The following is a 72,089-nucleotide window of genomic DNA, read 5'->3' as shown; positions in this document are numbered from 1 at the left end:
AGAGATTGTCGAGTTTGTACACGAAGTGCATCCATTTTATGTTGTAACCCTCTCTACTTTTCAGCACATGCTATGTGGGTGAAATGATGATACCATGCTAAGTTTCAACCTTTTCAGAGTTCATTTGTAGTGCTTTTCAATTTCAGGGTCATTTAGCTCAAAACAAATCTATAAATGCATGAAAAATAGCAAATGATGTCAGAAAGGGTTGAAAGTTGATGACGTGGCTTTGAATGGTGCATACTGAATGCAACAAAAGTCTGGAGTTGTAATAAGTTTAAAAAAATGAAGTGCCGGTGTAACAGATGAGTTTTCGTCCGAAACCCTGATACTTCGAAAGAGATTGTCTAGTTTGTACACGAAGTGCATCCAGTTTTTGCCATAACCCTCTCTACTTTTTCACACATGCTATGTGGGTGAAATGATGATACCATGCCTAGTTTCAACCTTTTCAGAATTCATGTGTAGTGCTTTTCAATTTCAGGGTCATTTAGCTCAAAACAAATCTGTAAATGCATGAAAAATAGCAAATGATGTCAGAAAGGGTTGAAACTTGATGATGTGGCTTTGAATGGTGCATACTGAATGCAACAAAAGTCTGGAGTTGAAATAAGTTTAAAAAAATGAAGTGCCGGTGTAACAGATGAGTTTTCGTCTGAAACCCTGATACTTCGAAAGAGATTGTCCAGTTTGTACACGAAGTGCATCCAGTTTTTGCCGTTACCCTCTCTACTTTTTCGCACATGCTATGTGGTTGAAATGATGATAACATGCCAAGTTTCAACCATTTCAGAGTTCATTTGTAGTGCTTTTCAATTTCAGGGTCATTTAGCTCAAAACAAATCTGTAAATGCATGAAAAATAGCAAATGATGTCAGAAAGGGTTGAAAGTTGATGACGTGGCTTTGAATGGTGCATACTGAACACAACAAAAGTCTGGAGTTGTAATAATTAAAAAAATAAAGTGCTGGTGTAACAGATGAGTTTTCATCCGTGTAAACATGTAAAAATATACATTAAAAAATACATTGATCATCAATGATCTTTTTGTGTAGAATCTTAATTGTCAATAGGAATCTTCCCCGGTTTAAGAACCGGCAAAGATTCCTATTGCAGCCACAGATCCTACACATAGAGTTCAGTGAAGACCAAGTGGTTGTGATAGTTTGAGAAGTAACATATTTAAGGTGGTAAAAACCCTATTAGCGTAGCGAGGTGGGACTAAAAAAACCCTGCAACTAAAAAAGTTTAGTACCGGTTTATGGCATGAACCGGTACTAAAGGTGCTAGTGGGGCCCCCGCCTGCCAACAGCCTGCCACAGCCTCTTTAGTACCGGTTCGTGGCATGAACCGGTAATAAAGGTTTTCCACGAACCGGTACTAATGAGCGACGCCCGCCTAGCCGTTTGAACCGGCACTAATGTGACCATTAGTACCGGTCCAGCTACAAACCGGGACTAATGTGCTTCACATAGGCCCTTTTTCTACTAGTGTGATGTGTTTGGTTCTCTTGTGAAATCTGGATTCCTTCGCCAATGCAATTGCTCCAATGTTGTCACAAAAGATTTTCATTGGACCCGGTGCACTAGCTATTACACCTAGATCGGATATGAACTCCTTCATCCAGACTCCTTCATTTGCTGCTTTTGAAGCAGCTATGTACTCCGCTTCACACGTAGATCCCGCCATGGCGCTCTGCTTGGAACTGCACCAACTGACAGCTCCACCATTCATTATAAATACGTATCCGGTTTGCGACTTAGAGTCATCCGGATCAATGTCAAAGCTTGCATCGATGTAACCATTTATGACAAGCTCTTCGTCACCTCCATAAGCGAGAAACATATCCTTAGTCCTTTTCAGGTATTTCAGGATGTTCTTAACCGCTGTCCAGTGATCCACTCCTGGATTACTTTGGTACCTCCCTGCTAAACTTATAGCAAGGCACACATCAGGTCTGGTACACAACATTGCATACATGATAGAACCTATTGCTGAGGCATAGGGAATGACTTTCATTTTCTCTCTATCTTCTGCAGTGGTCGGGCATTGAGTCTGACTCGACTTCACACCTTGTAACACAGGCAAGAACCCTTTCTTTGACTGGTCCATTTTGAACTTCTTCAAAACTTTATCAAGGTATGTGCTTCGTGAAAGTCCAGTTAAGCGTCTTGATCTATCTCTATAGATCTTGATGCCCAATATATAAGCAGCTTCACCGAGATCTTTCATTGAAAAATTCTTATTCAAGTATCCTTTTATGCTATCCAGAAATTATGTATCATTTCCAATCAACAATATGTCATCCACATATAATATTAGAAATGCTACAGAGCTCCCACTCACTTTCTTGTAAATACAGGCTTCTCCAAAAGTCTGTATAAAACCATATTCTTTGATCACACTATCAAAGCATATATTCCAACTCCGAGAGGCTTGCACCAGTCCATAAATGGATCGCTGGAGCTTGCACACTTTGTTAGCACCTTTTGGATCGACAAAACCTTCTGGTTGCATCATATACAACTCTTCTTTAAGAAATCCATTAAGGAATGCAGTTTTGACATCCATTTGCCAAATTTTATAATCATAAAACATGGCAACTGCTAACATGATTCGGACAGACTTAAGCATCGCTACGGGTGAGAAGGTCTCATTGTAGTCAACTCCTTGAACTTGTCGAAAACGTTTCGCAACAAGTCGAGCTTTGTAGACAATACCATTACCGTCAGCGTCAGTCTTCTTCTTGAAGATTCATTTATTTTCTATGGCTTGCCGATCATCGAGCAAGTCCACCAAAGTCCACACTTTGTTCTCATACATGGATCCCATCTCAGATTTCATGGCCTCAAACCATTTCGCGGAATCTGGGCTCATCATCGCTTCCTCATAGTTCGTAGGTTCATCATGGTCTAGTAACATGACTTCCAAAATAAGATTACCGTACCACTTTGGTGCGGACCGTACTCTGGTTGATCTACGAGGTTTGGTAGTAACTTGATCTGAAGTTTCATGATCATCATCATTAGCTTCTTCACTAATTGGTGTAGGAATCACTGGAACTGATTTCTATGATGAACTACTTTCCAATTCGGGAGAAGGTACAATTACCTTATCAAGTTCTACTTTCCTCCCACTCACTTCTTTCGAGAGAAACTCCTTCTCTAGAAATAATCCATTCTTAGCAACGAATATCTTGCCTTCAGATCTATGATAGATGGTGTACCCAACAATTTCTTTTGGGTATCCTATGAAGATGCATTTCTTCGATTAGGGTTCGAGCTTATCAGGTTGAAGCTTTTTCACATAAGCATCACAGCCCCAAACTTTAAGAAACGACAACTTAGGTTTCTTGCCAAACCACAATTCATATGGTGTCATCTCAACGGATTTAGATGGTGCCCTATTTGACGTGAATGCAGCCGTCTCTAAAGCATAACCCCAAAAGGATAGCGGTAAATCAGTAAGAGACATCATAGGTCGCACCATATCTAATAAAGTATGGTTACGATGTTCGGACACACCATTACGTTGTGGTGTTCCAGGTGGCATGAGTTGCAAAACTATTCCACATTGTTTCAAATGAAGACCAAGCTCGTAACTAAAATATTCGCCTCTGCGATCAGATCGTAGAAACTTTATTTTCTTGTTATGATGATGATTTTCCACTTCACTCTGAAATTCTTTGAACTTTTCAAATGTTTCGGACTTATGTTTCATTAAGTAGATATATCCATATCTGCTCAAATCATCTGTGAAGGTCAGAAAATAACGATACCCGCCGCGAGCCTCAACACTCATCGAATTGCATACATCGGTATGTATTATTTTCGATAAGTTAATGGCTCGCTCCATTGTTCTGGAGAACAGAGTCTTAGTCATCTTGCCCATGATGCATGGTTCACAAGCATCAAGTGATTCCAAAAGCCCATCAGCATGGAGTTCCTTCATGCGCTTTACACCAATATGACCTAAATGACAGTGCCACAAATAAGTTGCACTATCATTACTAACTTTGCATCTTTTGGCTTCAATATTATGAATATGTGTATCACTACGATCGAGATTCAACAAAAATAGACCACTCATCAAGGGTGCATGACCATAAAAGATATTACTCATATAAATAGAACAACCATTATTCTCTATCCTCCTCGCATCAAACAAGATCCAGATATAATGTTCATGCTCAACGCTGGCACAAAATAACAATTATTCAGGTCTAAAACTAATCCCTAAGGTAGATGTAGAGGTAGCGTGCCGATGTTGATCACATCGACCTTGGAACCATTTCCGACGCGCATCGTCACCTCGTCCTTAGCCAATCTTCGTTTAATCCATAGCCCCCATTTCGTGTTGCAAATATGAGCAACAGAACTAGTATCAAATACTCAGGCGCTACTACGAGCATTAGTAAGGTACACACAATAACATGTATATCAAATATACCTTTCACTTTGCCATCCTTCTTATCCGCCAAATACTTGGGGCAGTTCCGCTTCCAGTGACCAGTCCCTTTGCAGTAGAAGCACTCAGTTTTAGGCCTAGGTCCAGACTTGGGCTTCTTCCTGGGAGTAGCAACTTGCTTGCTATTCTTCTTGAAGTTCCCTTTCTTATATTTGTCCTTTTTCTTGAAACTAGTGATCTTGTTAACCATCAACACTTGATGCTCCTTCTTGATTTCTACCTCCGCAGCCTTTAGCATCGCGAAGAGCTCGGGAATTGTCTTTTCCATCCCTTGCATATTATAGTTCATCATGAAGCCTTTATAGCTTGGTGGGAGTGATTGTAGAACTCTATCAGTGACACTATCATCAGGAAGATTAACTCCTAGCTGAGTCAAGTGGTTATGGTACCTAGACATTCTGAGTATGTGTTCACTGATAGAACTATTCTCATCCATCTTGCAGCTATAGAACTTGTTGGAGACTTCATATCTCTCAATTCGGGCATTTGCTTGAAATATTAACTTCAACTCCTGGAACATCTCATATGATCCATGATGTTCAAAACGTCTTTGAAGTTCCGATTCTAAGCCGTAAAGCATGGCACATTGAACTATCGACTAGTCATCAACTTTAGTTTGCCAGATGTTCATAACGTCCGGAGTTGCTCCTGCAGTGGGCCTTGCACCTAGCGGTGCTTCCAGGGCGTAATTCTTCTGCGCAGCAATGAGGATAATCCTCAAGTTACGGACCCAGTCCGTGTAATTGCTACCATCATCTTTCAACTTAGCTTTCTCTAGGAATGCATTAAAATTCAAGGGAACGGTAGCATGGGCCATTGATCTACAACAACATAGATATGCATAAAACTATCAGGACTAAGTACCTGATAAATTAAAGTTCAATTAATCATATTACTAAAAAACTCCCACTTAGATAGACATCCCTCTAGTTATCTAAATGATCACGTGATCCATATCAACTAAACCATGTCCAATCTCACATGAGATGGAGTAGTTTTCAATGGTGAACATCTCTATGTTGATCATATCTACTATATGATTCACGTTCGACCTTTCGGTCTCAGTGTTTCGAGGCCACATCTGCATATGCTAGGCTCATCAAGTTTAACCCGAGTATTCCGCACGTGCAAAACTGGCTTGCACCCGTTGTATGTGAACGTAGAGCTTATCACACCCGATCATCACGTGGTGTCTAGGCACGACGAACTATACCAACGGTGCATACTCACCGAGAACACTTATACCTTGAAATTTAGTGAGGGATCATCTTATAATGTTGCCGCTGTACTAATCAATATAAGGTCCATAAAATATAAACATCACATGTAATCAATATATGTGACTTGATATGGCCATCATCATCTTGTGCCTTTGATCTCCATCTCCAAAGCACCGTCATGATCTCCATTGTCACTGGCTTGACACCTTGATCTCCATCGTAGCATCATTGTTGTCTCGCCAACTATTGCTTCTACAACTATCGCTACCGCTTAGTGATAAAGTAAAGCAACTACATGGAGATTGCATTTCGTATAATAAAGCGACAACCATAGGGCTCCTGCCAGTCGCTGATAACTTTTATAAAACATGATCATCTCATACAATAACTTATATCACATCATGTCTTGACCATATCACATCACAACATTCCCTGCAAAAACAAGTTAAATGTCCACTACTTTGTTGTTGCAAGTTTTACGTGGCTTCTACGGGCTTCTAGCAAGAACCATTCTTTACCTACGCATCAAAACCACAACGACTTTTCGTCAAGTGTGCTATTTTAACCTTCAACAAGGACCGGCCGTAGTCAAACTTGATTCAACTAAAGTTGGAGAAACAGACACCCGCCAGCCACCTGTGTGCAAAGCACGTCGGTAGAACCGGTCTCATCGTGGTCATGTAATGTTGGTTTGGGCCGCTTCATCCAACAATACTGCCAAATCAAAGTAAGACATTGGTGGTAAGCAGTATGACTATTATCGCCCACAACTCTTTGTGTTGTACTCATGCATATCATCTACGCATAAACCTGGCTCTGATGCCACTGTTGGGGAACATAGCATGCAATTTCAAAAAAAATCCTCCGATCACGCAAGATCTATCTAGGAGATGCATAGCAACGAGAGGGGGAAAGTGTGTCCACGTACCCTCGTAGACTGAAAGCGGAAGCGTTAGGTTAACGCGGTTGATGTAGTGTAATATCTTCATGATCCAACCGATTTAGTACCCGAGCGTACGATACCTCCGAGTTCAACACACATTCAGCTCGATGATGTACCTCGAACTCTTGATCCAGCAGAGGGTCGAGGGAGAGTTTCGTCAGCACGACGGCGTGGTGATGGTGATGGTGATGTGATCCGCGCAGGGCTTCGCCTAAGAACTACGACGCTATGTCCAGAGGAGTAAACTGTGGAGCGGGGCACCGCACACGGCTAAGAGAACAACTAATGTGCCTTTGGGGTGCCCCCAGCCCCCGTATATAAAGGAGGGGAGGAGGAGGCGGCCGACCAGGAGGGGCACGTCATGGGGGGGAGTCCTACTAGGACTCCACTCCTAGTAGGATTCGCCCTGCCCCCCTTTTCCTTTCTTACCGGAGGGGGAAAGGAAGGAGCGGGAGAGGGAAAGGGGGCGCCGCCCCCTCCCCTAGTCCAATTCGAACTGCCATGGGGGGGGTCACCCCTAGCGGCCCTCCTCTCTCTCCACTAAGGCCCATGTAGGCCCAATACTTCCCCGGGGGATTCCGGAACCCCTCAGTACTCTGGTAAAATACCCGAACCACTGGAAACTATTCCGATGTCTGAATACTACCTTACAATATATGAATCTTTACCTCTCGACCATTTCAAGACTCCTCGTCATGTACGTGATATCATCCGGGACTCCAAACAAACTTCGGTCACCAAAACACATAACTCATAATACAAATCGTCATCAAACGTTAAGCATGCGGACCCTACGGGTTCGAGAACTATGTAGACATGACTGAGACACATCTCCAGTCAATAACCAATAGCGGAACCTGGATGCTCATATTGGTTCCTACATATTCTACTAAGATCTTTATCGGTCAAACCGCATAACAACATACGTTATTCCCTTTGTCATCGGTATGTTACTTGCCCGAGATTCGATCATCGGTATCCTCATACCTAGTTCATCCTCGTTACCGGCAAGTCTCTTTACTCATTCCGTAATGCATCATCCTGTAACTAACTCATTAGTCACATTGCTTGCAAGGCTTATAGTGATGAGCATTACCGAGAGGGCCCAGTGATACCTCTCCGATACACGGAGTGACAAATCCTAATCTCGATCTATGCCAACCCAACAAACACCTTCGGAGACACCTGTAGAGCATCTTTATAATCACCCAGTTACGTTGTGACATTTGATAGCACACAAGGTGTTCCTCCGGTATTCGGGAGTTTCATAATCTCATAGTCAAGCAACATGTATAAGTCATGAAGAAAGCAATAGCAATAAAACTTAACGATCATTATGCTAAGCTAACAGATGGGTCATGTCCATCACATCATTCTCTAATGATGTGATCGCGTCCATCAAATGACAACACGTGTCTATGGTCAGGAAACATAACCATCTTTGATTAACGAGGTAGTCAAGTAGAGGCATACTAGGGACACTCTGTTTTGTCTATTTATTCACACATGTACTAAGTTTCCGGTTAATACAATTCTAGCATGAATAATAAACATTTATCATGATATAAGGAAATATAAATAATAACTTTATTATTGCCTCTAGGGCATATTTCCTTCAGGCACATATATCCAGTTGGATATGGGTAGCATGAGTTATTATTGTTGACATCACCCTTGAGGAGAATATGTTGAGAGGCGAAATTATAAGCCCCTATCTTTCTATGTGTCTGGTTGAAACGTTTTGCTCATGTGTATGCGGTGAGTGTTAGCAATCATAGAAGACTATATGATGGTTGATTATGTGGAGCTCTTACTTAAACTCTGTTGAATAAGTTGAGTTATAATTGCTTGGTGACTGAGAACATAGGTTGTTGAGTTTCAAGAGAATTCATTGTTTGAACCTTAACATGTGAATTGGTTGCTACTTTTAACATGATAAGTTTTATAGGAAAGAATTGTTGTTATGATTCTAGGAAAAGTGATTGAAATTGTCATTGATCAAACTTGTGCACTTTGCTAGCATTCACACTTCATAAATTATTTCTTTTATGATTTACCTACTCGAGGACGAGTAGGAATTAAGGTTGGGGATGTTGATACGTCTCCAACGTATCTATAATTTATGAAGTATTCATGCTAATATATTATCATTCTTGGATGTTTTACAATCATTTTATAGCAAACTTATATCATTTTTTGGGACTAACCTATTGAGCCAGTGCCCAGTGCTAGATGCTGTTTTTTTATTGTTTTTTACATTGCAGGAAATCAATATCAAGTGGAGTCCAAATGCAGTGAATCTTTTTGCAGATTTTTTGAACCATAAGACATCCAGTGGGCCAGAGAAGCACCTGGGGGGTGCCCCGAGGGGGGGCACAACCCACCAGGGCGCGCCTGGGCCCCCAAGCACGCCCAGGTGGGGTTTGCCCACCTCAGTAGCCTCCTGTACTGCCTCTTCGCCCTATAAATTGTCAAATATTCCAAAAACCCTCGGGGAGACCCTAGATCGGAAGTTCCGCCATAGCAAGCCTCGGTAGCCACGAGAAACCAATCTAGACCCCGTTCCGGCACTTCGTCGAAGGGGGGAATCATCACCGGTGGCCATCTTCATCATCCCGCGCCACCATGACGAGGAGAGGGTAGTCCACCCTCAGGGCTGAGGGTTTGTACCAGTAGCTATGTGTTTAATCTCTCTCTCGCATGTTCTTGAGATGTCACAATATTGATGTATCGCGGGCTTTGTTAATATAGTCAGATCATATGGTATTTTCCCCTCTCTATCTTGTTGTGATGAATTGAGTTTTCCTTTTTAGATTTCATTCTTATCGGATTGAATACTTTTATGGATTTGAGAACACTTTATATATGTCTTGCGCACATGAATACTCGTGGTGACAATGGGGTATCGTATTGATTCACTTGATATATGTTTTGGCACTCAACTCACGGATTCCCGAGGTGACATTGGGGTAATCTATGCATAGGGGTTGATGCACGTTCTTGTCTTTGTCTCTCCGATAGAAATCTTGGGGCACTATTTGAGGTTCTTTGTGTTGGATTGAGTATTATGAATCTGAAATTATTTGGTGTTATTTTAGTATGAACTCTTGGATAGATCGATCAGAAAGAATAGCTTCGAGGTGGTTTCATACCCTACAAACAATTTCTTCTTATGTTCTCCGCTATATAGGAACTGTGGAGTGATTCTTCATCGCACTTTGAGGGATGGTTATATATTCCAATTATATTAGCATTGTTGTGAGATTTCACTAGCGAAAGTATGGACCCTAGGCTCATTTTCAAACGTTGAAATACGGTTCATGCTCCGTTTTATCAATTGCTACCTTGCTGTTTTTTTATTGTTCTTATTACAAAAATCAATATCTACTATCCATATTACACTTGTATCACCATCTCTTCGCCGAACTAGTGCACCTATACAATTTGCCATTGTATTTGGTGTGTTGGGGACACAAGAGACTTTTTATTATTTGGTTGTAGGGTTATTTGAGAGAGACCATCTTCATCCTACGCCTCCACGGGTTGATAAACCTTAGGTCATCCACTTGAGGGAAAATTGCTACTGCCCTACAAAACTCTGCGCTTGGAGGCCCAACACGTGTCTACAAGAATAAAGTTGCATAGTAGACATCAGTCACCTTCCTTCCCCGATGCCGATCTCCTTCCTTTCTATCACCGCCCGCCGAATCTCCCGTATCGACATCGTATCATCGCCCCTACCCCACACCAACCCCTCTATAAAGCACCCCCTCCCTGCACCCGAACCCCCCTAAACCCCTCTCCTCTGCATCGCCTCATGCCCTCGCCGGAGCTCGGGACCCCCTGGAACATCGGCAGCCTTGACCACCGCCACCCTACCTTGTCGTCGACCTCACTGCCACCGCGGTGAGCACCGGAATGCCCCCTCGTCGTAGGATCTAGATCCAACAAACGAGATTAGAACTTTTTTTTCCAGGCGTGTACCGTTTTTCTGTTAGGCTTCGATCGTCCGCCCGGTAGGCTCGATCGGCCACTAGCATCGGCCAATAGGGCTCTGCCATGTAGCCTCTTATCCGTTTGATAGATTTTCTTTTTTCTAATTTCCGTTTTAATCACAGAATTAGTTTCTATTTTAAAAACTTAATATCTCCTAGTATATTTAGTATTTTAGGTGATTTGTTTTGCATTAGGTTATAAATTTTATGAAGTTTCTGTAGGTATCAAGTTTTGATTATGTTTGAAAGTTTGAATTTGAATTTGCATGAAATTTGTTCAAAACACTAGTTTGGTAATTTGAGCTAGGAGCTATATTTCTGAGTGATTCGTTTTGCCACTGGTCACTTGTGACTTGGTTTATCAGTAGGGATTATTTTAAAGCTTTTAGATTATTTTAAATTAGGGTAGTAGTGAAAACAATATTGTTTTAGTGTTTTATAGGTTTTGTGTTGTTTCTTTAATTTTAATTGCTTTAAATTGTTTTATTTTGTTATTTTTGACATATTCCTTTCTGTTTCTGTTAAATTATCAGTAACAATTTTATTGTTAGTAAAATTATATTTTTAGTAATTTATTCCTTTTTATATCTTACTAGAAAAGTTGTTTTGAGCATAATAGGAGTTTTACAAATGATTTTAATGTGAATCTTTTTGCATAAAATTTCTTTGTTATTTTTATTTCTGTTATTTAGTGAACACTTGATTTTTAAGCTATTAAAAGTTCATTAGTGGCAGAACACTCAGTGCTAGCTTGTTTTACTTATAGTAAAACTTTGCATTGAGTTTCATTCATTTTCTTTCGTTTTGTTTATGGGTTTCTTTGTGTGTTTCAATGATTTTATTATTATTAGAATTACTTGTTGTTGTAGTATTATTTGTATGGTGAATTGCTCATGAATGTCTTGTTTGTTTCGATAGATTATCCGGAGTGCGAGGCTTGTTACTATGAGTCTTTAGAGTTCAAAGATCGTCACCAAGGCAAGTCATTTGATCATGAATTTTATTACCTATGTTTTATTACATTGGTTGATATCCTCCCCACCATGCACGCAAGTAGGTGAACTTAAGTTATGTACTTGAGTAGTATCATGTGGCAGGTGTTACGTCTCCAACGTATCTATAATTTTTGATTATTCCATGCTGTTTTATTATCAATCTTGGATGTTTTATAATCATTTTATAGTCATTTTATATCATTTTTGGTACTAACCTATTGGCATAGTGCCAAGTGCCAGTTGCTGTTTTCTGCATGTTTTTTGCATCGCAAGAAATCAATATAAGATGAGGTCCAAATGCCACACCAATTTATGATGATTTTTTATGGGCCAGAAGGAACACAATGGGCCCTGGTTACACCTGGGGGAGTCCCGAGGAGGGGACAACCCACCAGGGCGCGCCAGGAGGCCCAGGCGCGCCTAGGTGGGTTGTGCCCACCTCGGGTGCCCCCTCGACCGACTCTTTGCTCTATAAATACCCCAATATTCCAGAAACCCTAGGGGAGTTGACGAAATTTTCATCCAGCCGCCGCAGAGTCCAGAACCACAAGATCAATTCTAGACACCATCACGGAGGGGTTCACCACTTCCAAGTGTGCCTCTCCGATGATGCGCGACTAGTTCTTTATAGACCTTCGGGTCCGTAGTTAGTAGCTAGATGGCTTCCTCTCTCTCTCTTGATTATAAATATAATAATCTCTTGGAGATCCATATGATGTAAGTCTTTTTGCGGTGTGTTTGTTGGGATCTGATGAACTTCGAGTTTATAATTAGTTATATCTTTTTATATCCATGAAAGTTATTTGAGTTCTCTGATCTCTTATGTGTGTGATCTCTTATAGCCTCGTATTTCTTCTCCGATATTTGGGTTTTGTTTGGCCAACTTGATCTATTTATCTTGCAATGGAAGACGTGCCCGGTAGTGGGTTCGATCTTACGGTGCTTGATCCCAGTGACAAAAGGGAACTGACACGTATGTATCGTTGCTACTAAGTATAAAAAGACGGGATCCATATCTGCCGCAATAGATAAACGGATCTTGTCTACATCATGTCATCGTTCTTATTGCATTACTCTGTTTTTCCATGAACTTAATACACTAGATGCATGTTGGATAGCAGTCGATGTGTGGAGTAATAGTAGTAGATGCATGCAGGAGTCGGTCTACTAATCTTGGACATGATGCCTATGTAATGATCATAGCCTGGATATCATCATGATTATTTGAAGTTCTATCAATTGCCCAACAGTAATGTGTTCACCCACCGTTTGCTATTTTCTCGAGAGAACCCACTAGTGAAACCTACAGCCCCCGGGTCTTCTTTCTCATATATTTGCCTTGCGATCTACTTTTTCCTTGCGTTTATTTTCAGATCTATTAAACCAAAAAAATACAAAAGACCTTGCTGCAATTTATTTGTTCCGAGATCTATTTATCCTATCTACAAATTTACCTCACGTCCTTTGCCTATCTTGAGGCGTCGTACCCCGAAAGGGATTGACAACCCCTTTAACCCGTCGGGTTGCAAGGTATTGTTCTTTGTGTGCAGGGGCTGTTTACATTGTGTTGCTTGATTCTCCTACTGGTTCGATAACCTTGCTTTCATATCTGAGGGAAATACCTACCACCGTTGTGCTGCATCATCCCTTCCTCTTTGGGGAAATACTGACGTAGCTTCAAGAAACATCAAAAGGAATTTCTGGCACCGTTGCCTGGGAGGATCTTCAACATAACCAGGTTCCTAATCAAAAATCTCATCTCCTTGCAATTTACACTATTTGCCTCTCGTTTTCCTCTCCCCCACTTCACAAAAAATTGTCGTTTTATTCGCCTCTCTTTTTTCGTTCGCCGTTTTCTTGCCAGATCTGTTTTTGCATGCACCCTTGTTTGCCGGTATGGATAGTTCTTCCTCTATTGCTTGCACTCCTGAGGACGAGGTCCTCAACTTTAAACAAAGGGGAGGAGAAAATTTAAAAGATGCTTGGTATAGAATTTGCAACGCTCATACTAGATCTATCTGTAAGCAATCTGCGTTGTGCTTCTGCGTTGTTTTTATGTTGGCATCACCACTTGGTATAGATTCGTCCTTGATACGGTTACCAGTGGAAATTTCTTAATGAGTCCTCCTTTTGATGCTCTTAATGCTATGGGAAATTTAGTAGGCTCACCACCTCTTACGGTTTATGAAACAATTTTGACTCTTGAGCATGTTATGGAAAGACTAGATGCTATTGAAAAGAAAATGCTCACCGAAGATCATATGGAAATTATATACAAAAAGATGCATGATTTTGCTGCTAATCTTGGGTCAAAATCAGGCGATATTTTTAAGCTGTTAAAAGAGAGGGGTACCTTAATCCATGAAAGAATAGAAGAAAGTCCGTCTCAGATCGATAAATTGGAAGAATCTTTAGTAATCTAAGCACGGCTTTTACTACCACTAAAATTATTGAGGAAACTCCCGTAAATAGTAAGAAAACTAGGAACAAGGGTGCATCTTCTAGTAATAATGATAAAGGAGATCTTAAGATGATTAGCGTCCATCCGGATTTTGTTGAAGTGTTAAGAGATCCTTTTTGTAATAATAAAATATTTAAATTTACTCCGAGGAGTATTGCTATTGAAGATATTTATGCTAAATCTTTGAAGGATTCTAAGTGTTTGATTGAAGCGTTGGACAAAGATGATGAAACTTCGATCCTTGCTTTATGCCTAGCTAAGGGCGTAAAACTATAGCGCTTGTTGGGAGGCAACCCAATGAATAATTTTTTTTTTTGCTTTTTGCTTTCTGTTCTTGAGTGTTAGCACAATTATGCTATGTTATGATTGTGTTTTTTGTGTTTTAATTAGTGTTTGTGCCAAATAAAGCCTTTAGGATCTTCCGGGGTGTTAGTTGTTTGATCTTGCTGAAAAAGACAGAAACTTTGTGCTCACGAAAATAATTATCATAAATCACAGAAAAGAAATTTTGCCCTCATTCTTTTTTAAGAAGATTAATATACACATTATGCTGGTCGTCCTAATTTTTTATAATTTTTGGAGTTACATAAGTATTCGAAAGTTCCATATTACTACAAACTGTTCTGTTTTGACAGATTCTGTTTTCTTTCTGTTATGTGCTTATTTTGATGGCTCTATGGTTTTGTTTGGTGAGTTTTTGACATAGAAAAGTTGGAATCTAGTAGATATAATACAAAAACAAAATAAGAATTGGTTTGAGGTAGTGGTTTGCTTTCTTTTACTAACGGATCTCACAAGGGTTTTGTTGAGTTTTGTGTGATTGAAGTTTTCAAGTTTTGGGTTATCTTACGATTGATGAAAGAAGGATAGAAGAGCCTAAGCTTGGGATGCCCCGTCATCCCAAGCTATAATCCAAGAATGAGAAACCAACTAAGTTTGGGGTTGCCCCCGAGTGGCATCCCCTCTTTCTTCTAACAACCATCAATATTTTACTCGGGACTATATTTTTACTCGTCACATGATATGTGTTTTGCTTGGAGCGTCTTGTATGATATGTGTAATTGCTTGTTTTATTTTGTGTTTTAAGTCATCAATCCTTTCTTGACAAACCTATTTGAGAGATCCAAAATTATGTCATGACTTGTTAGAATTGCTCTCTATGCTTCACTTAAATTTTTATGAGCAATGGACTTGCTCTAATGCTTCACTTATATCTTTTTTAGCACGGTGTGCTTAGTATTTTTGAAGAAATGCTCTCTTGATTCACTTAGATCTATTTGTGAGTTAGTAAAATTTTGAATAAATTATCTCTTGCTTCACTTAAATTATTTTGAGAGAAAGAAATATGTTATGCTCATTATCTTCACTTATATTTGTTTGAGCTTATGAAAAGCAACACATGAAAATTAGTCCCAAAGTGATAAAAGAATAAAAATATATGTCATGAAGATCATTGGACAAAATAAACTTGATTCTTAGTAATAGTTTTGAGATATGATGATGTGATATGTGAGTCATGTTGGTGAGTAATTGTGCTCTGGTAAGAATGTTGGTGTTAAGGTTTGTGATTCCCTATGCATGCACGGAAGTCAATAATCATGCAATGAAAATTGCATCCTACTTGTGGTGCATTATTCGGTGTTAATTATTCTTAATATTTTCTTATGAGATTATTTTTTTCTTGGTTGGACGCTTCTCAATCTTTTTGCTAGCCTTCATTTTGCACCAAGTATGACCTCTACTTGTGCATCCAAAATCCTTTAAACCAGTTTTGCCACATGAGTCCACTATATCTACCTATATGCGGTATTCTTTTGCCATTCTAAGAAAATTTGCATGTGCCATCTCTAATTTTCAAAATGAACTTCTCTTTTGTGTGTTTGTTTCGCTCGCGAAACGGTAACGAGTAGCTAATATTTTCCATGCTAGATGTGTTATTCTCACGATGAGTGTTTATTCACTTGTCATTGCACGAGAGTAAGGCAAAGGTATTAAGGATGCCCAGTCCCGGAATGCAAAAATGAATTTACTTTATGTTGTCAAATAATAAATTCCTTGAAAAGTGTTGATATGGAGGGCACCCGTGGATACGTTTAGCCATGGAAAGTGAAAGTTATGGTGGAAAAAGGAATAAACTTTATTTTCTATTTGGGACCGCCTACTATATATCTAGCATGGAAAGTGTTGGGATGCTCCAAGTCGTTTTCGTTGGTGGGATGGATACACCTCCCAAAATGTTTTTATCTCTATTTTTTTTCTTTGTGCTCTGGCACCTCTACAAATCACTACTTCCCTCCGCGAAGGGCCTTTCTTTTACTTATGCAATTTTTATTTTTGAAATTGAGTCTCCATCCTCTCTTATAAAAGCACCAACTGGGGGACAGTATGATCGTACTTAAGTATTGGGTGTAGCTAATATTCGAGTGTGTTTCATGAATGGATCAATGTTTCAGCATGATGGGCTAGGGATAACTTGTTTTAGCATTGATATTTTGAAAGACATGGTTGCTTGTTGATATGCTTGAGTATCTAAATTATTATGTCAGAACTAGACTATTGCTTTGAATCACATAAAAGTCCAAATGTCCATGCTATGAAGAAAAGAATATGATATGACATGATAAACAACACTCCACATCAAAAATTCTATTTTGTCACTTACCTACTCGAGGACGAGCAGGAGTTAAGCTTGGGATGCTGATACGTCTCCAACATATCTATAATTTTTTATTATTCCATGTTGTTTTATTATCAATCTTGGATATTTCATAATCATTTTACAGTCATTTTATATCATTTTTGGTACTAAACCATTGACATAGTGCCAAGTGCCAGTTGCTGTTTTCTACATGTTTTTTACATCGCAGGAAATCAATATCAGATGAGGTCCAAATGCCACGCCAATTTAAGATGATTTTTATGGGCCAGAAGTAACACAATGGAATCTGGTTGCACCTAGGGGGAGTCCGAGGAGGGGACAACCCACCAGGGCGCGCCAGGAGGCCCAGATGCGTCCAAGTGGGTTGTGCCCACCTCGGGTGCCCCCTGGACCGACTCTTTGTTCTATAAATACCCAAATATTCTAGAAAGCCTAGGGGAGTCAACGAAATTTTCATCCAACCGCTGTAGAGTCCAGAACCACGAGATCCAATCTAGACACCATCACGGACGGGTTCACCACTTCCATTGGTGCCTCTCCGATGAGCGTGAGTAGTTCTTTGTAGACCTTCGGGTTCGTAGTTAGTAGCTAGATGGCTTCCTCTCTCTCTCTCTCTTGGTTATCAATACAATGATCTATTGGAGATCCATATGATGTAAGTCTTTTTGCGGTGTGTTTGTTGGGATCTGATGAACTTCGAGTTTAAGGTCAGTTATATCTTTTTATATCCATGAAAGTTATTTGAGTTCTTTGATCTCTTATATGCGTAATCTCTTATAGCCTCGTATTTCTTCTCCGATATTTGGGTTTTGTTTGGCCAACTTGATCTATTTATCTTGCAATGGGAAGAGGTGCCCGGTAGTGGGTTCGATCTTACGGTGCTTGATCCCAGTGACAGAAAGGGAACCGACACGTATGTATCGTTGCTACTAAGGATAAAAAGACGGGATCCATATCTGCCGCAATAGATAAACGGATCTTGTCTACATCATGTCATCGTTCTTATTGCATTACTCTGTTTTTCCATGAACTTAATACACTAGATGCATGCTGGATAGCGGTCGATGTGTGGAGTAATAGTAGTAGATGCAGGCAGGAGTCGGTCTACTAATCTTGGACGTGATGCCTATGTAATGATCATTGCCTGGATATCGTCATGATTATTTGAAGTTCTATCAATTGCCCAACAGTAATTTGTTCACCCACCGTTTGCTATTTTTCTCGAGAGAAGCCACTAGTGAAACCTACGGCCCCCGGGTCTTCTTTCTCATATATTTGCCTTGCGATCTACTTTTTCCTTGCGTTTATTTTCAGATCTATTAAACCAAAAAATACAAAAATACCTTGCTGCAATTTATTTGTTCCGAGATCTATTTATCCTATCTACAAATTTACCTCACGTCCTTTGCCTATCTTGAGGCGCCGTACCCCGAAAGGGATTGACAGCCCCTTTAACACGTCGGGTTGCGAGGTGTTGTTCTTTGTGTGCAGGGGTTGTTTAGGTTGTGTTTCTTGGTTCTCCTACTGGTTCTATAACCTTGGTTTCATATCTGAGGGAAATACCTACCACCGCTGTGCTGTATCATCCCTTCCTCTTTGGGAAAATACCGATGTAGCTTCAAGCGACATCAGCATGATGAACCCAAAATCCCCATGTTACTAAGGCCCGGGAAACATTGTAGTTATTTTGCTATGCTTCGTAGATGGAGTTGGTTGAGTGAATTACATGAGGGTTGTGAGAGTTAAGATGATGAAAACCCCAAGACTTCAAGATGGTCAAGACAGACTTCAATTCACTACTGGGTGGAGGACGAATGGACGGGTACCCTGGAGTACCCAGTGGTTGACCCAGGGATGCATGGAAAAGCGCCATGACATCTTGTGGAAAGATTCACCCAGACATGAAGAGACAAATGGATGTACCTTGACCGGAATCTCACATGTGCAGCCGCAAGTCGCTATGGGCTCTGGCTTGGTTGACCCTAGGCATGACTCTGGACGGATGGTGCAAGCAGATGTAGAAGAACGGTAGGAAATGGATGGCATTGGCAGCAGCCTAGAGGAACTCTACGGAAGACCTTGTTTCCTTCATCCCATCTTCAAGCACCCTGCAGTGCGAGGACATAAAGGAGGGAATAATTCTTGCGGGTAAAGTGAACAAGACTTTGCAGAGTGAAATCGAATCGATTAGTCGTGTCCCTGTTTACGTACATCTGAGCCTCTGGAATTGGATTTATTCGGAACTCCCAACACCAAACATAATTTATTAATCATTGGGGTAATAATGATTTCAGGTATGAGACAATATTGGCGGCACCATCTCAATAACCACAAACATTTTGTAGTAATTGCAAGCAAGTCCTTTTGTTGTAGGAAAAAATTTGCTTTTCGCAAAAACTTAAACTTAGAATCCCACAGCCAAAATTGCATATAGAGATAGCCGTTTATTATTGTTTTTCCACTTTATGACTTGCTATCATATTAAAAAATGCTAACCTACATGGCTGCAATGTCTTATGTTGCAGAGTTTTATTCCGACCAGGACTGAGGCTACGATCTACGCTTAGTGATTGCCCTTTGGAGTCAGATGGACTCACTTATCGTCTACGCATCCGCATTAGTGTATCTCATGAGTTGGCCTTCGGCCAAATTTATTCTGATGTTAATAAAGACTCTATATGAGATTCATGTAATAAATCAGGTGTACTTGAACTTTGATATTTTCATCAATGTATTGTGTGTGCCAACATGATCTTGGTGTTGGGAATCGTTGCATGAAAACAAAAATATATTCCTATGCCCATGCAAGATCTATCAAGGAGATGCATAACAACGAGAGACGAGAGTATGTCTACGTATCCTCATAGACCGTAAGCTGAAGCGTTTCACAATGTGGTTGATGTAGTCGAGCTTTCTTCGCGATCCAACCGATCGAGTACCGAATGTACGACACCTCTGTGTTCAACACACTTTCAGCTTGATGACGTCCGCGCCTTCTTGATACAGCAAGACGGTGGGGTAGTGGATGAGTTTCGACAACACAACGGCGTGATGACGATGACGGTGAAGTCATCTCCGCAGGGCTTCGCCTAAGCACTATGAAAATATGCCCGGGGGTGTAAACGGTGGGGGGGGGGGCGCCGCACACGGCTAGGCAATTGTCTGTTGTGTGCTAGGCGCCCCCTCCCACATATATATAGGTGGGAGGAAGGGAGGAGCAGCCAGGGGGGCTCCCAAGTAGGGGCAATCCTACTTGGGGACTCTCCCGAGCCGCGCCCCCCTTTCCTTATTTGGAGCACGGGGAAAGGCAGGGGAGGGTGCGCCCCCTTCTTTCCTTTCTCCCATGAGAGGGAAAGGCGGGAGGGGCTAGCCCTCCCCCTTTTCCTTCCCTAGGGCTGGCCAACCAAGGGAAGGGGCGCACCAGCCCCCTTGTGGGCTGGTCTGATCCCTCCTTTGGCCCAAAAGGCCCATAACTTGCGCGGGGGGGGGGGGGGGGGGGGGGGGGAACCCCTTTCGGTGACCCGATTACTTCCTGGTACGTCCCGAAACACTTCCGGTGTCCAAATACCATCGTCCTATATATCAACCTTTACCTCCCGAGACTCCTCGTCATGTTCGTGATCTCATCCGGGACTCCGAACAACATTCGGTCACCAAAACATATAACTCATATAACATTATATCGTCAACGAACGTTAAGCGTGCGGATCCTATGGGTTTGAGAACTATGTAGACATGACCGAGACACCTCTCCGGTCAATAACTAATAGCGGAACCTAGATGCCCATATTGGCTCCTACATATTCTACGAAGATCTTTATCGGTCGAACCGTTATGACAACACACGTAATTCCCTTTGTCGATCGGTATGTTACTTTCCCGATATATGATAGTCGGTATCTTCATACCTAGTTCAATCTCGTTACCGGCAAGTCTCTTTACTCGTTCTGTAATACATCACCTTGCGACTAACTCCTTAGTCACTTGCTTGCAAGCTTATTATGTGTATTACTGAGAGGGCCCAGAGATACCTCTCCGATACTCGGAGTGACAAATCCTAATCTCGATCTATGCCAACTCAACAAACACCTTTAGAGATACCTGTAGAGCATCTTTGTGATCACCCAATTACGTTGTGACGTTTGATAGCACACAAGGTATTCCTCCGGTATCCGGGAGTTGCATAATCTCATAGTCGAAGGAATAAGTATTTGACATGAAGAAAGCAATAGCAATAAACTGAATGATCATTATGCTAAGCTAACGAGTGGGTCTTGTCCATTACATCATACTTCTAATGACGTGATCCCGTTATCAAATGACAACACATGTTCATGGTTAGGAAACCTTAACCATCTTTGATCAACAAGCTAGTCTAGTAGAGGCTTACTAGGGACACAATATTTGTTTATGTATTCACACATGTATTTAAGTTTCCGATCAATACAATTCTAGCATGAATAATAAACCTTTATCATGATTAAGGAAATATAAAACAACAACTTTATTGCCTCTAGGGCATATTTCCTTCACTTGGGATGATACAGATACACAGAGACTTGACCATTTTCGGGTCGGGTCGTTAGAGAGATGGTATCAGAGCACATGCTGACCGTAGGACGTAACCTCTGGGACGGAAAGCCATGGGAAGAATTTTTTTTTATGTTTTTATTTTTCCATAATTCTCCCCTGTTAGTTTCTAACTTCCCTCCAATTTCAACCTTCTAGATGTCCATCGAGTTCACCCCAGTCTTGTTGCTAGACTTTTGCCAGTCGGATGAGATGCTGCCTTTCGGCAAGCAGCTGGTTCAGATCATCAGGAAGTTGAAGATTGCTTTGCCCTCTATCACCAGGACTCCTACTAATGCACTTCCGACGGACACTCGCTATTGGATTGTGGTGCACATTCCAGGGAGGACTTTCAAAAGCTTCTCAGAGCCCATTGACTTCCAATTTACCTCCCCTACTTGGATCCTTGGGAGGGATATGGCTATTCATCGTGCACTCGGACACATCCGGGAGTATAGGGCCGAGCTCATCGGATGAGACCTCACCATGGTCTCCCGCAGAACTACAAATGGAGATATTGTGTGCACCATGAATGAAGACTCCGTCCTCTCATATGTCCAAGACTTGGAGGCTTACATCAGGACTCTAGAGGTTCAGATGCACAGAAGCTCAAACATGTTCAGGACGCTGTTATTCCGTGAACTGGAATTGGAGCACAAAGTACGTGAGGACCACGACGAGCATGAAGAGGAAGTCAAGGACCTTATGGAGAGAATACAGAACTTGAAGACTTATATTGTTGCGATGGAAGAGAAGGTGGACCTGGGAGACGACCTTTATCCGAATGGTGATGATGGACCCTTGGTGAGTAGTGATGATGACTATGAGGAGAGCACCACGGAAGGACGCACCAAGAGGAGACACACCACCGGAAGACGCACCGCTGGAGGACGTAGGGATATCTGAGGAGGACATTTAGTCATGACGCCATGTTATTTTTATTTTCTTGTTGATCGATTAGGCTAATGCTTTCAATTTATCGTAAGACTTGTATCCCAAGTTGAACTATGATTGAGTTGAATAAATGAATGATTTGTGTGTTAATGATTGTTGCATGCATACAGCTAGTGTTATTTTCTGTTTAGACCCTTGTTATATTCCAATTTCTTATCCACTTAAAAACATTAGATGCCTCTGATACGTGACATCGGATTCAACTTCCCACCGGAGCTCACTCAGTTGATCTAGTAGTAGAATGCCTTGATGCAGATGCTCATCCAGAACCAAGGCAATAACAACAACAATGAACGCCAGCACCCCTTGTCAACAACCTGACCCATTTCTTAAGGTTGAATCCGCCGGTGTTCTCTAGCAGCACCGAGCCGATTGTTGCTAATGATTGGCTCCGCAAAATCGGAAGGGAGCTAGTAACTACTGTATGCACGGATGCGGAGAGGATGTTATTTTCCGCACATCAGCTTGATGGACCCACAACCTCTTTGTGGGAGAATACACCACCACCTATCCCATTGCCACATGCACATGGAATCAATTTCAGCAGGCCTTCCACACCGCTCATGTATCAACTAGAGCAATGAGGCCGAATAAGCGTGAGTTCCACAACTTGCGCCAGGGGAATCGTACTGTGGGGCAGTACGTGGATGAGTTCAGCAGTTAGCTCGCTATGCCCTAGATGATGTGGCCAGAGATGCCGCAAATCAGAGAAGTTTCTAGAAGGGCTCAATGATGAACTAGGTATGCAGCTGATCGTGGCGACCTTCAACAACTACTAGGAGCTGGTAGATATAAAAATATTTGCGGAAGAAATACCAGGAAGGGGCACCAGGGAGCGATAAGCTTAACGGGCGCACCCTACCCCCCGAGCACGCCTACCAAGCTTGTGGGCCCCTGGCAGGCCTCCGGTGTCCATCTTCTGCTATATGAAGCCATTTGACCTAAAAAAATTAAAAGAAGACTTTTGGGGCGAAGCGTCGCCGTCTTGAGGTAGAACCTGGGCAGGAGCACTTTGGCTCTCTAACAGAGCGATTCCGCCGGGGACACTTCCTTCCGGGAGGGGGAAATCAAAGCCATTGACATCACCAACGATCCTCTCATCGTGGAAGGACCAATATTCATCAACATCTTCACCAGCACCATCTCATCTCAAATCCTTGTTCATCTCTTGTATTCAATCTTTGTGCCAATACCTCAGATTGGTACCTGTGGGTTGCTAGTAGTGTTGATTACATCTTGTAGTTGATACTAATTGGTTTATTTGGTGGAAGATCAAACATTTAGATCCTCAAGCATATTCAATACCCCTCTGATCTTGAACATGAATATGATTTGTGAGTAGTTACTTTTGTTCTTGAGGACATGAGAGAAGTCTTGTTATAAGTAATCATGTGATGTTGGTATTCGTTCGATATTTTGATGATATGTATACAGTTTCTTCCTTTAGTGGTGTCATGTGAACGTCGACTACATGACACTTCACCATACTTGGGCCTAAAGGAAGGCCTTGTGGAGTAATAAGTAGATGATGGGTTGCTAGAGTGATAGAAGATTAAACCCTAGTTTATGCGTTATTCTGCAAGGGGCTGATTTGGATCCATATGTTTCATGCTATGATTAGATTTATCTTAATTCTTCTTTCTTAGTTGCGGATGCTTGCGAGAGGGTTTAATCATAAGTGGGTTGCTTGTTCAAGTAAGAACATCACCCGAACACCGTCCCACCCACATACCAAATTATCAAAGTAGAGAACGCGGATCAACTAAACATGCTGAACGTGACTAGACGACAATTCCCATGTGTCCTCGAGAGCACTTTGCTTTATATAGGAGATTTTTCAAGCTTTTCCTTTGCTATAAAAAGGATTGGGCCACCTTGTTGCACCTTTGTTACAATTGCTACTTTTTACTTGTTACGAATTATCTTGCTACAAAACAAGCTATCACCGCTACTTTCAGTACTTGCAGAGAATACCTTGCTGAAAACCGCTTATCATCTCCTTCTACTCCTCATTGGGTTTGACACTCTGACTTATCGAAAGGGCTACGATTGATCCCCCATACTTGTGGGTCATCACTATTTTTTAGACTCCAAGTCTTTCGAATGGTTCATCAAGTTCTAAGCTTAAATTATGCGAATGGATACTATCTGAGATCATGTTGGCATATAGCCAATTTCCGGAGTCAGGGCCCATCAATGCTTCTTTGTGTATTATAGGTTTATTGTTTGTTCAACAGTATTTCATCTGTACACCACAAAGGTCTGCACGAATTTGCTCAACCTATATAGTCCAGCTACAAGTTCGACCGTAGTCTCTATATCTCATGTAGAGGCTTTCGCATCAGTCGTGGTAGGAAATTCTAGAATTACTTCTAGCGTTTCTTTTCTCTGACTTGATCACGAATATTCTGTAATCTTGTCAAGTTGCACTATCCTCCCACTCACTCTTTTGCAGAAAACATTTTCTTCAAAATTTTCATACTCTCATGCAAAACACTCTGCCTTAGCGTAGTAATAGAGGAATACGCAATCATTTGGGTTAACCTACAAAGTAACACTTATTTCAACAAATTTGATGACATTTCGGTGTAAAAGCCACAGTCTCTAAAGCATCACACTAAAAAGTATATTGGCAAAATAATTAATGTCATCATTGATCTCACCATGTCATACATAGCTTGATTATATCTACTCAAAACATTCTACTCTTAGTAATGTTTTGGGAAGTGCAAGCCCATCCCGGCAGTCCGGCGGCCCCCAACCGTGCATGTCTCGCCGGAGTAGGTGGCGACGTAGAGAGGCAAAACGTGTTTCCTAGATTGTATTTGTGGATGGATGGGATTGAACGGTTCGGCTAGGAAACAGAAACTACAGGCGAATTTTCTGGGTAACCGACCATCTGCTGAATTGCAGACGCCCTTCTTCTCTCTCCTCGTTCTCTTTGCTCCAGCTAGACAAAAATCCTATGTGGCATCTGCTGCAGACGGCTGGCTGGACACTATTGTACATGCCCTAACAGCCGACGCATTGGCTTGCGTTGATGGGTTCCCTAATTATTACTTCCTCCGTCTGAAAATACTTGTCATCAAAATAGATAGAAAGAGATGTATCTAGAACTAAAATACGTCTAGATCCATTCCTTTTTATCCATTTTGATGACAAGTATTTCCGGACGGAGGAAGTATTTTTTTTAGCGTTGATGGGGTGCACCGTTCACGACATTTGTCCCCCAAGCGCTTAACTCTTAATGAAACTCATATTGCTCTTATCCCCAAAAAGATAGTTTATAAATGACCTTCAGATTTTAGACCTATAAGCCTGTGTAATGTAGTTTATAAAATTATTGCTAAGTCCTTGGCTAATAGGTTGAAGTCTCATTTGCCAGATTAGATCCATCCTTCTCAACAGGCATTCATTAAAGGTAGACGTATTAGTAACAACATCATAGTAGCGCAAGAAATTGCTCACTCTTTCTCCTTGAAATCCTATAAAGGCAATGACTTCATGCTTAAAATCGATCTTGCAAAAGCTTTTGACAGAATCGAGTGGAATTTCATTTGCTCTGCTCTTGCATGTAAGGGGTTGCATAGCCATTTCATTAATCTTATATATGCTTGCATTTCTTCTCCCTCTTTTTCTGTGATCATAAATGGGCAGCCTTTTGGATGTTTCAAAAGTTCTAGGGGTATATGACAAGGATGTCCTTTGTCTCCGTATCTTTTTGTCCTTGCTGTTAATAAGCTCTCAATGGCCCTACAGAATGCACTACAAGCCAACCAGCTCTCAGGTATATCCTTAGGTCCAAACTGCCCGCCTATCCACTCGTTAATGTTTGCTGACGACTTGTTGATATGTGGAAAAGCTAATATGCAGCAAGTTCAGACTATTTCCCAAATTTTATAGCAATTTGGCCACCTTTCGGGGCAGCTTCCCAACTGGAATAAATCAGCCATTATGTTTAGTACAAACGTTTCTTTGCAGGAAAAACAGGATATCAGGAACTTATTTCCAGTGCCAGATATGGATAACTCCTTCACCCATTTGGGTCATCCTCTTATTCTTCCGGCTAAGGATAGAGCTAGAGCTTATAATTTTGTGTACGATAAATTTAAGTCGAAGCTCTCTACTTACAAAGCTAATAGGCTTTCACATGCAGCTAGATTGACCTTGATCAAATCTGTGTTCTCTTCAATTCCTGTCTACTACATGTCCATCATTTTGTTTTCTAAGAAATTTCTTGCTAGGCTCACATCTATCATCAGGAATTTTTGGTGGACATGTATTAAGGAAGACTCTACTAAAAGGGCTCTATGTTTGAGAGCCTGGGCGGACATATGCACAGATAAGAAGATAGGAGGCCTAGGAATTAGGAATCTACAAGCCATCAACCAAAGTTTAATTCTTTCTGCAGCTTGGAGAATAGCTAAGGAGCCTAACAGTAATTTGGCTCTTATTCTCAAGTCAAAGTACTATGCAAATACCTCATTTTGGAGAGCAGAAGCCAATATGCCTAAGTCAGCTTTCTGAACAGCCATATTGAAGGTAAGACATCTACTGAGCTCTGCATCTTTTTATCAACTTGTGGATGGAAGCTCCTCCATTTGGAGCTCTCCATGGTTCTCTAAATGGCAAGATATTTATGACAATTTGAATATTCAACAACCACCTTACTCCTATCCAGCTGTGGTAAAAGATCCGTGGTCCAATAATCAAAAGGTATGGAACACCCAACTAGTTAATACCTTGTTTACCCCTGAAACTGTGGCTGTCATCTTGCAAACCCCTATAGTTGATTCTCTACGCCATGATTTGCTTGTATGGAAGCTAACCCCTGCAGGTGAATTCTCAACCAAAACTGCCTACAAGCACTATTACAAAAATCTTGAGCTCCCTATTAATCAGAGACCTAAGCCAGTGCCACAACAGGTAATCTCTCTTCTCAATCAGGTTTGGGCAGAAAAAATGATGTTACCCAGGGTTCAAACTTTTGCTTGGAGACTACTTCGGCGAGCCCTAGCTATTGGGAAAAGAGCAGGTAAGTTTTTCAAACATATAAAATCTGAGTGCTCCAGGTGTGGCATGGAAGAAGATGAAATGCACATGTTGTTCTTATGTCACTTCTCCAAAGCGGCTTGGTTTTCACATCCTTGGTACACCAAAACTGAAATGTTAGCTGCCACACATCAAACTATACCCGATATGATACAGTATTTGCTTTCTTCCAATCACCCTCACATTTCAACTATTAAATCTCTATATTTTTCTCTGGTGTTTATGGAAAGTGAGAAATGACTATTTATTTAATCGCAAGAACATTAAGCCAGAGCAAGTTTTTGTTGTGTACAATGCTATTATGCAGGACACAGACACTTCACTGATGAAGGATTTACATGTTCATGATTCAACTTGGAAGGGAGATCGCGCTCAGCCAGAACAGCTAAAGCTTTCTACTGTTCTTACTTCTTAGTCTACAATAGATTTTCCAGGTACACAAATATACTCAGATGCAGCTTGGTCGTTGGAGCCAGGACAAGCTGTAGCAAAGGCGGGTATAGGTGTTTTTTACAAATTAACGGGCAACATACCGACCATCTATACATCTCTGCTGTGTCGCCACCAGTAGCATCAACTTTGCAGGCAGAAGCTTATGGACTGCTGTTGGCGGTGAAGATTGCAGCTCAACTACATGTGCAGGATCCGAAGTTTTTGACAGACTCTGAAGTGCTTGCCTCAGCGGTTGTACAACCTGATATTACTAAAGCAGGTCCGTGGGCTATCCGGCAAATCTTAGCTGCTATCGAGACCACGCCTTCATTTCATCCATGTAGAATACTCAAAGTGCACAGAAGTCTGAATTTCAAGGCACACCATCAGGCTAGACTTGCTGTCAAAGTGCAAGATAAACCTTTTAGCTCTACTTGCCTACATTCAGATCAAGGTTTAGGTACTAATTTGGAACGATGTCCTACCTGTAATGAACTATCAGCAATGAGTGCTCAGCCACTCGAGCTGCTATTTGTAAAGTGCGCTTAATGCCATATTAATGAAATCCTTCTGTTCAAAAAAAAAAGCGCTTAACTCGCTGCAACAATCGGGTGAGCTGAGCATGAGCCTTCCTCTTCTAGTAGTACAGTACTAGTACTCCTACTCGGGTACCCGTGAATCCGCCCTTTGTTTAGGCCGCGGCACGCGCATTAATCACCGCCGTACCAGTGGACGAGGCTATGAGCTGTAGCTGTGCGCACGTCTCAGCTGCGCCCAAGATCCGGCTCGGATGGTTGTGCCGCACTAGAGCGCTACTACATCTCCACCACCACATCGGCCGTTGGTCACCTGTACGCTGTAGCTTTGAGCAGCCCTGTCTGTTTCCATGTGACTAGCATTTGCATCCGGCAAACTGTACGCACTAGTTTTTCTCTCTTTTTTGAGTTATTAAAAGTGACAAAACATGTTCAGTATATTACTATTATTTTTTCGAACTTAATGTGTTACCAGACAGTAATTCCCGCGTCCATCCAAAATTCTTAGATCCAGGGAGTGGTGTGTGTGTCTCGTGACTTGGTAAGTTGTGGATCGTGGCCAAGAGCGTGACCAGCTCCCATGCCTCCATTAAAACAGTGGAAAAGGGATACCACAACAACCGCTGCAATCATCATTATTAGGGCATCTCCAACAGTACCATGTCATTGTTGGTTAGCCATTGCTACAGAAGCCAAATGCTAAGTGAAAGGGTAATACTCCAATGCAAAAGCCAATGCAAGCCAATGCAAAAGCCAAATCCTATGTGAAAGGGTATTTACCTGAGTAATCTATTGTCCTGATCCATTTTCAGTCTCAACTTTAGACAGCTCATTCTGATTTCCCAGGCCAGGCCTTTTGCGGGAGAAGAAAAAGCAAAAGAGATACTACTAGTATCTCGGACTGGACTGGCGTACCAAAGCAAGGAGAAAAGGCTCGTCTTTCTTAGAGAGGGAGGGGGGAGGGGCGAGAGGGAGGCGCGATGCACACGAGATTTCTTCTGTGGCCGCTGCTGCTCGCTGTCTCCGCATCGTCAGCTCTTCTTGGCGTTCTCGCGGCCGACCTTAGCAAAGGTGAGCTTTCTTGCGTCCTCTTTGCTTTCCCTCAAAATTTGTTATTTCTGCTCAATCCTGCTAAATGTAGCATACTGTGAGCTACTTATGTTTTTGCATTTACTTATGGGACCGGTATTTGCATTCTTACCCAAATCAAGAATCCAGAATCCAGATTGAGTAATTTTGTGCCTACTTTGCCATCTTGCTTTCCAAGTTTGCTGATGTAATATGAGGTGGATCTTCCCCAAATTGATAGATTATCTGCCGTCCTTTTTTACGGCGACGTCGTTTGGTTTCAGGCTAGCCAATTTCTTGGAATACCATTCCGTTTCTAGATTTGCGGAGAAAGCTTCCCCTTCCTCGCATTTGGGGTTATTAACACTGTGATGTTTGACGGAATGAAGAATTTGATGGAGACACATTTTCACAAGTTTTGGACACCCCCACCCCACCCACGAATTCTATCCATTTGCTCTTGTTATCATATTGATAGCTTCCTTATCCCTCGAAAGTAGTCCATTTACCGCCCCTTCCCGCTCATATGTGCAATTTGGTTTGCTAAATAGTATTATGTCATTTAAAGATAGATATGCTCAGGCTAGGAAGGAGGCACGGGAAATTTAAGTAGGAGGAAACGAAACAAGACGTCCAAGCTTTAATTTATTTCTCTACTATATTGTACTTTCATGATTCAATGAACCTCTTGCACCTTCGGTGCAACTCAAATGGTACATTTATTTTACAGTAATTGCTTACTTGATGATTCCTAGCATTGCTATTCATTGTAGTTCTAAACGCTTGCTTGTTTTCAGAACCTTTTACCATCCGTATAAGCTGTGGGAGTTTCGACGATGTCCACACGGCACCTACCAACACGTTGTGGTACCGAGATTTTGGTTATACTGGTGGCAGGTTTGCAAATGCCACTCGCCCGAGCTTTATTGTACCCCCACTGAAAACTCTTCGATATTTCCCTCTGTCTGATGGCCCTGAAAATTGTTACTACATCAACAATGTGCCCAATGGGCACTACCAAGTCAGACTTTTCTTTGCCCTTGTGGCTGATCCTAATCTTGATAGTGAGCCAATATTTGATGTTTCTGTTGAGGGCACTCTATTCAGTTCTTTGCTTTCGGGCTGGAGTAGCGATGATGAGAAGACATTTGCGGAAGCCCTGGTTTTTGTTCAAGACTCAAGCTTATCGGTTTGTTTCCACAGCACCGGTCATGGCGATCCATCGATTCTTTCTATTGAAGTTCTCCAAATAGATGATAATGCCTATAAGTTTGGTTCCCTTTGGGGAAAGGGAACAGTGCTTAGAACTACCAAAAGATTGACATGTGGTTCTGGAAAGCCAGCTTTTGACGAAGACCTAAACGGTATCCACTGGGGTGGTGACAGATTCTGGTTAGGGTTGAAAACTTTATCATCTAGTTCTGATGATCAACCTATATCAACTGAAAATGTTATAGCAGAGACATTGCTTGCACCAAATTTTTATCCTCAAAGTATGTACCAATCAGCTATTGTGGGCACTGATAGGCAGCCGACGTTATCCTTTGAAATGGATGTTACTCCAAACAAGAACTATTCTGTATGGCTTCATTTTGCAGAGATTGATAATGGAATAACTGCAGAAGAGCAAAGGGTATTTGATGTACTTATCAATGGTGACACTGCTTTCAAGGATATTGATATAATCCGCATGACAGGAGAGCGTTTTACTGCGCTTGTTCTGAATAAAACTGTTGCTGTCAGTGGGACAACGCTAAAAATCACCTTGCAGCCTGTTGAAGGGACACATGCCATTGTTAGTGCGATTGAGGTTTTTGAGATCATTCCAGCTGAAATGAAGACCTTAACTCAAGAAGGTTGGTGCTTGACACTCTCCAAATTATCTTCCCTTTATTTCAAGCAATAATAAGTTTATGTTAGTAAATATGCTTGTTGCTTGGAAACCTTTTTTTATTGGTGAACTGTATGAAACAGCCATTTGCAGTCCTTGGTTGACATTCTTGCTATACATATTATGGTTCAGAAATCATCTAGGATATTTTCCATTTCATGGTGTATAATCAATTGACGGTTGATAAAATCTACTTTTCAATAAAGATGCTTTTATTAAATGCGAACAAGTAGGACAGCTTTTCTCTGTCTTCAATTTACAGCTATTCGAATGAGTATCACCAGAGGCCAGAGTTAAGCAACTAGGTTTCTATATTGAGTCTCTCCTTTGCCGTGCTCTGTAGTGACTGCTCTGCGGACTTTGAAGGGTTCACTTGGTCTTCCTCTTAGATTTGGCTGGAATGGTGACCCCTGCATTCCTCAGCAGCATCCGTGGAGCGGAGTTGATTGCCAGTTTGACAATACCAAAAGGCAGTGGGTCATTGATGGACTGTATGCTCTCTACCTCATACCACTTTATATCACAAGCATTTGTAGTCTTTTATGATCAGGATGCTAAACTTTCTGTATTGTATTCAGTTTGTTAATTTTGTATGTGTTTAAATACCTGTGGAATTATCCCTAATCTATGCAAATAACACAGTGATGATATGCAGGGACTATCTGCTTATTGATTTGAGGTTGAAAAATCTCCCTGTTGGTTGGGTTTCTGTTACTTGAAACTAGACTTGTCCATGTGCAGTCTGACCAGTTTGGCATCAGTCCTACGAGTCCAAAAGTCTGACTCAGCTGCAGCCAAATAGTTTTTGCAAATATATAGACATGATATGTTATTTAAGATGAAATAAATTTCATACATATAACATAAATAAATAGGAAATAAAGACTTCTGGGTTCGGATCTAGCGTGTACAAGCCATGCATTATCATGCCTGGCCTGGGTCATGAAAACAGTACACAAGTACTTGAAAAATAGTGCATTGGTATGCTTTACATGAGCAAGATTAAAGATGCAATGTGAATTGCCAACCTCACCATCAACAAAGGGCTTATAAGACCAATGATCAGAGACAAAGATTGTACCTAGGTGCACTAGTCATCAACTAACAGCCCTAGTTTTCAATGAACTAACACAAATGACATCACTTACAAAATTCCATGTATATTGTGAAGTCTGTGGTAACCTGGTAAGCTTAATAATGGAAGTTGTAGCACCTATTTTTTGTAGAATACTAAATATAAGAGCTTCATCATGTGTTTTGGGAGTCAACAATTTATTGTCCATCTGATATTCCATTGGGCTTGCTCGTGAAATTTCAGGTCTTACTTTCTTGAGAAATGCAAAAGCATCACATGACACATGTTGATGCACATCAAAATATCAGGGCTTCAATTGAGAGGTTTGAGGGTTTTGATCATGGGAAAATTGCTCTCATTATTATTTGAACCCACTTCACTTCCATGGCAGCATGGTGCATGTAGCTCCCTCTCGCGCAGGGTCTGGGGAAGGATCCGAACACATTGGGTCTTTCTATGCAGCCTTTCCCTGCATTTTTGCAAGAGGCTGTTTCCAAAACTCGAACCCGTGACCTCATGGTCACAAGGCAACAGCTTCACCGCTGCGCCAAGGCTCCCCTTCACTCCACTCACATAGCGTTCTCGGAAAATGAGTTTGCTAAAATAACCCTACTTAATGGCATCACTATGCTCTGTCTTACCTTCCCTTAGTCTTTCCTCTCCCCTCCCTCCCTTCCCCCCCTGCCATGTAGGAAATGTGCAAGGGCAAGGCTGTCTTAAACCCTTTGCTCTCTCCTCACCACTGAAAAGTAGTCCAGATGAAGCCAAGAAGAAGTCTGAAGCCAACCTCCATTGACGTGATGGCTCATGCTGCTGCTCCTGTGCCTGACCTTCTCTTCTTCTCCCATGGTGATGCGGTCTGTGGTCGTGATGTTGATGTTGTCGAAAGGCAATAATGGCTGGCATGATCTCGTCGGCATATGGCTCCTTCTCTGCTTCACATCGAGCGTGTATCTTGTTGAAATATGTGCTCAATATTAGTTGTACGAGTTGTGCTCCAGTTCGACTTGTAATTAGCAGAGGGTTAGGTGTTTTAGTCGAACACGTGTAACCCAGGCCTATTATATAAAGGCACCATGGGGTAGCCAAATATACTAGACATAAGTTGGTAGGCTAGATAGAGATCACATGAGGGACGGTTCGGCACAAGTGGTAGGGATGGCCGGACCGGCCATGACGAGTGGTCAGAGACCTATCTGATGGCCTCAGCGGGCTTGTCGTTGACTGTATCATGTGATTTGGTACATGGAAGGAGCGCCCATAGTCATGCCCCAAAGATGTAGCCATGTTGGTGAACCTGGTTAACAAATCTCGGTGTTGTGCTTGTGCTTTTGTGATTGCTTTTCCTCGACAAATTGACGCGCGCCTCAGATTATTCTAACAAGTTGTATGAGAGCAAGGTTTTGATAAGGTCGCAAGTTGATCTAGAGTATGAATCGCATTTGGTGCGAAGACGGTGTGTGGAAGAAACAATTATTGAAGCTCATACTGGTCGGTTGGAGGATTTCTTCCATGGAAGTCGTCAGGTTGCGCTGGACTACATCGAGAAAAGAAGCAATTGGAAACAGTAGATTGGAAGGCAGTAGCACGTGCAATGGCGGCAGCGTGTTCTAGATCAATCTCGGCGTGATTAGGTCGGGTCACGTGCAACAACGGGAGTCATCAGGATCTTAGAGTTGACAAGCGTTGTCGGCAACAGGAGTCCTGAGCGGTTTCGGCAGTGCAACGCATAAGCAACATGCTACATGGGCCAAGGCGGAGCTCATGAATAATGGTTCAAATCCAAGGTGCATGGAGGTTCGCGCATGGTGGCTTCAAGATGGCGGGGACATATTTGCCAATAGTGGAAAATATGTGTCGAATATTAGGTGTACGAGTTGTGCTATAGTTGGGCTTATAATTTGCGGAGGGTTAGGTATTTGAGTCGAACACATGTAACCCGGACCTATTATATAAAGGCACCATGGGATAGCCAAATAGACTAGACATAAGCTGGTAGGCGAGACAAAGATCACAAGAGGGACGGTCTGGCGCCCATTACAAGGGTGGCCGGGGACCTGTCTGATGGCCTTGGCCGGCTTGTCGTGGACTGTATCATGTGATTTGGTACATGGGGAGGAGCATTCATAGTCATGCCCCGGGGATGTAGCCATGTTGCTGAACCTCGTTAACAAATCTCGGTGTTGTGCTCGTACTTGTGTGATTGCTTGTCCTCGACGGATTGATGCGCGGTTCGAATTATTCTAACATATCTTGGGATCATTTATGCAAATACCGCAGAGCATATTGTGCTAGAGGTGGCAAACCGTGGCATGCGCTGGTGAGCGGAATTCGTGCCAGAGGTGACAAACCGTGGCACGCACCGGTGAGCGCGGGTGTGACGCCGCGGCCATAGCCACTGGTTCCCGGCCATTATGCCTGGCGGGATCTAGACTAGCCCCACAGACCAACACTAGTCTTTTCTGTGCACTTTATCCTCAACAGTGAGCACAGCGCACCCGAGATCAACATCCCAGTCGGTCACTCATCGTCAAATCGCTCGAAGTCAAGCACACTTAACTTTGAGGTTCCTTGCGAATGTGCTCCCAGAAAAGAAGGAATTCCTTGTTGATATGAGTAGTCTATCATTGCTATTAAGCCAGGATGTCACATACACCCCCACTCAAAGGAACCGACGTTCCCCATTTGCACACGTCTATGCGCGCCAGTGCCAACATCCACATGTGACCATTTCGTGTGCCATAGCTGGTCACACGCACCATGTACATGTCTGCGCCATTGACCAGCACATGTCTGTGTAACCGCGAGGGTCGGCTCTGATACCATTTATAACGCCCCAGACATAGCCACCGGTTCCCGGCCATTATGCCTGGTGGGTTCTAGATTGGCCCCACAAACCAACACGAGTCTTGCATGCGCACTTTGTCCTCACTCGTGTGGACCTTGGATAACTTCCCAGTATGCTTAACTTTGAGGTTCCTTGCGAATGGGCTACTAGAAAAGAAGGAGCTCCTTGTTGATACCAGTAGTCACAGCGGGCCTCGACTTACTCGGATGTCACAGCGGGCGTCGGCTTACTATGAGGTTCCAATTGACATCTCAGCAGTCTATCATTCCTATTAAGCCAGGATGTCACAGCGGGCTTCGGCTTCCTCGGATGTCTTGATAGGCCCTGACAACAGGGGTGAACCTACATAGTGTTGAGTGGGTGCCTAGGCCCCACTCAGTTTTTGAAATTTCAATAGGAATTGCTTATTCTAAAAGAACTTTTTGAAATTCTTTAAATTTGTACAATAAATGCCCCGCTCCAGTGATTTACCCCCACTCCACAAAATTTATAGATCCACCCTTGCCTGACAAGCTTCAGTGCTGGATCAGCATCCTGGGAAACCTCGTGCTGGCCACTGTATACCTTGTGCATATGGTGGACACTCTCACCCCTTGGAAGAGCCCTTCTGGGAGCAGCAGGGATGTCGTCAGCAAGAAAATCATTCTCATAGTGGAGGAGCCCTGGTAACCCAGACACCTCCGACTATACGCTCTACTCTATGGCTTTAAGCTCGCTGGCAACATTTCACAAAGCACCGAGGTCATGTCCTCTACTACTCTACACAACACCTCACAGTAATGTGCTTCAGCCGACCAATACAAGATGTGCTACATGCTTGGTAGGGATAAGCTCCTTTTGTGTGTTGTTAATATACAATGACCGTTACAGATCAGAGCTTCGTCACACTTCACAGGTTGGAGTTTTCTAAATTGGGGGTACTAAAGGTTGAAGAAGAGCATTAGATGTGCATCCAACAGACCCAAAGGGCAGTGGGGAAAGAGGGTGAGGTAGAGGAGATTTAGAAGACTGCAGATGGAGCATAAGTGTGATTATGTGGTGGTATTTTAGGAGTGCTCTGAGAGCGAAGTGGATTTAAACTTTAAAATAGTTTTATGAGAGCATTTTCCCCTCCAATTATTTGTTGTGTTACCTTGTTTTAGGCCTTAACAACACCTTTTGCGTTCTTATATTCATTACAATTTCATTAATCGCCCATTAATGTTAAGTAATTGTTACTGCAAGTATTTGAACTACTCCTTGAACATGCAGAGGTCTTGACAACCAAGGGTTGAGAGGAGTTATACCTAGTGATGTATCTAAGCTACAACACCTGCAAAGCATGTAAGTTTGTTTCACAACCCCAATATGAATGCATGAGTGCATGATCATTTTAGTTCTTAATATGAATTGAAATGTCATGGTTACCGTTATGCTTTGCTATATCTTGTAGTACTGAAAACGGAAAACCCGTAACACCATTAGCTACATTTACTGTTGATGGATGCATTTTCATAAACCCGTGCAACCAAGGTTTTTGAGACGCCGAGTCAAGTCAAGTCACCATGCCTCCGGTTCAGCGATTAGCCGGACCTAGTTGGTGATTAGTCGCCACTAATTGCCCAAGTCGCTATCCTGCACCTTCTCGGTGTAAGACAATAGGTTTGGGGGAACTGGCTCAACCCTCTAGGGGTGGCCTATCACATATATATAATGAAGGGGTACAACGTTACATCATACGTACACATATACAGAAGCTATACAGTCTAACACCCTCCCTCAATCTTAGCCACTTCCTAAAGAATCTAGAAGGGTAAGATTGCGCCGACACAATTCTCAAACTGTGGTAGAGGTAACGGCTTGGTGAAGATGTCTGCAAGTTGATCTTTGGAAGAGATGAACTTGATCTGTAGTTGCTTCTGAGATACCCGTTCCCGTACAAAATGATAGTCCACTTCGATGTGTTTCGTTCGGGCATGAAATACCGGATTAGCAGACAGGTATGTAGCACCGATGTTATCACACCAAAGAATAGGAGACTGTGATTGAGATATACCCAACTCCTGAAGTAAAGACTGTATCCAGATAATCTCTGCAGTTGCATTAGCCACAGCCTTATACTCAGCTTCAGTACTGCTACGTGAAACAGTAGCTTGTTTCCGAGCACTCCAGGCGATCAAGGTAGAACCAAAGAACACAGCATAGCCCCCCGTGGATCGCCTGTCATCCGGACTGCCAGCCCAATCCGCATCAGAATACACTGAAATGACCCCAGAGGGGTTCGGTCGAATGTGCAAACCATAGGACAATGTGAAGCGAATGTAACGCAAGATGCGCTTAACCGCAGACCAATGAGTGTCACGAGGTGCCTGGAGATACTGACATACTCTGTTGACAGCAAATGAAATATCTGGACGGGTGATCGTCAAGTACTGCAACCCACCAACAATACTCCTGTACTGTGTCGCATCAGCAGAGGGAAGGAGCTCGCCATCTACAGCAGTGATCCTGTCAGTAGCAGACATAGGTGTAGTAGTTGGTTTGCACTTAAGCATTCCAGCCCGCTGCAATAAGTCCAAACAGTACTTCTTCTGCGTCATAACAAGACCATCAGAGAGAGAAGCAACTTCCACACCAAGGAAGTAGTGAAGCTTCCCAAGATCTTTGACTGCAAAGTCAGCACCAAGAGACCGAACAAGAGCAGCAGCAGCCGACTGAGAAGAACTGACAAGTATAATATCATCCACATAGACCAGCAGGTACATGATAACTTCGGGCCGTTGTAGAAGAAATAACGAAGAGTCAGCAGCCGATGATGCAAAACCATGAGCATGAAGGGCTGTCGCAAGACGAGCATGCCAAGCACGGGGAGCCTGCTTCAGACCATAGAGTGCTTTCGTGAGACGACAAGATAATCAGGACGATCAGGATCAGAGAACCCTGGTGGCTGCCGCATATAGACCTCCTCCTCCAGGACACCATGGAGAAAGGCATTCTGGACATCAAGCTGACGAAGAAACCAACCCCGAGTAACTGCAAGAGAGAGAAGAAGCCTGATAGTAGTAGGTTTAACCACTGGACTGAAGGTGTCTTCATAATCAAGACCATAACGTTGCCGAAATCCTCGGGCAACCAGCCGCGCCTTGTAGCGCTCAATAGAACCATCATAATGCTTCTTCACTTTGAAAACCCATTTAGAATCGATGACATTAACACGGGGTGGGGGCGGAACAAGAGTCCATGTCTTGTTACGAAGAAGAGCATGGTACTCCTGTTCCATGGCCTCTCGCCAATGAGGTATGCTGAGAGCAGCTTGGTACGTACGAGGCTCAGAGGTAGGATCCGCACGGATAGCAGCCAGACATGCAGCCAACCAGGCAACCGTACCATCAGTGCGCTGTTTGGGCTGAAACACTCCACTGCGACTCCGCGTATGTGGTCGTTGAGGAGCCACAGGAGCCACAGGTGACGGTGATGGTGACGCCTCAGCCATCGACGGAGATGCCTCAGGAAGCACCGAAGGTGATGTAGGCGGTGACGACGATGGCGACGCCTCGGCCATCGACGGAGATGCCTCAGTAAGCACCGGCGAGAGGGCACCGGGGGCAGGTGAGCTCGGCCCAGGCGAGCACGGCCCAGACGTGTCAGACCGAGAGGGTGACGAGGCCGGCGTGGCGGGCCGAGACAGAGGCGAGGCCGGCTCAGAGGCCGGCTCCGGGCCCAGGGGCGACGAAGGTGGCCCAGAGATCAAGGGCGCCGGTCCAGGGGCCGAGGGCGCCGAAGCAGTCGGCGTAGTAGGAGGTTCGGTCCGACGTGCATGAGCACGATTGCCGAGGCCATGCAGGGACACCCCATGATCATCAGGAGGAGACGATGGCGCCTCCAAAATCTCCAACCGAGCCCAACGTCCAGTGCCTGCACCATGGTTAGGCAACAAAATAGGAGAGTATGCAACATCATCAAATTGGTCAGATGCAACGGAGGATGAATGCAAAGATGATGGTTCAACAGTGGACACAGGAAGCTTGGCAAAGGGAAAAACATGCTCATCAAACACGACATCCCGAGATATGTAGACACGATTTGTGGGAACATGAAGACATTTGTAACCTTTATGAAGAGAGCTATAACCAAGAAAAACACACTTCTTGGAACGAAACTCAAGCTTGCGTTTGTTATAAGGGCGGAGATGCGGCCAACCAGCACACCCAAAAACCTTAAAGAAGGTATAATCAGGTTGTTCATTAAGGAGAACTTCAATGGGAGTCTTCATATTCAAAACACGAGTGGGGGTGCGGTTTATGAGAAAACATGCAGTGGTAAGAGCATCACTCCAGAACCGAAACGGAACCGATGCATGGGCCAAAAGAGTAAGACCAGTTTCAACAATGTGACGATGCTTACGTTCCACAGAACCATTCTGTTGATGTGTATGTGGACAGGCTAAATGGTGAGCGATCCCAAGCGACTGAAAGAAGGAGTTGAGGTTGCGATACTCAACCCCCCCCCCCAGTCCGACTGGACATGAACAATTTTGTGCTTGAGAAGGCGTTCAACATGTTTTTGAAACTGAACAACAATGTCAAACACATCAGATTTGCGTTTAATAAGATAAAGCCAGGTAAAGCGACTATAAGCATCAACGAAACTGATATAATAATTGTGACCACTGACAGAAGTCTGAGCAGGACCCCATACATCAGAAAAACAAGTTCTAAAGGATGTTTCACCTCACGACTGGACTCCGAAAAAGGAAGTTGATGACTCTTCCCCTGCTGACAAGCATCACACACTGCTACATCTTTATTACTAGACATGCTAGGAAGCTCATGACGACGTAAAACATGACAAACGATAGGTGTGGCCGGGTGACCAAGGCGAGCATGCCACTGTGACGGAGATACCCGAACTCCACTGAACACGCGAGCGACACCAGGATGCTCCAGACGATAGAGGCCCTGGCACAACCGCCCGCTAAGAAGAATGTCCCTCGTGCCCCGATCCTTAATAAAAAGATCAAAAGGATGAAATTCACAAAGCACATTATTATCACGTGTGAGTTTAGGAACAGAAAGAAGATTACGTGTCACAGAGGGGACTCTAAGCACATTACGAAGCTGAAGACTCCTATTTGCATGCCTAGTGAGAAGAGATGCTTGACCAATATGAGATATATGCATACCTGCTCCATTGGCGGTGTGGATCTTGTCGGAGCCATGGTAGGGTTCGCGAGTATGGAGCTTTCCCATCTCACTCGTCAGATGCTCCGTTGCCCCAGAGTCCATATACCAGTGAGGATCAACAGAGTAGGACTGAGTGCGCCCTTGCTGCTTTGTGGACACCGGTCGATCTGCCATGGCCACCTGACGCGCAAAGTCGCGCGTGTCCTTGCCATCATTGCCGAGGCCCAGAAAACTCTTCTGAAAGCGTTTGTGACACTTAGAGGACCAGTGCCCATCGAGGCCACAAAGCTGACACACACGCTTACCGCCAGCCCCCGGTAATGTCGCAGTAGGAGGGGGGGCCGAGGCGGGCGGTGGTGGCAGCCCCGAAGGAGTCTGGGATGATGAAGAAGAGCGGCTACCCTTGGTGGCGGCGTTGGCCGAGAGGGAGCCGTTGCTCCTGGAGCGGCGCGTCTCGACCCGTTGCTCAGTGAGAAGAAGGCGGGAAAAGACCTCGTGCGCCAGCATGGGTTTCGAGTTGCCCCGCTCGTTGATGATCTCGACTAAGGCATCATACTCCTCATCAAGACCATTGACAATAAACGAGTTGAACTCGGAGTCGGTGAGGGGCTGCCCAATGGAGGCCAACGTGTCGGCGAGGCCCTTGACCTTGTTGTAGAACTCAGTGGCAGTGGAGTCAAGCTTTTGACACTCCCCAAGTTGACGACGGAGCGTAGAGACACGAGCCTGCGACTGTGCTGCAAACGAGCGCTCAAGGATGGTCCACGCCTCATGGGACGTCTTGGCGAAGACAACAAGACCAGCAACGGCCGGAGTGAGCGACCCCTGGATGGAGGAGAGGTTCGCCTGGTCCTGCCCCATCCAAACACGGTGCGCCGGATTGTAAACCGGGCCGTGCACGCTATCGATCAGCGCAGGGGGACAGGGGAGAGAACCGTCGACGTAGCCAAGCAGGTAGTGACTCCCAAGAAGCGGGAGAACTTGCGCACGCCAGAAGATGTAATTGTCCGACGACAACTTGATGGTGATGAGGTTTCCGAAGTGAAACGGCGGCGGCGGTAGGGAACCCGTGGAGTAGGCTGCCTTAGGCAAAGGCGCCATAGGGGAGTGGCCACAGGTGCGGCCGCGGGGACGGACGGCGCAGGAGCCGCGCCTGACGCGGCGAGGCCGGCCATCAGGGCCGAGGCAGAGGCCGACATCGGGGCGACGGCGGCGTCGCTGACGAAGGCGGGCGAAGAGGCGCCCGTCGTGGCGCTGGAGGTGTGGACTACCAGCGAGTGACCCGGCGACGAGGAGAAGGAGCCAACGCTCCTCGTCCCGATCGGGAGTGATGCGGCCGCGGCAGAGTCGAGGGGCCGGGAGAGGAGAGCCGCCAGGGAGGCCGGCAGGTAGCTGGCCGTGGAGGAGCCCGATGCGGCGGATCCCGACATGGTGGCGGCGGCGCGATCTGAAGGATGGCGACGGCGCGACGTGAGCGACGAAAGCGGCGGCGGCGGCGTAGGGTTTAGCGGAAGCGTTTGACCTAGTCTGATACCATGTAAGACAATAGGTTTGGGGGAACTGGCTCAACTCTCTAGGGGTGGCCTATCACATATATATAATGAAGGGGTACAACGTTACATCATACGTACACATATACAGAAGCTATACAGTCTAACACTCGATGATTAGTCGGCATCTAGTCGGTGACTGGTCCGCGACTCAAAAACCTTGTGTGCAACATGAAGGATCACCGGAAATGGACTGAAGTATCTAGAAACAACTTTGTAGTTGTTCAATCAGATACAAAAGGGCTGTTCAAAGATCTGATTGCCTGGGTTCCATGCCTGATCCACAGAAATCAGCTATGCTGGAACAATTGCAACCATTTTATTTGAGTAATACAAGCCCTTGTTCCCGGCAAACAAAAAGTATAGTCTTCTGAAATATTCCCTCCATTCGGAATTACTCGTCCAAGAAATGAATGTATCTAGATGTATTTTAGTTGTAGATACATCCATTTTTGTGACAAGTAATTCTGAACGGAGGGAGTATATGTTACTATTTTTGAGCTGGTGGCGACTAGTTAATTCCTAATTACTTCATAGATGCGTTTGAATTTTGCACAAAAAAATGTAACTACTGCTCATAACAAAATTTAACTATAAAATGAATCTTTGGGACAATTCTCGAGTGACATATGCTGAAAGTCAAAGTCTGTTCAAGCTTTGCATTACATGAATCATGCGGGATTCATACTCAAAATTCCCAATGCTGCAAACAGGCCAATTTCCATTGGCAGAATTAAATGGACTATGGACGTGATTATGTAATCAGGAGCAAATCAATATTGTCAATGATCCTAAATTTGAGGATATCACTTAACGAAGTCTAAATGAAACTACCTGCCTTTCTTACTGTCTTAAGAAAGTACTGGCACTATGATTTTGGCCTGACAAAGATAAACTTTCGTTTGATCAAACAGAAACTTCAGCGGTAATAGTATAAAGGGCAATATTCCATTGTCTTTGGGCACCATCCCAGGGCTACGAGTACTGTAAGTCTGCAACACCAGTATTGGGAAGTCCCAGTTTTTCCATTTAATGCTTATTACGTAATCATATTTGTAGAGATCTGTCATTCAATGAACTCAATGGTTCTATTCCGGAGAGCCTTGGCCAACTGACGTCTTTACAGACACTGTGAGGACATCAATTGCACATATTTTTCTTCTGTTTGGGACTTACTTCGTGCTTCTTCCCCCTTAACTAGAGATACTTTCTCTTAATGCAGGAACCTAAATGGCAATGATCTTTCAGGAAGGGTTCCAGCCAGCCTGGGAGGAAGACCTCTACACAGAGTTAGATTCAAGTAAGAACCCACAGCATTTATTACTACAGATAGTTTGCATTCCAGTCACTCCTTTCTCCACAAATATAGGAGCATAAACCCAATCTAGATGCGCATTTGAGTTCCTGTTTGTCTTAATATTACTTGAATGTTTGGGAGTCTTACAAACTGTTGAAATGACAGCTTTACGGACAATGCTGGGCTGTGTGGAATTCCTGGTTTACGTGAGTGTGGCCCTCATTTATCAGTCGCTGCAAAGATTGGCATGGCTTTCGGGGTACTTGTAGCTTTTCTGTTTCTAGTTGTATTTGCGGCATGCTGGTGGAAAAGGAGGCAAAACATTATCCGTGGTCAGAAATTAGCTGCAGGTAAGAAGCTGTAATAACGATTCTGGATTGTTAATAAGATGGCCGCATGCATCATCATGATGCAGAGGCCGGGGGTACGCCTCCATTTCAAAAAAAAAAGAAGAAGCTGCAATAAACCATTTAAATCTGAATGCAGAGTATACAAATTTGTTTGATACAATGGACTAAGTTTTTTTTCCTCCCGTTTTGCAGCAAGGGAAGCTCCCTATGCTAAATCAAGGACCCAGTTTACACGGGATGTGCAAATGGGTAAGCACCACCGCCCGCATGAGACGAGCCCACGGGGTGGCAACAATGAAAGCTCGCCACATTTGCTTTCCTAGTTACTTGCCGCGATTGGTAACGCTATTTCGGTTGTGCGTTCTCTCCGTTATGCTCAGTTAATGCTGCTGCCAGCTTGAGTTGTAAAACAACTGTACATACTAGGTCAGGATGGTGTATATACTCCCTTTTTTCCTCCAAATGTTCAGTCAGGGAGTATTGTCAACTGGGAAATGATCCAGATCATCCTATTTCTAGTTGATGGAACAATTCTATACTAGCTTCATTATCTTTTGTTACGTACGTATATGCAGAACCGAAACAAGTCTATTGCATGCTTTACATAACACCCACTGTAATGATCTGTGGATCTCACCAGGACGTTGCTTATTTTCATAGCTCACAGAGGAAGCAACATTCCAGTCACAGAAAGCAGCCACTAGAGCTGACCACCATGGTTGGTCACTGCGGATCACCGCGCCGTGCCTGGGATGTTTAACCCACTCCAGGTGCAGGATGATCTCGCCGGTGTCGGTGTTCCTTAGCTTGAGGACAATGTTCTGAGAGACCTTGCCGTCTTTCCATGTGATGTGGCTCTCGGTGGAGAAGCAGTTGCCCTTGTCAGGGTGGATCGTCTCGTCTTCATCACGGTGTCGTGAGGGACGTGGCTGAGGTCCTTCTTGGCGATCTCGACAAAGTCGAGGATGCTGAAGTCTGCATCACCCATGCTGTCATCCTTGGTGAAAGTATCATGGTCAAAGACTTCCTGTAATAGTAATAATGAAAGTAAAACCCCAAAGGTTGGTTTCAGGAACAAGAGATTGATATGTATTGGCGGTGAGTTTCTGAAATCCTGATTGGGATGGAGTTGTTGATCGAACTTACAATCTTAACCGGGAGCGTCCAGTTTGTGATGGACAGGGTGAGCTCCTCGTTCCATTCCGGGTTGGTGGATTTATATTTGATACCGGACTTCACTTTCTGCACATGATTACATCTCGGTTTTAGATTTAGCACTCGATCGGCCCAGGCCTAGTGATGATCGGACAGGAAAGTACCTGCTGTCCGAGGCAGATGACGACGTAGGGGTCGCTGCTGTGGGCGAGGGGGTCGCAGATGGCCAAGCTCACCCCGCTGACCACCTTCACCTTGAGCAGCCCAAGCAGGCGCTCCATGGATCGATCGAGGAACCGCGGAGACGTTTCTTTACGCGAGTGGGGGAAACACGGGGTCCCGATAACTGTCACACGTGTGGTGTATCGGGTAGTTGTGCCACACGCCTCGTGTGGCATGGACAGGAACCCGCCCGCACGACCGCGTCCGGGCGCACAAAGGCACGACCCGCAAATCCGGTGTGTGGTAATCCCGCCCCGCATGTCCGGGCCAGAGGACCCCGCAACCCGCACAATCCAGCCGTCCCGGCCTCCGATCGATCCCCAATCCCGACTGCCGCCATCTTCTCCCACCTCTCGAACCCCTACCACCATCGCCTGTCTTATCTGGTTGCCATGGCAACCAGAGCAGATCCGTAGGGCCTTCCCACCGCAAAACCACACCCCAACCCTCCCCCACCCCCCGCCCCCACTCCAACCCCGCCCTCCAAAGACGACCAGCTAAAAGCAGGTGAATCTCCCGATCTCCCTACTGTTTCTCATCCTTCTTCTGGGCAGAAAATTACAAATTTACCGACGAAGTTGGCAACTAGATCCATGATATAGGGGTAAAACACTACATGGTTTGTGTGTCTTCGCAGTTGCCAAGCAGAATACACTAGATCTGCCATGTACTACGCTAGAGATAAACTTAAGTTCTCAGTCGATTGATGCAAGTAGTTGGTAAATGAAATGGATGCGTAGGAATCCATAAAAAAGGGAGAGAAACTGAGAAATTTGAAATAATGGGGGGGGGGGGTGCGAAAATTAATTGACACTGGTGTCTAACGTCAGTTGTCACCTATCGTTGTTGTTAACTGCCACCATGTTAACCTATTACTTGCCATCCTATTGTAGTGGCTGATGCCATCGAATCGAACGGATAACTAGCACCCAGATTTTAGAAAAGAGAGTGGATGTGCATGTCCTACTAGCCATGATATGTTGGTTGCCTACGCATGAAAATGTGATAACACTCACGTGTTAACTTCTATGTGCAAGCAACAGAAGGATACATTTTTTGTGGATTGTTGATGCGTTCTTGTTCATGCAGTGACTGAGAGCACATTGGCAGAAAAGAGACGCGGAAAAGAATGAATCACGCAGATGGCGCTGATCTTTGGGGTTCTCAAAGACTAGAAACACCCCCCTTGGGATGCAGCAGAATACAGTCAACTCATTTCTGCAGGACCGTTGCTGCCACTACTAGAACAGTACATAGGTATTGGTATGATGCAAGATAACAAAAAGAAAAGAACATTTGCCGTGTTTGCAACTATGATGATGACATTCTATTTATGTCCTACACTGTCATTTTTAGCAGGTTCTTATGACCAAAACACACTCAGGGGGGCACCATGGCAAGTTCAGTCACAGGGCGCTAACACTGATAAATGTACGGGCAGCCAACTTCAACTAGCTAATGTGGCAAATCAAGGTAACGCATACGAAAAAGAGACATACTGGTGTGGGCATGAAAAATAAACTTGCAAAGGATGGCAAAAGACTCACAAGTTGTGTCGGGAAAAATTGCAGAACCTTCATGCAGCACGTGGCGTCAGGCGGCACCCATGTACCTGCCATCGACGTCATACACAGGTGAGTCCATAAAAAGTGAAGCTGCGGACGGTGAATTAGCAGAAGGTGCATAGTTGACAACTGCAGTTGCCATCCCTGAACAACTGCAGTTGCCATGACTGGACAACTGCAGTTGCCATCTGTGGACAATTGCAGTTGCCATCCCTGGACAACTGCAGTTGCCATGACTGAACAAATGCAGTTGCCATCCCTGGACAACTTGCAGTTGCCATGCATTACCCATCTACTACCATGCTTACAGGTTATTACGATGCTTCTACCCCGGCAAATATCTCATGGCAAGCTTCACACATTGCAGATAGAGCACGTCAATTTGGTGTTACAGATCACACAAGATGGGCACATGCAGCACAACAAGGTAATGAAAAATTGAACAACAAAAACATAACTGCATTTCTTTTTGCGGGAATAGCATGTGAGGAAAAGAAGATTTGTATCAGTGATGGTGGAAAAAAATCAAATAGAAAACGCGAACAAAAAGTGGTTTTGTACAAATGAGTGATATTTTGTCTTCGGGGTTTGCGAGTTGCTAAAAGCATGTGTGCAACACTAAATGGTTGATCGCATTTGCATAGTGAGCTCGAGACTAGAATATAAAAAGTTTTGATGCTAGAACACACTGGGTTGCCATGTGTTGGCAATAGTATTTGCCATGTATGCAGCACTGCAGCTGCCATGCACATAGAATCCAAGTTTTCGTACTGAAAAATGAGCTGGTTGCCATGCATTGGCAACAGTAGTTGCCATGTTTGTTGGACAGTAGCTGCCATGACTGGACAACTACAGTTGCCATGCATGTCCACATGCAGACTGACGGCTTGCTGTTTGAATGATGTCATGCCAAATCACTTGAAGTTGATGTACTCAGTTATGATAAACATGTCATTCAAGCAAAAATCTTACGCCTGTACCTGTTTTTTTCTATTACAGGGCCTACAACTACAGTGAACAGCGGCACAGGGACATCTACTGCGGGGAGATCTGAGCGCACGGAAGACGCGTTCCACCAGCCAGCCACCAATCATGCCGCAAACAATACCGAGTCAGAGTCGGAAATGGCAATCATTCCTGCAATGCCGACAAGCACCCCTTTGAACACAAGCACTGGCAACACTCAAGTAGATCAAACTGCCACCGATACTGAAGTGAATAATGAAACTGATGACGAAGCACAAGGGAATGAAGATGGTGGGCAATCAGAGATCATGGTACCTCAGCCACCGTACGTTGGGGCAGAGATTTGAATCGTTCGCAGAAGCAAAGGAATTCTACCAGACGTATGCAAAGTTCCATGGATTTGCGGTCAACACCGAATACCATAGGAAGATTAAGAAAACAAACGAGTATAGCAGAGGTGAGATGAGGTGCCACAAAGCACGAAGGAACAAGAAGGGGAAAGGTGTTGCGCCTGTCGTTCCGGAACAAAAGAGAGGAATCATTCTCAAGACGGAATGCCCTGTCCGGTGTAAGCTAAACGTAGATGGAGCACAGTGGGTGGTCACTGAATATTTTGACGAGCACAACCACCAACTCATAAAGAAGTTCGACCTGGTGAAATTTCTGACCGCCCACAGAGGATTCACCCTCCTCGAGAAGAAATTCATAAAGCTGCTACATGATTGTAACGTCGGTCCATCAAGAATGGTGCAGATACTATCACTCATCCACAGCAAAAATGGGACTCTGAGTAGCATGCCCTACATACCAGCTGACGTCACAAACCTAAAGGAAAAATACCGTAGAGAGAGCAAGTTGGCTGACATAGAAGCCACGATGGCCTACTTCGATGAGAAAGCGAAGGAAGATCCAGATTTCTTCTACAGGATAAGATTGGACAATGAGGACCATGTCAGGAACATGTATTGGGTGGATGGTGCTGCAAGAAGAGCCTACAAACATTTCCGAGATTGCATTTCATTCGAAGCGACGTATCTCACTAATATGTACAAGATGTCGTGCGCTCCATTCATAGGAATAAATAACCACAATCAGCCGTTGCAATTCGGATGCGGGCTCGTTCGGAACGAAGACACGGATGGGTACGTTTGGCTGTTCTAGACCTTCTTCGAGTGCATGGATGGACTTGCTCCGATGAACATAATAACAAACCAGGATTTTAGCATGCGTGCAGGCATAGAGGGGGTCTTTCCGTTGGCAGTGTACATGCACTGCAGGTGGCACATTATAAAGAAGGCTGAGGAGACGCTAGGACCGTTCTTTGCTGACCGTCCAGAGCTGCACAAGGCATTCGAGTTGTGCATGGACCACAGCTTGACAGTGGAGGAGTTTGAAAGGAGCTGGATAGCCATGATTGAAACATATCAAGTCCAAGACAACGAGACTCTTGCTAGCCTATGGGAGAAGCGAATGTACTGGGTGCCGACCTACTTCATGCAGTGATTCTTCCCTTTTCTGCAGACTACGCAGCGCAGCGAGGGGTTCAATGCTGTTTTGAAGTAGTAAGTGAGCCCTGGCAACTCATTGCTACAGTTTGCCAAGCAGTACATAGCATTGCAACAAAAAATACTGGGATCTGAGCTACAGCAAGAAGCGAACACCACCCTAAAGCAACCAAAATTGCTAACGCATTTACCGATGGAGAGGCAAATGAGCAAGATATATACCAACAAGATCTTTAACAAGTAAGTCAGTTGCGTTGCAATCTTATTTGCACAAGTATGAAGGCAGTAGAGGCCATATAGAATGCAATGCAGTTGCCATGATTTGAGGATGCCATGTTTAATGAACTACTGTTTGACATGTTTACTCAACTACAATTGCCATGTTTAGTGAACTACTGTTTTGCCATGCTTAATCAGCTGTAGTTGCCATGTTTAATGAAATGCAGTTGCCATGTGTAATACACTATACTTCCAGTGGGCATGTTGGTATGCAAATGGCAATGCCAATTGAAAATGTTATGCAGTTGCCATGTTTACTCAACTACATTTGCCATGTTTGCTAAAATGCAATTGCCATTTTTACTGAAATGCAAATGCCATGTTTACTCAACTGAGGTTGCCATGTTTAATAAATGTAGTTGCCATGTTTTATGCACTGTGCTTCTAGTGGAGATGTTTGTATGGAAATGACAATGACCAGGTGAAAATGTACTTCAGTTGCCATGTCTAATGCACTGCAGTTGCCATGTCTAATATACTACAGTTGCCATGTCTAATGTACTACAGTTGCCATGTGTAATGCACTATAGTTGCCATGTTCAAACGAAATGTACTTCTATTGGCCACGACAACATACGGTGCTACAAAAAACAGCACACAATAGTTTAACAAAAAACACACAAAACTTGCAGATTCCAAGAAGAAATAAAGCATGCCAGCATGTTCACGGCTTTCCAGGTGGACAAACATATGTTCAAGGTGTGTTCTATTTTGGGCATGTCAGATTCAGAACCTGAGGACCCGGACAAAGGAAGGAACTACTTTGTGAAAGCCTCGATAGGCCAAGGCGAATACTACTGCCAATGCTGCAAGTTTGAACGGGACGACATTGTGTGCTGTCACATACTAAAAGTAATAGACATGAACGCGGTGACACGGATGCCCTGCCATTTCAATAGGCGGCGATGGACTTGGGACGCTGATGATGCGTTGGCGCCGTAGACAACAAACACAGTTCTGGCTGTGCATGACGAGAGACCAGAGTCAACCATGGAAGCCGTGAGGCACATTGTGCTTACAAAGAACAATGCCGAGCTAATTGATGAAGCGTGCAAGAGTGATGAGACAGCGAGAGTCACAGAAAAACACAGGAAGGCCCTGAAAAGAGAGCTTGATGAGATCAAGAAGAGGGAAGCTGAGGAAGCCTTACACAGGTTCCCCCGCATATCAAGTGTGCCTTCGTCCACGGGGCCATCATCTGAAAACTCGGAGATAGGATCTGGAACAGCAAGCACACAAACCCAGGTCAGGAACCCGCCCCGTTCCATCACAAAAGGGCGTCCAAAAGAGATAAGATACAAATCAGGATTGGAGATTCAAGCAAAACACAAGAAGACAAAGAAATGGACAAGCAACCCGTAAGAAACATTGTGGCACTGTGACATGGTCCTTGGGGACATGTTGTTTTGTAATATAGATGTTCTGATTTTTAAAAAAAATGGGAGAATGACTCTTGAGGGGCATCAGAAGTTGAAGGAAAATGCATTGAATGGGTAACTACAGTTGCCAAGCTATGTGTACTTAATCTGCCATGTTATATGTGTTTAACATGCCATGCTATTTTGTACTAAATATGCATGATATGTTATGCTGAAACTATCATGGTAAGTATACTGGGTCTACCATGTTAATTATACTCAATCTGCCATGTCAAGTATACTGGATCTGCCATGTTGTCTATGCTGAATTTGCCATGTTCTTTGTACTGAATCTACCATGTTAGCTATACTGAAAAATGCCATGTTATTTGTAATCACTCTACATCGCGTATATTTCCATGATAATTCGACGCGCTTTAGTCACACATGCTGTGTTGTGTGCAATCTATAGGAAACAAATTAAAAAAAGCGTAACCTGGTGGTGCAAACGATGAAACTATAATAATAATGATAAACATAAAACATATCTGCTGTCACGCCTAAATAGGTTCACATCCACACAAATATTACAGAAAAATATTCAAATGTCGCTCACAAACCACCAATACATACTAGGCTACTCGGGGTTGCAGTCATAACATAGCACACAGACATAGTTTTTTGAGAAGAACAAAAGTAGTACCTTACATTCCTCGGCAACAGAATGTAAGGTATGCTCCGGTGTGGAGTGCCACGTGATCACTTGTACTTCTTAATGACTTTCTTGACAGTTTCCTCGACAAACTCACGTGCTCCGGAACACTTGTTGAAATCTTCATTCGTCAACCAGTTCCACGTGTAAATTTTCCGGAGCTCAACGACCGTTGCAGCTGTGATGATGGGAACAAGTCTACCTTCCCACTCTGCAAAGTATTCCAACGTGTGAAAGCCATAGTCCGTCTTGCACAAGAAAAAGAATCAGGTGAACTCGCAAGAAGGACAGACATAGCAATGATGAACTTCAATTCAGATGTAACAAAAAGAGGGGTGGGATTGGTGTAAAAGGGCACATGAAGGAAGAGATAGGAAATTACGTGTTCCCTTGCTTCGTAGTCGCCACGTACTCAATCGGAAAATGTCTGATCTGGACCTTTGAGTTTTCGTAGTGAAGGTTCCATGTCTCTTTGAGGTTGCTGATGAAGAATTCAGCATGCGTAGTAAGGTCTGCATCAGCTGTCGAACACATTGAATCAAGCACCTCAAAGCGTTGGTTCTTTAGGTCAAGATAGATCGCGTAGTGGTGACCACACTTGTCGTGTGGGTCATGTGGTACAAGCTCCTGGAACATGGGGAACATGACCTGCAAGTAAAAATGAAGGAAATGAGAAGCAAAGTTCACATGAAGAACAACAAAGGGACAAAAAAAGTAGAATCACGTAGAATGTTTAGTTATAGTGGGTAGTTAAAAGAAAGTTGTCGTCCATGTATGAACAAAAGTTGCCATGTATTTTACTTTGAAGTTGCCACATAGTTTGCACGGGGATGCAAATCAAAAAGTCAGTTTACATGGCAGCTGATGCCACATGAAACATCTGCCACATAAACAAAGTGCAGATAATGGCAAAAAACCATACCATGTGAAAAAAGTGCAAACAGGGAAGGAGTACTCACATATTTCTTCAGTGTGAGCTTGAATTCACCGTGCGCACCAAAATTCTTCCTCAGGATTTTGTGGTGGAAGTCACCATCCCATATTTTGCAGGCCACACTGTAATGCATGATTGTTTTGTCGGGAGACATATCGATGTGCTTGTTGATGTAGTCAATCCTGCATGCAACTACATTCGTCGACATTTTACTGTTTGGCCTCACGGACTCGGCAAGATCACCCAGGTCGACGTACGTCGCTTCACATTGAATGACCTTGGTTCTGCCCAAACATGAGCTGTATGAAAATGATATAACATGAAAGAATCATGTCTACTAAGTAAAAAAAGAAAGAACTAAAACGTAAGCGGATCATATCTAGAAAGTACGAAGAGGATGAATGGTAAAAAAGAGCAAAGCAAAATGAGAGATTAAGTGGTGTGGTCATTTACGCTACCAGCTCCTTCATGTGCTTGCTGCTGGCCCTCGCATTTTCAAAACGCTTGACAATATCGTACAACTGGTTCTGCTCCTTTGTGGCCTTGACCTCGGGCTCGTAGTCTTCTGCGGGAGGTGGGTGAACTACCCTCTGCCGCCTCACAGAACCAGGGGTGGCACTCCTAATGGTATCCTCAGACACCGTATCTGCAAGCACATTGGAACTTGATTGCCCCTGACCTCGTGTGGACCTCCTCTGCAATGCTGCCTCCTCAATCCTGCGGTAAGCTTCATCAAGAGACGGCGAAATCTCCTCAGGGGTGCCTGCAAGGATCAAAATGTGGTTTAGGAAACCTGGAAAAACAAAACAAAAGTAGTGCGAAGAGAAAAGGTGCATGATATGAAATGTAGGTACAAAAAGTGGGGAGTTGCCATGTGGAGGCAAATCTAGTTGCCAGGTGTATTGCACTGTAATTGCCATGTGAAAGCAAGTGCAGTTGCCATGTTGTGCCAACTCCAGTTGCCATGTGGTTGCCGGATGAAAAAGGCAGCGTGGAAACAAAAATGCAGGTGACATGCTGCAGCAAATCCAATTGCAATGTATAGAGCATTGCCGTTGCCATGTGAGAACAAATACAGTTGCCATGTTTTATCAACATCAGTTGCCATGTGGTTGACCCGAATGGAAACTACAGCATGGCAACAAAAATGTAGGTGAGATGGTGCAGCAAATTCGGTTGCAATGTCATCACATAGCAGTTGCCATCACAGGTGAGAAACCAAAAAACAATTTTTTTTTTGCTTGGGATAAAAGTCATACTGCACAGGTGTATACAAGAAAAAGATAAACGCAGAAGAAATGTACCTTGGACGATCGGCTCTGCGAACTTGACAGCCTTCCTGCCCTCAACCATTGGTTGCACCATCATTGCGGGCATGCCTCTCGGAAAAGCAAAGGCAACTGGCATAGGATCTTGAACCACTGGTTGATCTTGACTGACTCCAAGGCTAAAGCTCGATGGGGTGAAGGCCATTGGGTGCCTCTCATGCCTACTGGCCGGACCTTGAACAACTTGCAGGGTAGAATCCAACGATGAAAGAACAACAAACATATCTGAATCCGCCGCTGCAGAATCATCAGGCTTATTCATAGGGCAAGGCGTGCTGTCAGCGGTGACGGTCGTAGATTTGTTGACAATCCTCTTGTTGGGCTGTAGGGGACACCAACATTGACTGGGAGCTTGGAAGTGCGCAGATTTAAGCTGGGGATTTCCACTGCGAGTGAAGGCGGAGTCTGCTCCGGACGTTCACCTTCATCACTCGTGCCCGGCTTGGCACCTGCATCAGTTGTACTCCGGTCTTCTGGTTTCTCCATAACATTGCTTTTGGCAGGTGGCTGGAACAGTGTGGACGCAGGGACGTAACCAGACTCATCTCTGCTGCTCCTAGCTGCAGCTGGTGCGTTGGATATGTCTGTTGATTGCTTGCGGGGGCTACGACACCTAGGTGGAAGACCAACACGCGAAACAGTGGCCTTAGCAATATCTGCACCGCCAGGAGCTGGAGCTATTGTGCCAAGACTCTCACCTGTAGATGGCATATCATTATGAACTGCCGCCTCAGCCACTTTTGTCGTGGACACAGGAGTGGCACCACGCACGTGCTTGGATTCAGTGTCAGATGAGCGGGAATCTTCCTTGCTTAGGTTGGTCTCGGGGACATCCACTTCAACGCTTGCTGATGGTGTGGCATGGCTCACAGCAGCATCCTTCATTGCCAGAAGAGTGGGCAATATTTCAGCTGTCCTGGCAGATACCGACTCGTCACTCCCCGATGTACGGATGCCTATTGTTCTAGCTTGCACATCTGCAACAGACGAAGATGGTCGGTCGCTTGCATCAGAGTTTGTGGGAACAGTTGGCGGTGCAGCAACATTTTTGTCGAACGGTGCCTCGTGAACATCTGAGTTGCCACCTGTTGACAACTTTGAATGAAGACGTTCAAGTGGGTTCCTATTGGTATGCTTGACCGTGCGTGCAGTAGTCTTCTTCACCCTGAAAAAAAGGAAAGCGCATGAAAAAGGTATTAAGAAACAAAGAAAAAAATAGTTGCCATGGTAGAAATGTAAGAAAAAAATGAAAAGTAGGTGGAAAAAGCTGGTAGTTGCCATGCAGGTGGAATAAGAGTTGCCATGTGGCATAGTTAGCAGTTACCATGCAAATCCACCAAGAGTTGCCATGCTAGTAAACTTGAAGAACGATAAAAAATGTCTGGTCTGCCAGTAGTACAATTTGAAAACTAGGTATGTGGTGAGCACACAAACCAATGCAAAGATGGAAGTTGCCATGCAGGTACAAAAAGAGTTGCTGTTTGGCCTAGATAGCAGTTGCCATGCAAAAACAAGCAGGAGTTGCCTTGGAGTTAAAAAAGGAGTGAGATCATTTTAAAACAACAGTTGCCATGTGGGACTGATGACAGAAACCATGTGGCAACCTGCACAGATGCATTGAAAAATAAAAAATATAGCAATATGGCAAAGAGAGAACATGGAAAACGTACTTCTTGACTGGATTTCTCAGGTCTGGCAACACGATAGGATCCCCGGTGTTGGACGTCGTCGTACGAGGAGATGACCTGGTGGAATGGGTGTCACCAACAATGGGGGCACCTTTGTTCAACCGAGCAGAAGCATGGGTAGGCGTTGGTGCCTGTTTATTCGTAACTGTTCGTCCACCATTTGTCACCTCACTGCACATGTAAGATGGAGGAAAAAAAAGGTGGCAATTGTCAGATAGCAATCTCATTGTCGCACTTAGCAAAAACAAAATGCAAAAAAGGGATCAGTCTGTTTCAAAAAATATGGACAACACAATACACTAAACAAAAAGTCGAACCTCCTCCTAGCAGCTACGAGATCGGTCCTAGACCTCTTACCAAGGGAACCCTTCCCATCATCCTCTGGAGCCCTCCCCCTCTTTGAGGGCAACACCCGCTCGCCTCTCATAGCCGTATGTTCTTTGACTTTGTCCGATGGGGGGATGTCTAGTGCATCCTTGCCCTTCTTACCACCTGCACGAACTTCAACATGTTCGTCATCATCGCTGTCGTGTTGCACGTTCTCCATGTCATCTTTGTCCTCCTTGTTGAGACCAGCGTCTCCATCTAGTTCACCTTGTGTGTCAGCAGGCTCTTGGGAACTGTTGTAGTCGTACCGTCCACGGCAACCAGTTGGCCGATGTGACCGTTCTGGGACAAATGTAGTGAACTGCCTCGCGACTGCATTGCTGTCAGATCCGTTAAGGGACGTCCAGCCCACAACCAACTTCCCGAGCAAGTCGGTCATTCCGGATGCAAACTGCCCAATTAGATGCTCAACAGGTGCCCTCGCCTGTGAACGAAACAAAGAAGCAGCAATAACCAACCATATTACAGTCACTTGCACGAGATCAAAAAATAATCCAAGGCAACCATAGGTATATATCTTTGATTACCTTAGTAGGGCAAGACAGAGCTGAGTGCACGTCCATCCACTTTCCAAAGTTTTGAGGCCCCCCAAACACGCTGTAGTCTATAGCATGCTTGGCCATCAGCTGGAAATAACCAAAAAAATAGCTAGGATGTAAGAGAGAGAATGATGAACACTGACTAATAGTTCATGTATTGCAAAAAAAAGAAAACGAGAATATAAGTTTCAGTGCGGATGACAGAGTTGCCATGTGGAGTGAGACATGGATACCATGCGCAGACAGCCATGGCTAACAAAAGGCAGTCATCTCTTGTTAACCACAGACGGTTGCCACATGACGATTTTTTCATATGTTATGCCGCAAAAAAATGTAAGAATGTCGTGTAGAGAAAGAAACCAGAACTAACCTGCAGTTTTCCATACTTGGTATCAATGACCTTCTCTGCTGCAAGCACAGCCTTGACAGCGTCATAAGTCCATGCAGAAACGGCAAACTTGTGCGTAGGCGGCGGGCCTCCCGTCCCAGTGAAATCCACAGTGGACAGATCCAGACAGTCGACGTACATGAGATGATGTACAACAATTTTAAAAAGAAAGAAATATCAGTTTCCATCATGGTGTTTTGCAACAAAAAAGCAGGCTAATGTATGCTCCTACAATTAGCAAGTTGAAGTGCATGAAAAAGGGAAAACAAAGAAGTTGCCATCTCTCTGTGCTAGTTGCCATGTGTATGTGCTAGTTGCCATCATGTAATGTTGGCAGTTGCCATCATATTATGTTGGAAGTTGCCATCATATTATGTTGGCAGCTGCCATCATAGTATGATGACAGTTGCCATATATTCATGATGGCGGTTGCCATCATAGTATGATGGCAGTTGCCATGTTGTCATGTTGGCAGTTGCCATGCATGAAAAAGGTGATAAAAAGAGTGTTGACAGAAAGGACTGGTAAAAAATACCATTAAATGAAGTCGACAACCCTTCTGGTACATCTTGCTTGAGAATGCATCATGCAGGAAGTCGGCAATGAACTTACACCAATTCATGTTCTTCACATCTTTCAGTTTCGCCTACACCGCACAATTTTCAGGACAACGAGTTGCCACATCAGAAATCAAATGGAAAAAACATCAAAAAACTGTCAGTGACTAGCTTGCACATGACAACGGAGCAAAGAAATTGAAGGAAAATAATGGAGTAAAGATAGATCATTCACCAGGATGGGGAAGCATTTGTTGCTTGGGCGAAGAGAAGTGGTCGGCGCAAAAACAGCAGAGACGAGGTACATGAGTAGTTTCATCTTAAAGACCTCGCCATGGGTTGTCATGGCCTGCAGCGAATCTGCTAGGAAAGTCGTGTTCGGCATGGATTCCAACTCAGGAAACAAACGGGGGAACAACGCTTCCTCGATCTTATTATTGACCTCGTATGGGACTTTGATCTCTCCATGTGGCACACCCAGAGTGCAGAACACGGATTCCTCATCCAACGGCAGTCTTCCACGTCCCGGAATCACAAATTCCCTCGAGGCAGGGTCGTAGATCTCACCAAGCCAGTCTCATACAGTGTTGACTAGATTCGTGCACTGGACATCCATCAGAGCCTGCATACCCATCTCAGCAGCAGCTCCCTTCTGATCATCGGTAAATCTGTCAGTCAATGAAGTCAGTCGTTCCTGAGAGGCCCTGTTGTGAGTACGTTTCTTCTTCTGCAAAAACAGACAAATGATCATTTGTTGCCATGTTTTCACTGTCATGAAGTTAAATCACCATCGTCGTTTTGATGATCCCCGCGAGCCATTCTGCTGAGGTAATAACAGACCAAATTGTCAGGGTGGATATGAAATGTAGGGAGTAAGCAGTTGCCACCTAATACAATGTACTTGCCGCATGGGCTCGATTGAAAATGGCAACTAGTGAATGCAAATATGACATGAACATGCACGCACCCAACCCCCACCCCCCTATGATTGTCGAAAACATAAATGTGGCAATTAAGCACGTTGGTTTCATTTGAAAAAATCTACAGATCGTAATGCACTTAAAAACAGAATGTTGAAGTTGCCATGTTAGCACAATATATTAAGAAAGAAAGCCACAAATCTCCCACTGCACAAACATAAGATGTGGCAGCTCACACCCTCTTCTCATACAAAAATGACTTGCCATGTGTTCAATGGCAAACATGTGCTAGGTTGAAATTGCCATGTTAAAAATGCAACACATAATTCAAAAAAGCGATGAAAAACATGTACTGAACAACCTGAACTTGCAACGCACACACTGAGCTCATATCAAAAATGAGTTGCCATTTAGTACGGACAAAAAATGTTCAGATATCACAGGTCATCGTGGCAAAAACATGAAACTGGGTCTACCTTACAAAGAAATTGCCACATTATCCTGCCTATAACATAGCAACACACATGCTGTGTTCAGACAAGATACTTGCCACATGAAAAGCATATATATGGCATCTGACACAGTTGATGTGCAAATTAGTTGCCATCCAGTATACATGGTTGCTGAAACTGACATGAATACCTAGTTACTATACTTTGCCATGCCACATTATCCTGTCATTTGCCACGAATCAGCGTGGCAAAGCACAAAAATTTGGGTATGTAGTACAACCAATTTGCCACATTGTCATGAATACAACATGGCAACAGCCACAGTGTGTTCACATAAATAGTTGATACATGGAAAACATGTATGTGGCAACTGACACAGTTGATGTGGAAAACATGTATGGTTGCTGAAAATGCAATGACTATCTATTTACTACACTTTGCCGTGCATACACTGTGGAAACTATCACAGTCAATCAGAAAAATTAGTTGCCACATGGAAGAACATGTTTGTGGCAACTATCACAGTCAATCATGAAATTAGTTGCCACATGGAAAAGCATGTTTTGTGGCAACTATCACAATCGTTCAGGAAATTAGTTGCCACATCGAAAGCATGTTTGTGGCAACTATCGCAGTCAATCAGTAAATTAGTTGCCATACAGTCACGCCAGATACTCAAACTACCGTGTTTGCCTTCAAACTGCAGTTTGAAAAACAACTACCTAGATCTAGGGTTCAATGACAACTATCGTGACTTGAAATTCATCACCAAAATTCTCCCCGAATTGATCGCAAATAGCAGTTCGAAGCAATGCGTAACTACCAGACAGAAAAAATGACAGCCCAATCCCAATGCACAACCAGTATGTGGCTCCGGGCAGGCCAAATCACACCAGCGTGACCGCCACCGCGGCGGCGACGAAACTGCCCAGTGCGACGGAAATGGCAAGCACAGGACTCCCCCGCCGGCAGGAACGCCGGCACATCGCAAACCCACCTGAATCTCTATGAATCTCGAGCGAAGCATCAAACACGAAGGGCAGGGGAGAAAATGCAAGCAGGGATGTTGAGAGTTGGAGGGAGCATTACCTTCAATCTGTACTCGCTCCGGCAAAGCCGCTCCGGTCCGGCGAGCACCACTGATGGCCGCGAATGCCGTCGTGCACCTCCGCCTCCACCGTTGCCTTCTCCCCTCGTCTTCTCCTCCAATCGACTGAAATGCTAAGTGGGTTGAGTGAGTAACTATGGGGAGGGGGTGAATGGAACCGTGAGGGGGAGTGGGGAGAAGTGCACGACGCGTTTGACGTCAACTACGGTCTGACGCGTGGCGTGTGGGCGCAGAGCAGTTCCACCGCACGCCCCCGTGTGGCAACTGCTGACCGCGGAGGGGCAACCGGCGTGTGGGCGAACTATGTCACGCACCACACACGCGCCTTATCCTACGTGGCATAGAAAATCGTCCAGATCGTGCCAAGATTCGTGCATAAGATGCTAGACGGTGATGGATGCGTGTGGTTGAGGTGGCTAACACCCACACGTGTGGGCGTTAACATTTCCGAAAATTATCGGCCTGACGGGAGCGGCGTTTCAACGTACTAACCCTTGTGGTTGCAATTTATCATGTCGCAGATATTTATACGACGAGTAAGTGATACGATATAGGGTTACGATGTCTATATTCAACTTTTGTCTGTGGCGTTGATGTACTCTATGAAGATTTTATTTACTTTTCCGCTATAATTTGTTTGTATGCTAGCTTTCAGCTATGTTGGTATGTAATATTTAAATTCTAGATATACGATGTAATATTTATGTTTATTTGATACTCCCTCCGTTCCAAAATACATGTCGCGGTGGCATTTTTGCAAAAAAACCCTCTTGTTTTTCCTGACCAAACCCGTGCTCCTCGTCCTCCTCCTCCGACAGAAGCAGCAGCTGCGTTGCTCTCCGCCGCCACTGCTTCGCTGCTCCCCGCCGCCGCAGCTCCCCTTCTCGCCCGCTCTCCCACCGCCGCAGCTCCCCTGCTCCCCCGCTCTCCCGCCACAGCTGCCTCCTGCTCCTCCGCCGCCGCTACCGCTTGCCTGCCTCCCCAAGCTCCCCCTTTCTCAAAAAAAATCCTTGATTTGGATCCCATGTCAGTCCAACCCACAGCTACCACCGCGCTCTGCTTCGGCTGCGTCGGAACCGCCGTCGGAGAGCCCGCAGGCGCCGGATCCGTACCACCACCAACAACCTAAAGGCCGACGAGCAGCCGGGTGTCGTCCTTGCCGTCGACGACAACGGTGCCACCAACGCCGCAAAGCGAGGGTGAGATCCTCCAGTCGGCCAACGTCAAGAGCTTGCAGGCCTCCTCGCCACCCCTGCCTCGTCACGGACTCACCACACCGCATCTCTTCTTGTCCATTTCTCCCTGGCTTGACTGGTTGCGTCACGGGAGAAGGCCGAGGCCGCGCTCGCTGAGGGGGAAGCCATGCGGGTGGATGCCCTCTTCACCGAGGTCCATGCGTGCTTGTACTATAGACAAAAACAAAACTGCATTCCAACAGATTTTAGTGGGTTTCTTTCCACCTAGCTTAATTAATCTTTTAGTTAGTATACATCTGATTGTGGAGTTCGACAAGGCGACCCCTTCTCCCCGTTCTTGTTCAATATGGTCGTGGACGCGCTTGCCTCCATTCTGGATAAGGCGAAAGCCACCGGCCATATTCGTGGGATCACTCCCCATCTTGCCGGTGGCTCCGGGATCTCCATCCTCCAGTATGCTGACGACACTATCATCATGGTCGAAGGCTCGGAGATGGACATCTCCAACCTCAAGTTCCTCCTTGTCTGCTTCCAACAGATGTCGGGCCTCAAGATCAACTTTGACAAGAGTGATGTTATGGTGATGGGATACTCCCCCTCGGAGTCTTTGGCCATCACCAACAGACTTATTTTCCACCTGGGCTCCTTGCCCACAACCTACCTGGGGATGCCCATTAGTGACTCCCGGCTCATCGTCGCGGACTTGCGCCCCTCCGTGGCCAAGCTCCAAACGTGCATTGAGCCCTGGCAGGGGAGGTGGCTAACCAAGGCGGCACGGACTATTCTCATCAACTCTTCCCTCTCCAGCCTCCTTTTGTTTCTCATGAGCTTCTACAGTCTCCACGAGACCCTTCACCATGAGATCGCCAAGGTCCAGTCCCGCTTTTACTGGGTGGGTGACAACGACAAGCAGAAGTATCATATGGTCAATTGGCCTGACATTTGCAAGCCCAGGAAGCAAGGTGACCTTGGCATCATGTGCTCTAAACGGATGAATATCGCCCTTCTCTCCCGCTGGCTTTGGCGCATCTCGCAAGGGCATGGTGGCCTTTGGCTTGATATCATCCGGAACAAATACTTGCGCGGACAGCCCCTCGCCTTCTGCCAGAAGTCTGGCGGATCCCAGTTCTGGCAGTCGATTGTCCATCTTCTCTCGGTCCTCTGTATCGAGACATCCATCTCGGTGGGCTCCGGAGCATCGACGCTGTTCTGATTTGATCGCTGGGCCAGGGATACTCCCTTTGCGGCTCGCTTTCCCGACCTCTTCTCCATCTCCGTCGATCCCGTGATTTCTGTTGATAGGGCCCTTCTTGACTTAGGGCGCCTTGCTTTCCGACGGCCTTTTGGTCCCTTGGAATCCGCCGTCTTGCATGAGTTGCTTGATTGTGTTGCTCTCCACGAACCGATGGTGGATGGTGGCCCTGATCTGGTGCGCTGGCGCCTTGAACCTTCGGGCCAATTCTCCACCAATTCGATGTACCTGGCCATCGCTCCATCTTCCACCTCCTCCCCTATCGATGGTGTGGTCCATCCGCCTGCCACTGAAGATCCGTATCTTCATGTGGCAATGGATTCGTGGTCGGGTCCCGTCCGAGGTGGAGGTGTGCAAGCGAAATGGCCCGGGTACTAGCATCTGCCCGCTTTGTGGGGTCCCCGAAGACTCGAACCACATTTTCTTCTCCTGCGTGTCCGCTCAGTTCCCGTGGAGCTGCTTTCGCGAAGCGGTCGGTGGAAATTGGTGCCACACCAACTTCCCTGACTTATTTGCCAAACTCCAGATGTCCCCCGTGACTTCTCGCCACATTAGGTGGATTGAGATTGGGGTCCTCGCCTGGACCCTCTGGACTGTCCGCAATAAGCTTGTGATTCAGCGCACTCCTCTTTGACGGGCTACTGACGCTCTTTTCAAACTCTCGGGTTTCTTGCAGCTTTGGCGGCCGCTTAGCCGCCCCCTGGACCGCGACGCCATCTCAGCCTTCATCGCTAACCTTCGCTCGATGGCCGTCCGTCTATCGCCGCCGCCCCCGCCGGAACCAGACTAGACGCTATCTTCGTCCAGCGTGCTGTGTTTTTTATTTTCTGGGCTTGTTGAGCTGTGCCCTCAACAGAACCTTTGTACTTTGTTGTGAGACTTAGGTGTGTGTGTGTGTGTGTGGACTTGACTCTGTATGTGTGATCTTTGGCGGTTTGCTTTATTTATAAAGCGGGGCGAAAGCCTTTTTCGGTACAGCTGATCAATTTGCTCCTCTTCACTATACCCATCAGGTAATTAATCAGTAGACTACAATTGCTAAGAAATTAAACTACCCAAGGTTGTATATGTTTAGATCTTGAAGGAGAGATGTATAAGGCTGTACTTATATACTGATAGCTAATTAAGAAGCTGGGAAATATATACTCATAGCTAATTAGCGAGGACCTTGAGAGGGATTAATTCAGTGCTACTCGTCTCATTATCTAATCTATCCATGCTATGGCTGCATATTTATTTACTATACCAAAGATGGTCTTTCTTATTTTAGCTAATCCATCCCATGTGATATGCTAGATTTTAGCATCTGTATTGATGAACCTTTGATGAAACTAAAGAAAAACTAGAAGTGTCCTTGATAGCATGAAATGGACATCTTAACTAAATATAAGCGATTTCTTGTCACCCACTGTCCTTTTATTTGTTCCATGCTGATAGCTTTGCTGATTTAACATTAATTAAGAAAACCAAATTCAGTACTACTCCAGCTTACTCAAAACTTTAGAACATGTTCAGTCTTCAGTTAACTCCATACAAGGGACTCTTGCTTTTTTACTAAAGCTAGATTGCAATTGCAGTAGAAGATAATCTCATACCATATCATCTGCTGATGATATGAGATTAACAAAGGCCTTGCTTGCCTCATTAGTTGCTGTAGTTGTCAAGCAAAAATTTCAGTCCACTAACCCAAATTAATTCAAATAACTAAAATTAATCCAAATCAATTCAAATAATTCAAATAAATCCAAATAAACCAAATCAATTCAAATAACCCAGATAATTCAATTAATCCAAATAACCCAGATAATTCCAATAAATTCCAACAAGGAGTTGATATACAAGGATTAGACAAGGCATACACAAGGACATGACACAAGGGCCTCTTTGTCCCCTCTTGACACAAGATTACACAAGACATACACAAGGAGCACCTGACTACATGACATAAGGGCCTCTTTGTCCCCTCTTGACTACATTCTTTTCCTTTCCCTGGCCACTTCTTCCCTTTCCTTCCCTTTACTTTTCTTTCTTTTCCCTTCTCTAGCTAATTCTTTCCTTTCATTTTCTTTTCCTATTGCAATTTCCATTTCTTCTATAATGGCCCTAGTATCAACAACTACCTGACTGTCGCAATATACACTGGTTATTTCCATTCCAGCATTCTGAAAGCGATCCTTGTGCAAGTGGGGCAACTTACACTGATTTCCTCCTTTGTCTTTCATAACTTCAAACATAACTGCTTCTAATGTGATAAAGCTTCTGTGCAACTTGTCGGGATCGTAGTTCTCGAATTCCTCTTCCACACCCTGTACCAGTTCCTGGATGTTTGAAGGTGACCTGTAGTCGGTTAGAGACTGGAGAGAGTTATGGAAGCAGAGGTCCAAACAATTTAACTCAGGGCTATTTGGAGGCTGTTGTAGCAATCAGATGTCAAGATCAGTTTGTTACACAACTTCTCAAAAAGCTACATCATTTGGAAGGACATGAGGCTTTGCGTTATCCTATTGGATGAATATTGTTGCTCCCTCATCATCGTCAGGCCACTTATCCTGAATTGCCGGGATAACCTTATTGATTAGATAATCTCTGCACACGGGCCTGGTTACTTTCACTGATGTCAACACTTTTGTTCCCTTTGTTCTGTTCTGACTTGTCCGCTTCGCCTCAGTCTCTTCGACGAATGCCCAAATTCCGATCTTCCCATCGAATGTTAGCTCCCCCTCATTGTTATATTGAGGCCTGGCAACAGCTGTTAGGAACATTACCTTCCCAATGCTGTGAGTGTTTGACACAGTGCGCTTCAGTTCAGGTTCTCCTGGAAGTACATAGTAACTATTCTTCACTCTCGTCATGTCAAGCCACTTTTCATCGATGTGAACCATATCTGTCATTGGTTTAAACATAGCCCGAGAAGTTGAGATCGAATTGTCATCGACCATGGACATACAAAATTTCAATCTCGCAAGCTTGTTCTCTAGCTTGAGGTGAGGCTTCACGGTGCTTGTGATGCGGTTGAGCTCATTCAACTGGAACCTCTTATGTAGGGTCGATCGGGCCACACCTAGAGACCATGCCAGAGATCGAATTGTCCTTCTTTTATTAAGTGGGATTGTTGAGGTCCTCGCTAGATCCAGCTCCTTTCTATTTCGGCCACATCTTCGTGGCTTCTTGCTTGAGACATCTACTTCTTTGCCATCGGCAATTTGCTTTTTGGCGTCTTCCCAGATTCTTTCAACAGATCGTACACTTATGTCCAACATGTTTGAGACAAGCAGCTTGTCGTCTGGTTGAACAGACCCATCTCTAAGCTCGATTACCGGCAAGGCAAAGTGAACACCATGCCTCTCCTTATCTGACAATTCTCTTCTTTTCTCTTGAAGTATCCAATTCATAAATTCATCCTCTTCCTCTTGAGCTTCATCCTCTTGCCCTTCATCTTCTTGAGGCATCCAATCCATAGCTTCATCGTCTTCCTCTTGAGGCATAAAGTTCAAATCCATAGCTCCATTATCTGCCACTTGACGTTCCTCCTCTTCAGGGATCCAATTCAAATTAATACCTTCACCATCTTCCTCTTGAGGCATCAAGTTCAAATCCATAGTTATGTGTTCCTACCATCAATGAAAAAAGATGAGTACACCATAACAAGAATATACACACACAAAATGAGTATGCAAGTTAAATAAGAAATGTTGCCATGGCACCATTTCTAGTTTAGTTGCCATGGTAGCCAAACAAGAAATGCGGCCATGGCACCATTTCTACAAATGGCTGCCATGGCACCATTTATAGACAGGCTGCCATGGCAGCCAAACAATTTGCTCTAACCATATGCCATTTTACTCTAGTTTGGGGTATTTTTTGTAGCAGTACCACATGATCAACAGTACACAAACTTTCAAACTGCATTTGGATAGGTTCATAACTGAATTTTCTGTGTATTAGTTTAAATGAATTCTAGGGAGTATCATGTTTATTGAAACATTTGCAAACACAGATCATGGCAACAAAACATCCATGCTCAGTATGACATCAATCTTGTGCATCCATGCTTAGTAGACTAAGTTTACTGTCAAAACTGAGCATTTTTAGACTAAAGTTTACTGTCAATAGATGAGTACTGAAATTACTTTATGCTAAGATTCAGACTAAAGTTTACTATCAAAACTGTCAAAATTTACTCCTGTTATGACTGATTTTAGCTCAAGTTCCATTGCTATGCACTAAAGTTCCAACATGCATGCATTTGTGTTTGATGAATCCCCTCCATCACTGAAAAGAATTCAGCTAACACTATTTTTGCAGAATTGTTGTTTTTAGTTAACTAATTTTTTTTTATTATCTCCCTAGCTATTGTTCTGGCAAAATTGTTGTTTTTCAGAATTGTTGTTTTTGCAAAATTGTTGTTTACACTATTGTTTTCAGTTAACTAAACTAGCAAAGATTATGACATGACAAGTGTCAAATAGTTCAATTTATCTTGCAAGTACAATTTGACCAGATTATATACTGCAATTTTGTTTCAATTAGATGATTGCCTTACTGGAGTACATATTAACTGAAGCCTGAAACCTGACATACAACACACAACATGCTTAGTCCCTCTTTAGTTCATTCACTTCACATCATTCAACTTTAGAGTTGTGATTCATGATTTGGACATATGGGTGCCCTCTCTTTTCTTTGTAATTTTAATTGGGAGTAAATGACAAAATTACAGGTCATTTTTTGAGAGTGGACTGTTTTCCATTATGTTTCTGCTTCAATCTGAATACCATCTTAATGTCATATCTGAATGAGTACTGTATTAATGATCATTATTACAGGAAGCAACAGCAGTACAAAGAGATTACACTGAATGTCTACTCCTTATGCTTGCAACAAGAACATCACTAAGAGATTACAACAAGGAACAACAACAGTTGCTACAGATCAATCTACAAGTCAGAGATTACACTATACCTGGAGGACCCGAAGATCACCCTGAAGCTCTTGAGCAGCTCGGGGAAGCCAGAGGAGGAGCGATGGCGTTAAGCTCGTGTGCAGAATCGGCGGCCGGAGTGGGAGCAGACGGGATTGATTTCGTCGATCCACGGCCTCCCAGCAAGCGTGGCTCAAGGAGGACGTATGTATGGGCGAGGCGGAGCTCCTGGTATGCTTGGAGAGGACTAAGGAGGTGCGACGCCGCCGAGCTCCTGTGCCGATGCCACTGCCGGCGTGGGAGGAGACGAGCTCGTTTTTGGAGTGTGGGGGGAGCTCCTGTGCGGAAGCAGCGACCGGCAGCAGGGGAGAAGCAGCGACCGACCGGCAGCAACCGTTTTGGCCAACGACAGGAGATCCACCGGCCTGGAGCCTGGCGGGCGGCAGGATCTTCCCGCGCCTGGAGCCTGCGTGCGGGTTGATCTTAGAGAATTCAAAGTTGTGGAGGGATGTCTTTGTAAAAAGTGCAATAGTTCAAATTTGAGACCCCCTGCGACATGTTTTTCGAGACGGAGGGAGTACTACATCATGTACTGTGTGTCCTAACTATTGATCGAGGGACTACCACAATGAGCATAGAGACTGGAACCTTATCAGTTTTGGTCATTACAGATGGGTGAAATGGTGGGATTGGCCAGTTTTTGGGTTGTGGGCATTAGGTTGTGCCGCACTAGTGGGCACTGAACTGCTATCCAACGCCCATTGGAGGGAGAGGGAGAGGGAGAGCGAGAGGGCGAGGGAGAGGGAGAGAGGCCAACCTCTTATCCGTTTCTATTGATTTTTTCATAATTTTTTTATGGACCTCCTATGGACCGAACTAAAGCCCCATAAATAGATTCATAATATTTGGACCAAGGTTCACATTTGATTTGGTAAAAGTAACAGAAATGGTATGAAATGAGGTTTAAACTATTGCTAGGTCAAGGCTTGGGCTAAAATTGTGAAATAATTTGGAATCCCCCAAATATCGCACGAAAGGCTATGTGCAAGGTTTGGGATCTATCTCATGCTAAAACATCAAAAGGGAGAAGGGGTCAAATGAATCATTATTAATAAAATGGCAATATAATTTATTGGAATAGTTATTGTAGCTTCCTAATAATATTTGGATAACAAGTGTAGGGTTTTTAAGAGAATAACCATGTGAAATCTCTCAATTTAAATAGATCAAAGATCTATGCATTTTATTGAGTTACATTTTAATTAAGGTTTGCACTTAATTCATATTTAGGGTTTAATTTATCCTCATTTCAAAATTAAAGCATGATCACATGATAGCATGTTGCAATGATGATGCAAAAATAAAATAACAAGCCATTTCAATTAGGGTACCTCACCACAAGTCTAGGGAATCCGAAAGACACAACAAGTAGATAAATGGGGCCAACAAACCAGATGGAAGAAATTCTTGACACACTAGATGGAAGATACTTAGAACCCATATAAAGAGTTATGATCACAAGGTAGAGAGAGATCTACGCTTTACGCGGTTTGCCAAAGCTCTGAGCAGCAATAATCTGAAACTTGCAAATAGTAGATCAAATAGAAGATTGTTTTGACGATGCTTTGACAAAGCACTCCGAGCGTCAAAAGACTTCAGTCTCATAAACGTATAGAACAAATAACATATGCATGGATAAAAGGCTGGCAGATAGCCATGTTCATTCTTGTCATGCTATTATAGTCATGCAGCGACCGAACCAAGGTAACCAACACTGCGTAACTATGAAGGTTCCCCTCCATATGTAAGCATAACTTCAAGCATTCGGTACGCGGGAGCAGTTGCCTCTATGCAAAATAACCTGGAACAAAAGAAAAAACCAGGCGTGACTAGAACTGAGTGATTACAAAAGCAGTAGGTCAAACACATAAAAAATGGGTTACCTTCTATATACAAACGGCCCTTCTAAAAAGATTTTTATTTCTTCCTAGGTCCAGTGGTCCCTATACAAGCATTGTCCTAACATGGGAAAACACGTTAAAAGAAAACAATTGTTGTTCACTATAGGAATTGAATTTGCCAGTTCATTGGGTTAAACATCATGCATCCACATGAAGGTGATCAACAAAATAAAAAACAAATGAATATTATCATTCAATCCCATTCACATAGCTTAAGAACACAAGCAGAACATTAGAACAGTAGTGTGCTATTATAGCGGAATGTACATAAAACTGAATCGAGTGTGTGCTATGCAATAAGCATAAAGAAATGAAAATTACAATCTAGAGATAGAACAAGAAAATGAGCATTTGTGACTGGCAAAGAACCAGGATATTAGATTGGCATGCCTGGTCAGCATGGGCAAGCTTTGCCTCCTCGATAACTGCAATGCTAGGCTATGTTTCCTCCATGATGGGTACCTGCGAGACAAGTAATCATTGTTGTTGCGTGCCAGTTGCTAATCATTGTTCTTCATAGTTGCTAATCATTGTTCTTCATAGACTTGCAAATGCTAGAACAAGAAAAATGTTGAATTTGACCACCATGTCAAGTAATCATTGTTGTGTGCTAGTTGCTTGGCATGTGTAATTTAATCAGTATTATTTGCGATTCTTCTAACTCTAGCATGACTCATAAATCAAAATAAAAAATGCAATGGTCGTTCTTCTGACTCTATTTATCGAGTTCCCAAGCTATTTCCATTCAATTTCATATGAAAAGTTGATTCCACAAGAAAGATTTAGATTGGAGAATTTCATATCCACAATACAATGCAGTTGTTAAACGTGACATATCTTGTATCTCTAATCTTATCTTCTCTAGCCTTGTATAGCTAACTCCTAGAGATATGGTAGGATTAGTTACCTTGTCATGCAAGACATCCTGTGTATATAATGTAACCTACTCCATGGAATACAATGAGTTGCACCAAATATCCTCTCTACATGGTATCAGTTTTACCGTGATCTTCTGTCGCTTCGGCACCCCTACGCCGCCGTGCCTACCCCTAGTCGCCGCCGCGCCAACTCCTAAACCTTCCTGCCGCCGTCGCTACTCCTCCCATAGCCACCGCTGCCGCCTCCTCCTTCCCACACCTCAAGCCGCCACCACTGCCGCCACCTCTCCCGTAGCCGCCGCCGCTCCTCTTCTTCCCCCTGCCCCCACTACCTCTCTCCCGAAACCCTAAGGGCCACCGCCGCTACTTTCTTCCCTCTGTAGCCGCCGCCGCCTTCTTCTCCACACCCATCGCAGCCACCGCTCCCTCCTCCTATCACCACCACCCAAAACCCTAACCACCCGCCGTCTCCATGGCCAAGGCTGACGCATCCGACACCGGTTCCTTTTCCGGTGCCATGTTCACCTCCGATCGCCTCAACGAGATCCACATCAAGGACCACGTACATGTCAACCTCGACCTCGACTCACCGTCCTACAATGCATGGCGCACATACTTCGCGCTGCTGTTCCGCTCTTACCATCTCATCGAGCATGTTGACGGGAGCGTTGACATCCGCGACATGAAGGACGACGACGAGTGGCTCGCTGTGGACGCCTGCATCGTCAAGTGGCTCTTCCTCACCATCTCCGGCAGCCTCTTCAACATGGTGAACGCCCGTGATCCGTCCGTGTATGCTATGTGGACGCGCCTATGTGATCTCTTCCTTGACAATCAACTGTAGTGCCGCGTCTTTCTTCAAGGGGAGTTCTTCACTATGCAGCAAAATGATCTTTCGATCGACGAGTACTGCACGCGGCTGAAGGTTCTCGCCGATGAGCTACACGACATCGGCATGACCATCGATGACTCGGTCCTCCTCACCAACCTCCTCCGCGGCCTCCACCCCGACCTTGGCCAGTCCGCCGCCAACCTCTCCCTCATCACGCCGACGTACGCGAAGGCGGTCACATACCTTCGCATGGAGGAAAAGCTTCTCCGTCACACCGCTCGGCAAGCGACCCACGCCGCTCTCCACGTCGGCCTCGCCGCCGGCCACGGCTCTACCCCAACCCAGTCGGGGCCGCGCGGTCCTGCTCCTGCCCCGCCACCTGCGCCTGCGCCCTCCGGCGGCCGCAAGCAGAAGGGTCGCGGGGGCCGGGGCCACAACTCCAACACGATGCTGCGCCCTCCTGCGCCCGCGGCGGCTGCACCTCCCCTGCCTTGGCTCTCGGGGTATAACCCATGGACGGGAGTAGTGCATGCCTACTCCATGCCCGTCCCCCGCCCACCAGCTCCGGGCATTCTCAGGCCACGACCGAGCACCCCTCAGGTGCTGCTGACCGCACCGGTCCCTGCTGCGTATGGCAACGCCGCGGCCTACGGTGGCCCGTCGGCCTATGGTGGTCCCTCGGTGTACGGCGGTGCGCCGGGCTATGGTGCATATGGTGGCGCCCCTCCGGTCTACGACCCGGCGCTTCTCTCCGCCCTTCATGCTACCCCCTCGCCGAGCGCCTACACCGGAGGCGGCGATTGGTACATGGACACCGGCGCCGCTGCTCACATGGCCTCCAGCCCCGGTATCTTATCTCGCGCCGCTCCCTATCCCTTCTCCTCCCGCATCATGGTTGGTGATGGCAACTCTCTTCCCATCACCCATCATGGTTCATCCTCCCTTCCGTTACCCTCTTCTTCTTTAACTCTCAATAATGTGCTCGTTTCACCATCCTTAATTAAAAATCTTTGTTCTGTTCATACTCTTACTCGTGAAAATCCTATCACTGTTGAGTTTGACGCTCTCGGTTTTTCTGTTAAGGATGCTCGCTCCTGGAGGGTTCTGCACCGATGTGATTCTCCCGATGATCTCTACCCATGCGGTGCTTCTACACGCAGTGGCCCAGTTGCTCTTCATGCCGACGTCTCGCTTTGGCATGCTCGTCTCGGTCATCCCGGTGCCGACGCCCTTCATAAAATTTTGAGCACTTTTCCCTTTTCATGTAATAAATCAGCGGCTCACACTTGTCATGCTTGCCACATAGGAAAACACGTTCGTCTACCGTTTTCTTCATCTTCATCAATTGCTACTTTTCCCTTTGATGTTATTCATTGTGATGTCTGAACATCCCCAGTGCCTAGCAATTCGGGTTTATCATATTACCTTGTGATTTTAGATGAATTTTCACACTTCACTTGGA

General features: G+C 44.5%; 1 protein-coding gene and 1 pseudogene across 5 annotated transcripts; one reads left to right on the top strand and one right to left on the bottom strand.

Moving 5' to 3' along the window:
- Positions 1–29,085: 29,085 nt before the first annotated feature.
- LOC123044730 (receptor-like protein 4) lies at positions 29,086–44,771 on the top strand. Of its 5 annotated transcripts, XM_044467570.1 has the most exons (10): positions 29,114–29,354; positions 30,149–31,207; positions 31,586–31,733; positions 36,417–36,488; positions 42,792–42,863; positions 42,937–43,008; positions 43,100–43,177; positions 43,340–43,524; positions 43,717–43,773; positions 44,185–44,771. In XM_044467570.1, exons 1-10 carry the CDS (start codon positions 29,264–29,266, stop codon positions 44,226–44,228), a joined length of 1,878 nt encoding a protein of 625 aa, XP_044323505.1. In that variant the 5' UTR covers positions 29,114–29,263; the 3' UTR covers positions 44,229–44,771. The 5 variants fall into 5 exon arrangements, with proteins under 5 accessions (XP_044323508.1, XP_044323507.1, XP_044323505.1 ...); XM_044467573.1 differs by lacking the exon at positions 43,340–43,524 and having other exon boundaries at positions 29,086–29,354; XM_044467569.1 differs by lacking the exon at positions 44,185–44,771 and having other exon boundaries at positions 29,118–29,354; positions 43,717–44,071.
- On the bottom strand, positions 44,258–45,008 carry LOC123044731 (protein C2-DOMAIN ABA-RELATED 5-like; annotated as a pseudogene).
- Between the last annotated feature and the right edge of the window lie 27,081 nt (positions 45,009–72,089).

This window comes from Triticum aestivum, chromosome 2B (genome assembly GCF_018294505.1).
Source record: "Triticum aestivum cultivar Chinese Spring chromosome 2B, IWGSC CS RefSeq v2.1, whole genome shotgun sequence".
Taxonomy (NCBI): domain Eukaryota; kingdom Viridiplantae; phylum Streptophyta; class Magnoliopsida; order Poales; family Poaceae; genus Triticum; species Triticum aestivum.
Note: the sequence above shows the minus strand (reverse complement) of the source record. Positions and strands in the feature narration are given on the sequence as shown.

Excerpts from the sequence above, each read along its gene's own strand:
- LOC123044730 (XM_044467569.1), top strand. The coding sequence starts at position 29,264 with ATGCACACGAGATTTCTTCTGTGGCCGCTGCTGCTCGCTGTCTCCGCA. Across the intron at positions 42,864-42,936 it reads ATCCCAGGGCTACGAGTACT|AGATCTGTCATTCAATGAAC; the intron begins GTAAGTCTGCAA and ends TCATATTTGTAG. Across the intron at positions 43,525-43,716 it reads TGGTCAGAAATTAGCTGCAG|CAAGGGAAGCTCCCTATGCT; the intron begins GTAAGAAGCTGT and ends CCCGTTTTGCAG.